At 35.1% G+C, this 72089-nt stretch overlaps 2 protein-coding genes across 2 annotated transcripts; both read right to left on the bottom strand.

Moving 5' to 3' along the window:
* Positions 1 to 19810: 19810 nt before the first annotated feature.
* LOC140744073 (probable cytochrome P450 9f2) lies at positions 19811 to 38756 on the bottom strand. The gene is made up of 10 exons (XM_073075538.1): positions 38438 to 38756; positions 32103 to 32266; positions 30397 to 30513; positions 25358 to 25563; positions 24909 to 25044; positions 24715 to 24804; positions 24378 to 24596; positions 24049 to 24146; positions 22957 to 23125; positions 19811 to 20468 (listed from the first exon to the last, which is right to left on the bottom strand). Exons 1-10 carry the CDS (start codon positions 38644 to 38646, stop codon positions 20302 to 20304), a joined length of 1575 nt encoding a protein of 524 aa, XP_072931639.1. The 5' UTR covers positions 38647 to 38756; the 3' UTR covers positions 19811 to 20301.
* Positions 38757 to 38871: 115 nt separating this feature from the next.
* LOC140744072 (probable cytochrome P450 9f2) lies at positions 38872 to 63208 on the bottom strand. Its single transcript, XM_073075537.1, has 10 exons — positions 62898 to 63208; positions 60161 to 60324; positions 55227 to 55343; positions 48990 to 49195; positions 46574 to 46709; positions 46379 to 46468; positions 46039 to 46257; positions 45253 to 45350; positions 44623 to 44791; positions 38872 to 42326 (listed from the first exon to the last, which is right to left on the bottom strand). The coding sequence occupies exons 1-10, from the start codon at positions 63104 to 63106 to the stop codon at positions 42160 to 42162; spliced, it is 1575 nt and encodes a 524-aa protein (XP_072931638.1). The 5' UTR covers positions 63107 to 63208; the 3' UTR covers positions 38872 to 42159.
* Positions 63209 to 72089: the final 8881 nt, after the last annotated feature.

The following is a 72089-nucleotide window of genomic DNA, read 5'->3' as shown; positions in this document are numbered from 1 at the left end:
TTAGGCAGAAGTATGTGTGGCGGTAGTAGCGCCGGAGTTGAACCACAGATGGTTCGACCACCTTCAAATAAGTATATTCCTTTTAAATATTTTATAACCATATCACAATATGAGCAACGAGATTGTTACTCGTTTGTCTCTTGCAGGGTCCGATTAAGAAACAATGCAAACAATATCTGTTTGCATAACATATTCGATTGAGAAATGGAGATGGAAAATATAAATAAAACTTATGAAACCCTCTGATCAAGTAGTTTATGGAGTAGGCTTTATTTCCGCTTGTCATGGGCAGGTTTCATAAATGCGTATTAAAATAAGCAGATAATGTGCGAAAATAGCTGCAATAAAGAAAATATTGAAGATTTACATCCATTCGCCTATTGGAGAATACGCCTAAGTCTACTTTTTTATTTTTTTTATAATATAGGAGTAGCAGACGAGCATGCAGTCCACCTGGTGGTAAGTGGCTACTGCCGCCCATGGACATCTGTAATCAACCCCAGATAGGATTAGATATTCCTACCTGAAGTCGGCCACAGATGCGCCGCTACCCCTGAGGACTACGCTGGAACGCCTCGGAAAAGTCTGTCTCCCTTACCACACCCTTCAAACCGGAACACAGCAGCGCCTAACATTGCTGTTATTAAGTAGAAATAGGTGTGGCGGTGTTGCCGTCGGAGTCGAACCACAAAGGGTTCTACGACCTTCGAAATACTCTACTCTACAAAGATACTAACTTTAAAAAGATGTAAGCTTAATATGTCAGGTTATTTGTTTTTTATGACTGGAAAAGATTAATAGCATCGTAATGACCTACTTTGTGTTTAATTTTCGTCGCTTATCCCTTTTACAATACCCACAGGAATAAAAACTGGTGCTATTAGAGGCTGCCTTGTCATTACATTATGGTGGTGATAGATTAGTAGAACACACTTATGCTTTTTAAGCCGAAAGTCCGTGATCGAATAAAGGAATCACACTGACTTTTTGAAGTTACGTATTATTTGTGGAGTTCGTTATGTTAATATGGATTAGAAATGGATTTGTAATCTATTTCATTAAAAAAAACGGTAAGATTTAATGAAAATATAAAAATGTTTAGTATTAGTGCAATCGCAGTATAGTCTAATAAGTTCCATTACCTCAAGACACGACGGCAAGGTTGCAAGAATTTACACGTAAAATTAAAATACTCGTACATATTCATAGCAAGAAAGAATTTTCGGTACATTAATTCAATACGTGACCTACGATAAAACTGAGGAGTCAGATTTAAAAAATTAGAACATCCGTGGAGCAAACCACCTTCAAACTAAACACTAGAAAAGAGCTGAAAAGCATAATGAAACTGTGCACATAACTATCAGCACTATACACAAGACATACTGTTTACAATTGCATGCACGCTTCAACAGATGTAACCGTTGGCCTGTACAATAAAGCAAAGATGTAACGACTTACGGCAGAAATACTACACGCTTTAATAACCCTTGCTAAGTGAAGTTAAAGGTGAATATCGCTTGAAGTAGTGTCAAGGTTTGTACAGAGCTGTGTTCGCGGACGTACACCGCAGTAGTTCAGCACGTAACGCTCACCTATCCCGAAGCATCGCACTGCAGTTATAAAAGCAACATGCCAAACGTACACTGGATTGAATTCGAAGTTTTCAACGACAATTCGCAGGACGAAACGACATTTCGAGTGAAATTCTTCTGATTCGCCAAATTGGATTGGGCGTTCGCGAATGAACATTCAAATGTAACGGACGTCGAATCAGGGTTGCCAGTGTTTGCAGTTTCGCTCGTCAGGAAATAGCTGCACCGATCTGCAATTCCATTTTTGAAAGGGAACGCGAACGATTTGCAGGATTTTCCATCTACTCGTAACATTTACAAGATTGAATTTGAATTGGGTACACTGATGGACATTTAACGAAGTAAAATAAAAAATAAACATTTTTAACTGTGTGTTGCAAGTGCCCAAATGTTATTTTCTTGTATTTATTCGTAGTAAACGTCGCCAGTAAAAATAATGACCATGTCCGTAACATTTAAAAAAATCGAACAAAACGTCAAATTTTAAATACTATGCATTGTTTACCTACTTTCAGACATCTCATTATGCTTTCTTTAATGTTTAAAAATATAATGTGTATCGATAAAAACAACCTTTGTTCGAGTATATTGAAACAATTTTATATTTTTTATTTTAACTCGATAGATAACCAATAACAATATTTTTTTAAAACTAAAAATCGACGAATATAATCCCTTATTGGTAGAATTGGTACAGCAATTCAGAGAGGAAATGCTGCCAGTGTCTTGGGAACCTTGCCCAAAGACTGATGGTGACATTTTTTATGGTAGTGTCTTTGTTTTTGTTTTTTACATTTTTGTTTTTTCATTTTTGTATGTATGTAAATGTTGTAAATAGTTATTTTTTAGTTTAATTTAATATTTTTTATTTTTGGTAATTGTGATTATAATTGTTAATATCGTATAGAGTCCTCGAATATTACTCGTACATTATAAAATATATTACATCCTACATTGAATAAAACCCCTAATTCCCGTTGCAGTGGCCGCCTCGGATTAGCTCAGCCGTATTTTTCAGTTATGTTTATTCCACCAACTCGACATTTGAGATACGCGACCGGAATAGATTGGCTGAAATAAATCTTCGAGTGCAGTAATACATCCAGGCTTTAAAGCTCTTAATAGACTTCACCTGAAAACCTGTACGCCCTATTTTTTATTATAAATTATTGATATTCTCATAAGTTTTCTACATAGGGATTTCCTGTGTTCTTGCTATGAATACTCACGTATGAGTGGATATGAATACCTAGAAACCTGTAAAGGCGTATATATCCTCGACGCTCGAAGTTTTGTTTCTCTGTGACATCATCATCAGGTTGATTAGTATGTCATAGCACTGCAAATAAGTCTGTGTAATTTCGCTTTTCATATTGCATACACGGGACATGCTAGAATAATAGCCAAATTTTGATATTCCTGCTCGATTCTCCTATAAAAACAACACTACTGTTTACAATTATAAGTAATGTAACGCCACAATTAAGACGAATCCAACGACATCTCGTATGTTGAAATTCGTCAAGATCTTTGGGCATTAGGGCGTGCCAAAGAATGAAACATTACCGTCCGTACTCCGCAAACATTACCGTCCGTAGACGAGAAAAAAGATCAAAGCAGCGCTTAACATTGTTGTCATACGGCAAAAACAGTACTGGTGGTGGTGACGTATGAGTGAAATCGTACACGGTCTACGAGTATCACATTAAAGAAGTTTTAATTATAAAAGTTGCGTTACAAAAGTAATCCTTTAAAATTATATTGAACGTAGTGCAGTAGTACATTATATAGGGACTCTCGACATTATACGAGTACTATGATGCATAACCAAAATAAATCCCGAAGTGATAGTAATATGTTTGTATAAACTATGTTCAAGACCTGTGAATGAAAATTTATGGCCGCTACATTTTTAATAAAATGGCGGGCGCCAAATTTGTGGCTCATGCTGAAGAATTATGGGCGAAGTGTGGCCATGTTTATTAATGGCGAAGTTGAGATTTTAAAATGAAATTTTAAGTGTCCGTCTGTAATTAGAAATTAACTGAAATGATCCATAATATAATGTTGTGTGTTTATCTGACGACTCCACAGTTTCTAACATACCGCTATAACACGGGGTTTTGGGTTCAATCCTCAACCCAGCCAAATTAACTTAAAGAATAAATTCGATTGTTTTCTTACACTTCAATATTTTATTGTCTTAAATACAATATGGCTGTCCATATAATATTCTATTATTCCTCTATGAAAAACCAGGTGGATAACTAAAGTTAGCAGCTGGTTTAATCTTTTAAGGAAATAGTGATGCTGGCGGAGGAGATAATAGAGAGAGCCAAGAGGATAATGCGTCCCATAAACCCGTGGAGCCATGGCTTCCAATAAAAGCATTTAGTGGGTGTAAGACTCTTTGTGGTTCGACTAATAACAATGTTAAGCACTACTGTGTTCTGGTCTGTAGGGTGTGGTACGACATACTTACCCAAGCCGTCCTGCTTAGTCCTCGGGCTCAGTAACGCACCTGTTGCCGTCCTTTGATAGAACTCTAATGTCTCTAATCTTATTTGGGATTAATTACACATGATAGTAGTGGCCATTCACCCTTAGACAGACAGCATGCTCGCTTGCTACTTCTATATAAAAAGTATTAGTTTTCGTTATTTTTCTTATTATAAGGAGTTGGCAAAGCATAAACTCATTCTTATATGTACTTTATGTGTAACTTTTATGTATGTGTGCGTGTAGGTGTCGAAAAGATGGGAGTAATCGCCCGTCGCCGAGAAGTAGCGGTGGCTATAGTGCCCTGTACTTATAATCGTGTGGTTACAACTTGCAAATAATTCAAATATAGTGTCTAAAATTTCTAGAGAAGTTTGAAGTTTAGTATGCATATTTTATGTATGGAAATTGTGTAGCAACCGTGACAAACTAATGAATATTCGAGCTTGAGTTTCACAGGCTTAGGTCAGATTTAATTCTATCTGGTATTCTCACTTGTAACTAGTTTTCCGTAACTACAAGCCTCTTTATATCCCACTGGTGTATTAATTGAATTATTTTATAAGATTGGAATAGCTTACAGTACACCTGGAGTAGATAAGGTGTCATTGCCGCTCTTTGATATCTGACCAAATTCATATAGATCAAGTTCTACCTTACCTTGGTCTTTGCGTTTTCATTGAAAATTAAGATGATTGTGTCATATGAAATAACTAGCATCCAGTGTCCTAACTTTGTAAGAAAACTTTGTAGAAAGATTGTTACCGTCAAAAATATCCGTAATGACCCACATATTTCAAAAACATACCTACATTCGTGTGCAATTTTCGTACCCTCAGAATTAATACTACTGAGCTATCATTAATTACTACTTAATACTCTCCATCAAAATACTCGTACATGCAAATAAAACTACCTCATGCACTAATTTCCTACCAAAGCTACTAAATCCGGCGTTCTCAACAGTCGGATAAGTCTGAATAAATACTAAACAAAAAGGGAACTCCGACTGGATTCATGGCGCTCCGTGGAATCAACCGGCTCATTACATAATTGATACGTTGATTCAACTGAACCGGAAGTTGAGAGGGAAGTTGTAAAAGCGCTGTACTAAGGACCTGTTCGAACGAGTTGAAACTTGAACGGATACCTCCGAAGCATTTGTTCATTTAAGCCTTCCTTTCGTTGAAAGTTCACTTTGCGGGCAAGCTGGTTTCGGTTTGCTTTAAATTTACTCAGCGTTCATTTGTTTTTAGGGTTCCGTACTCAAAGAGTTAATCTGTTTCTCCATCTGTCAGGGCCCTATCTCTTGAATCGTAACACATAGGCACTTTTTTACAGAATATGTGCTGTGGCCACTATAACAAACCCCACTAAAAATAATAAAAGGTCCAAAAGAAACATGGCTCGTCATATAAGAAACCGTTATTATCCGCTTTATTTATTAAACCACAATAGGAAGAGAGTTAATACTGTCACAGTGATTTACTGCTACAACAGCTGTGATAAAAATACTAAAAATAAAAGTTTGGTGATACGGAACATTCCGTGTGAATGTTCGATTCGCACTTGGCCAATTATTTTTGATGATATTTACTATAATTTTAGCCCCCTCATTCCTATGGTTTAGACTGTATAGAAACATTTTATAAAAATATCTGACACCGCTGACTACACCTTTCATCAAAAATCCGCATTAGCAATTGCCAGTTCTGGGTGCCCAACTGTGGGATAAATGGTGGGTAAAAATAAGTAAATAATATGACCTACGCTCCAAAATTTTGTTATATTTCTCTATAATATAGTGAGTTTTTAGAAAAGCCCAGGATATATTACTCGTATTAATTAAACATCAAATGATGCACACGGCTCTGAGGCAAAATTTTATTACAGTTACTTCTCCATTAGTCAATTTCCAAAATAAATTACTTTTAATAGAAATTCGAGTATAGTTCAGAGCCACCTTAAGCTTCATAGCATTATATCTAAAATAACAGGTATTAACTATTCTTTTGATATTAACAGAAGCTTTGATATTTTGATACGCTTACAAATAATAAGCCTTTGCCTCAGACTAAAAGAAAATAGATTTACCTTTACAAAACAAACTACGTATTGCACGCGAATTACGCTCTCAATACAAATGCTGATCATTTTCAGTGCAAAAATTTAATCGTAATACCTAGACACTTAAATATTTTACAGAATATGTGCGGTGGCTGCTATAACAACAAATCTGAAAATTATAAAAGTTTCAAAAGAAATGGGTTCGCCATACAAGAAACTCTTATTTTCCTTTTTATCTATTGAACAGTAATAGGTTTATTATATTTTTGTTCGATATAAAATAACTAAAATACCATCGAGCCTTGAAGAGCACCAATATTCTTTGACATCAAATTTTAATGCGATTAAGTTGAGATTCAAATCATTCACCAAATTTTCTAAACTACTATCACTTACATAAACACAAATTGACTTGAATATAACATAGTAGATAGCGTTTTCTGCCTTTTTAGTCTAAGGGCTTCGCCTTATGAACTTTGAACTTTAACTTGACATTTTGTACCCTAACTTTGCAGTAATATTAATGAAGGTACGGCTGAGACCTGATGTAAACATTTATAAGCAATTTTATTGTTTAACAAGCGTTTTAAAATAGGCGTTATTTATTCATGGAAGATCGAATGGTGGTTAATTTTTAAAGGCTGTTATACGAGTACGTCGTAACTTTAAAATTTCAACTTTAAAATGAACTATATAATTTAATGGACCGTGTCCCTTAGATGTAGGTACACACGTACTTGAAGAACCTTACAGCCCAAATACACAAATCATCAGTACAATTGGTGATGGTTAATAAGGACTATAGTTTTATTTTTCTATAATATAAGAGTAGCAGACGAGCATGCAGTCCACCTGATGGTAAGTGGCTACTGCCGCCCATGGACATCTGTAATCAACCCCAGATAGGATTAGATATTCCTATCTGAGGTCGGCCACAGATGCGAAGCTACCCCTGAGGACTAAGCTGGAACGCCTCGGAAAAGTCTGTCTTCCTTACCACACCCTTCAAACCGGAACACAGCAGCGCCTAACACTGCTGTTATTAGGTAGAAATAGGTGTGGCGGTGATGCCGCCGTAGTCGAACCACAAAGGGTTCTACTACTTTCAAACCTTTAGTTATAACTTAATAACATTAGTCACAACGCATACTAATTTTGCTAAGGTTAAGATCATAAGTCGTTAACCACGGTTTTTAAGGATTGGTTGTATTCATATATTATTATTTCAATATTGTACACTGACGGTGTAGATATGGTGCATAATGTCTTTTCGTTACCTGTAAAGCAAGTGGTAATATTTTCAACATGGACTTTCAACGAAATACATACAAAGGCTGCCACTTTATAAGTATTATACAGTGGGCCCGCGGTAATCCAGCCCCTGTCTAATCCGTCACCCCTTGTAGTGCGACATGGTCTATTATTTATCACATATGTATTAAATATTTTTTGACAATATTTTTGGAAATTCTATAGCATTAATGACGTTAATTTTATAAGTAAGTTTTCTATTGTTTTGTTTAATTTATTAAATTTGACATGAATAATGAAGTATTATTTTTACTTCAGAGAACATAACATATGTATATAAAATATAGAATCTTATTATTGGATCTGTAATTAGTCGGATTACAAGGTATTCTTTCGTAAAAACAAATCGGACTATAGGGGGTCTTAGGCAGTTCATATAACCCGACAAATTCGATAGTCCGACACTGCCCTGCAAAATGATTGTCGGGTTACCGCGGGTCTACTGTATCCCCTTAAAATAATATTTAAAGTACCAAGATAGCATAAAGATCAGAAGCTATCATAACAATCTCAAATACCCTGGATATCTGATCAAATTCATACAATATAATAGGAATAGAATAGGTTTCTTCCTTTATAAGAATATTTAAAGTACCAGGATCGCATAAGTTCCAGGATCGCAATGCTATCAAGTACAATATTAATGTTTCAATGCTAACTGTATGTTGTGAGTTCACGTTTCGTCGGCATCGCGTTATCGCCGCCCAAGGGAACAATTCAACAGTAGCTTTTAAGTTTCGCTCTACGTTTTGACTTCCACTTTAAGTGCCCGAAAATGCAGTCTTCCGTTTGGTTCTGCTTGGTTCCATATCGCACCTCGATTTTATTGTTATTTTGTTTTATTGAAAACTAGCTAAAACTGGTTTTTAGCTAGTTAGTAGCTTAAAAAACTCAAGTTGTTTGATTTCTTCTTACAAATTAAATTCAGGTTAGCTGTGCCTATATACGATATTAAATAAGGTTATGTACTATTGATTGTAGGTTAATATAAAATAAATCTAAGTAAATAAAATAAATAAAAAAGGGAAATTCACAAAGAGAGCTATTTTTAACCCATTTCTTTCTTTTTGAGTTGTTATATGAACTATCACATGTCGGTTTTAGCGAATAAGAATTTAAGAAAAAATAAAAAAATAACGATATAAAAATTATAAAATGTTACTTCAGGTTATTTTTAACTGCGAGTCTAAATCCATTAGTTAAATAGGTAAAGTTCGAAGAATTAAAAAAATACCTCGAGTTACTAACAGGTACATTAAGGAATAGACTCCGAATGACTTCGCGACGCTTTACACTTTACAACCGCTCGAGCGCAATTACAAAATGGCTCTTCTTTACTTTATTTAAAAGATTTTCTCGATAAAAGGCTGTAATGGCTTGTTGGTTTAGTACCTAAATTCAGTTTGTTTCGAATATCTCGACCTTTGGGGATTTTTGTCGGAGGCAATAACAATTTGTAACCTTTATTTACTTACGTACACAATTTTTCAGAATAAAAAAGAACTTCGGACACTATAAAGTCCGTTTTATTTTAGTAAATTTCTCATCAACATCGGTTCAACTGTTTTCAAGATTGTTCGTATTTCTAGTCTTATGTAAAAAGCTAACATACATTCCATCTTATAGTAATCTACTAACCTTAAAATTCTTCACGAATAATCAAGGTGATAATCAGTAAAACATTGATATAATTTCTAATAGAAGGGTATAACGCATAGGGTATATGACTACAAAATACAAAGACATGCCTGGGTTTGAAGCCTGGACACTTAAACTAAGACACCAATCCACCAGTAGACGAGCACTGCTTTTTAATTAATAAATATTTTAAAACAGATATGTTACCAAACTCATGTCTAGTATCCATTACTATTGTAGTATGCACTTGAAAGTAATTCATTTTACCAATCATTTACTTGTCCCTTTGTTTCATAAAAGTAAATTTTAAAACGTATTTTTACAATATTTTATTTAAATAGTACCCGCTGAAGCAAAAACTCACTGAAATGAACGTAAAAATAACAGCTTGAATATTTTATATCGCTCAAGTTTACGTAACTACGTATCTGAAAATTTTGACATTGCGAAATAAAACGCAGTGTAAATTCGGTTGATTTTGAAACGGCTGGTCTCGTGTGCTATTTCAATCATGCCGATTTATTTGCGTGTAGTGTATTTATTTTTATTGCAATGTTCAAAGTTAAAGTCAATACACGGAACAAACATTTTTTTTGTGATATTATTTTACATTCGACGGCCCATACATTCCATTACATTATAAAACACAATATTGAGAAATTTATACGTGCATCACGTTCAATACAAATATAAAATCGGTATTAAAAAACAACTCATTCTAAAAAGACAGTTTTTAAAATTGGCTATTTTATAAGAACTCGAACACCTTTCGTACTCAAACACGAAAAGCAAACATTTTAAGGGGAATTGTTTAAAAACGTATTTCTCACGGTAAAAGCAAAGCCAATAAACGATACAACCTCGAGAAAAAATACTAGAAGCTCAGCACTGTATAATGGTTTTTCCCGTGGTCCATTGGAAAAATCGTTGTAGCTATAGAATCCAGTGATACTTGATCTCCTACGCTCAGAGGAGTTGCCCCGTTACGAAATGGTTATCCGACGCAGCGCATCGGGAGGTAGGTCAAATTAGATTGGCAGCTGGCAAGTTGGAATGGGCTACGCGTTCGAATAGTAGCCGTGCTTTCCGGTGTTAGAGAACGTCCCGTTTTCATGTTAGCCTGGTACTTCGCGGCCTGTTGGCAACCACGGAAACAGGATTTCACTTGATTTTTTTAAAGGATTTGCTGGCTGAATTTTAAAATCGGAAACGACTCGTGAATTTTGCCTCCTTTTAGAACTTTAAAAGGCAATTTTATTTATCTTAAGTATTGTTTGGTCTTCGTGAATTGGGGCGCTTTGTCGATTGAGAAAGACTTTAGGCAGTAAAGAAATCCTTTAGAGGAAAGAAAATTTACCTTTCCCTCTTTGAAGTTAGAGATTGCCCGAACTTTAACAATTATATTACGAAAGTTTGTTTAAGTGCCTAAATAAAATGAAATCTAAACGTGAATACTTTTGGGTTCTTAAGTCAATATCATTCTCATAGAAAACGTTCATCAGAATTATTCAGTAGCCAGATTTTATATTACAGATATTTAGAAATAGGCATTATTAAATTTGTTGAAATGTTTTGTTATTTTCTATGATAAATAAGAATCGGGCTAAAAATAGTAAAAAAAAATGCCAATAGATGGTACTTAACCGTCAATTTTTAGTAGGCAGCGAATATCAAATTTCAATCTTTTGTAGGCAAAACACTGCTATCCATTGAGTATTATTAATAGGCGTTCGTGAATATTTCATGCCTTTTTTTGTTTACGAGGGGGAAACCTTCAAAAGGTACCCGACGACGTGGGAGCTACGCCGGGTTATGTGGGATTTTTACCGCACTAAAACTCCCCCGGTGACCGCCCTCATGGCATGGTGCAGAACTCCGGGATCTCCGATGGAATACAACCGGAGTCCTCCAAGCGTGATACCCCGATCGGACTCTGCCCTGCAGGAGCGGTTTACGCTCATGCATGCAGGGGATACCGTAGCCCTATTCTAGTCCCCGGTCTACAGGGACACAATATTTTATACCTAGACACCGCTCAAAGTTTATATATTTCGATGACTTTATAAAGGTTAACAAGACCTCAAATGACAAAGTTCATTTGAGTATCATTTGACATTCTAGCTGTAATTTTCGGAGGGCGTCGCACGTCAAACAAATTACACCACATTATATAATATTCGTTTAATGAAAATATAACCTCCAAATTTATAATTAAAATGTTTCAAGATTGACATAGTTCTCCTACATTGTTCTACGTTCTACATTGATCTGCATTGTTCTCCTTTAACTTATTGTAGTTTTATTGTTAGTAGTAACATACATTAGTTAAGTACTATAATATGATTTTGTCTATTAATATTTACTGAAAATATATTATAACTTAAAAATTAAAATTAACAGAAATTAAAGGCAGAAGAAGTTAACTTTATAAACATTAAGTTGTTCTTAAGTTCTCAAGATAATGCTATAACTTGAAACTTAGAACGGCTGCGGGCAAATTTACATATGAGGCGATCATTATAGACTTCGAGTTAATCAGCTTTAGGTAAAACCCTTGTTATGTATGTAGTTGGTTACAGATGTCCTTGGGCAGCAATGACCACTTACCATCTGGCGGTATTCATGATCAATTGCTACTTTTGTAATAATATTCTCAGTATTTAACGCTTTTAATTTTTTTAAATGGCATGTTACGTCATATTAATTGACTTATAAATATATGTTTTAATTCTTTTAAAAGGTATCAATATACCGGGATAAAATATTAATATAAAGTATAAGGCATTGGTAAAGAATTTGTAAAGAATGAAAAATAATATAGAATGAAAATAAAGTAATAGAAACTTCTAAGAAAACTGGAGAATTCCAAAAAAGATACAAACATGCTCCAAATTTTATTTGTTTAAACAAATTTCATTCTGTGAATAGGTATGCGATGTAAATATTGTATACATAGGAGTACATACCTAGTTGGTAACGAGCAAACTTGATGTCTCCTTCGAAAAAGTTCACAGTACAGTCGTGAGACGCGAATATTGTATTGTTTTTCTTGCCAGCATTCCAAATTGTCGTGTTTTACATTTTTTTCATAACATATAAGAAATAAATGATGCAGTTTACTTAATGATAAGTGACCACTGCGTGACTCATTATTATATTATAATCAACCCCTTGAAAACTTTGACTTCTATCTGTGGACGGCTACAAATTCTTCACCGCGCCCTTTTTAAATAATAAAGTTGGGATACTTTGTGTAAGTATTTCTTTCTTGTCACACCTCCCAAACTAGAACACGGCAGCGACTTTATCCTACTCGTAATGTGATTAGCAAAAATACGTGTGGCCGTAAAGTGGTCTAACATCTTTAACTATTCATCGTACAAAACTTTATGTTAGTAATTTTATAATAATCAATAACATCTAATAAGGGGTAACTGGCTTCATAAATTGCAAATGTTTCAATAAATATGCAAATAGGTAGTATTAAGGATTTATATTTACCTACAATAAACAGTAAAGCCCCTTTTATACCCCAGAGAGTACAAAATCTAAAGAAGCTCAGTATCTTCAGCATTGAATACACTTTCCGAAAGTCATCCATCGCTCATATTCTTGCCAAATGTTGCCAATGTACGATGTACTTCACTTCTCGTTAAAGGGTTCTGCTTACGTAACTACTACTATCTAGCGCTGATAACTGGTGTCTATGAGAGGTATCTCATAGACACCAGTTATAATTGCTAGATATAAATAAATTCTAAATCTGAGGTTGGCCAAGAAGGTTGCTACCCCAGGGGGGTTACTACCATCTCTTATAACATTATTATTTTAATCATACATTGATATTTCGTACCACGACCTCGTCAAAGTAAGATTGTTTTTATAATATTACAATGAGCAGTTTTGTATTATGTCGGTCGAAATTATTCATTCTTTTTTTTTTGCAGGAAATTTAACTTTTTAAGCAAAATATGACAGATATTTCAGTTGGTTTTATACAATGGTTAAGCGAAAAATGCATAAGGGTTTAAGTTTGTTCAAATGTGTATGACGCAACACAATCAAGACCGTGGCACGAAAGAAATAACACGAATTTCTGTCTCGTTACCTCTTGGATAAGAAATTACTCATTCTTTTACATAATTTGGCAGGAATAAAACAAAATTGTTTTAAGGAAGTGGTGGTACGAAAAAAAATAATGTTGATGCAGTATTGAAATAAAACTTTCCTGAACTATAATGGTTTTTAAAAGATGTGGACTTCTGATGACCTTCTGAGGACCTGGACGCCTAGGATGTGTAATAAGTACCAATGTTTCCCTCACTAACACTAATTATGCTTACTGTTACGCTTAATACTTACTGTTATGTATATGTACGATAATTAATATATTTCATAAATTGACAAATTTCGTTCTTTGGTGGGCAAAACATATCATGGATTGGTTATTAATAACGCTCGTCAAACAAGTTGCCAACGCGTAACGAAACAAAATCTATAAGTCTATGTTGCCAATAGTCTAAATTTCCAAAAAAATATGAATGAATTATGAATAAGTTGTAACTTTATAAATATATAAACGCACCTTCAGCCCAACTTCCCCAAGTATCATCTAAACAAAGACACGAAAAAGGAAACAATATTTATAATCTCCGGAGACCATAGATCTTTATGCTAATTTGTTATCTAAAGTGTCGGGGCCTTCAGCTGCATAAAATAACTCTGTGTAAGGCAAGATTTACGTATTTAGGTCTATCCGTGGTCACATTTTTCAATAACAATAAATTGCCACCCTGAGCGCACGCCATTTCACTTTGTCGAAACGACCGTTATGGCGTATGAATAGGATTTTTAAGACGTCACGTGGAAATATGATTTTTGTGTTCTTTTAACACGTTTTTGGATGGTAGATTGTAGAAGCATTCGTGGGTCCTACGTATGAATTGTTGACACACCTATTTCTGCCTTAGAACAGCAGTGTTAAACGCTGCTGTGATGTTTTAAGGGTTATGGATGTGAACTAATAAAAATATTAAAAAATAATTATAAATAAATTGTTAATACATCTGATTCTACCTTATAACAGCACTGTTAAGCGCTGCTCTATTGTTTTAAGGGGGTGTACTAAAGAAATCATTGCATACCTATTTGCAATGCACCTATGCGCTGTTATTTTAAGTTTTGGAAAACGCCGTGAGAACACGTAAACTACCCTTACATGTAAACTACCCACAATGAGTGGATTTTATAGGAAATGGGTCATTTCCAATAAAAAAATCTGTTTTTTCTGTGTTCAGGATTGAAGATGGCGTTCTATCTTAGTCAATAGTAGCAACACATCTGGGGCCAACTTCAGGTAGAACTCCAATCCTGTATGAAGTCGATAACATTCATGGACACCAAATGTAGCATTTTGTATTTTGTTTATAATCGAAACAATCTTCATAAACAACTCGAAAAACATTCCACAAATAAAATAGCTAATAAGGATATAATAGGGGAATAATTTCCATAAAAAGAGTGAATGATAGCTCGGGTGGCATAAATAAGGAGGTTAGTTAGAACAAACGGAACGCATGAATAACAATGGAGGGATGAACTGATTTATTTAATTGTCACCCCCTCCCTCCCTGGGGGTAATTGATCTCTGGCAAACGCTCCTATTATGTTGGATATCAGTAAATAGGATACATGTAAGCTGTAACAGCCTTGTAGTATATATTTCGACTCAGATCCGAGTTCAAATTCTCACATTTATCATGTTTCCAATGAAAGAAATTGTACTAATTCTAGTTAGCTACCTATATATTTGGAACTAATTATTTTTGTTGAACATGTTGTTTGTTGCCATGGAGAGTTCGGTCAATTGATAAATTAATGAAGAGAACTTCAATTAAGAATATTAATTAGAATGTAAAATTCATTCGCAGTACCATAAAAGTCTAAATCTAAATTGTCATACCGTCATCTGATAATACTAGTGTTGGGTGCTACTCTCTAGTTTGAACGATAAGGTAAGATACCTTATCATTCAAACTGGATAATTAAGATAGAGATCTCACCATATAACTAACGTAGGAATTACAATTTAGTCCCCAGGGCTAACGAGTAGGAACGCATTGTTAAAGTAATTTAGTCGAATTAAATGCTATGCTATGCCATGATTAACTATTTCTACCTAATAACAGCAGTGTTAGGCGCTGCTGTGTTCCGTTTTGAAGGGTGTGGTAAGGGAGACAGACTTTTCCGAGGCGTTCCAGCTTTGTCCTCAGGAGTAGCGGCGATCCGTGGCCGACCTCAGGTAGGAATATCTAATCCTATCTGGGGCAGCAGTAGCCACTTACCATCAGGTGGACTGTATGTTCATCTGGTACTCCTATATTATAAATAAAAAAAACTAATGTGGACTGGACATATTCATTTGATAACAAAATTAATAATGTTTTTCTATAATAAGCCTGTATACTTTAGCTTAGTTCCCCGTAAAGTAGTCCAGCAAGATAACTATAGTTAAATAACTTCAATATTTCTCTTTACCTACGTTATTCTTTTAGATGTCATATTTATACCCAACAAATAAGATACAAAAACATGGTCTTGACAACTTGTAATAAGATTCAACGGGACCGGATTTTTAGGATTCCGTACGGAAAGAAACCTATTAATAGTAGTAGTTTTAAAATCTGTATGTTTTGGACAATAAAACGGTCCAAATATGGGTTCCGCTCAAACGAAATTATCGATTTAAAGTTCCCGAATTGAATAGTAGAAAAATCTTTTTTTGGTTAATATTTTATTCAAATGTAATTATTTTTATTGTAACAAAACACTAAGCCTGCAAGATTCAACTCTCACGTGGCCCATATTTCTTAACTTATGGTAATTACGAGTATTACTATGATCAGAATAGCCAATCATACATAGGGTTATTTTTATTATGAACTTAGCACACACGTAGCGTTTTTCCTTTCTCGATGCTCGAACTCGGTATATAGTTTTTTATATTAATTTCGAAACATCGCGCCGATAAGTAATGACATTTTTCAAATAAAAGGCAGAAGTAAAACGCTGAGTGAGATTTAACTATTAGAACTTTAATTGTACGCAATTTTACACGTGTAGATTAAATTACTTCCAGTATTTTTACATCGATAAAAAATTAAAGGATACGCTTATTAAAATTGAGATACACTTTGTTAAATACATACACTCTCCTCTTTTATCTTTAAAATGAAAATAGCTCTCATCTCACATAACCATATCCATATCACTCGTTCATTAAGTCCCATGTAACTGCCAGCGTTATGGCTGTTATGGCTGTTATGCTCGTTATGGAAACCTGAAAAGGTACTTTAAAAGTATAATTATGTAACCGACGCTGTGTGATTTTATTTATTCTTATTGTATACAACTAACATATGGCTTACGAGGATGCCTAATGCCTAATGGCATTTACTATTAAATCTTAGACGATAAAGATAAATTTTGGAGCTTTTTATATAATATAGGAGTCGCAGACGAGCATGCAGTCCACCTGATGGTAAGTGGCTACTGCCGCCCATGGATATCTGTAACCATCGTTCGTCTGAGGTCGACCACTAGCGTAGCGAAAGAATTCTAAGTCTATGTCGACCACAGATGCGCCGCTACCCCTGAGGACTAAACTGGAACGCCTCGGAAAATTATGTCTCCATAACCTCACCCTTCGAAACAGAACACAGCAGCGCTTAACACTGCTGTTATTAAACAGAAATAGGTGTGGCGGTGGTGCCGCCAGAGTCGAACCATAAATGGTTCTACAACCTTCAAAAATCTTGGACGATAATGATAAATTTCAGACTGCATTTAACGCCTGAATACATGACGAAACTAAATTGCAGATACGATGCGTCAAACTTACTCTAAATACACACAGGGTGTCTATTAAATATTTACACACATAGTATATTCCACTAAGTAATTTATAAACATATTTCACATCTATTTAACATTTATTTCTTTTTGCTGTCTAATAAATTTTGACTATATAAATTATCATAAGATACCAAGCCGCAATAGAACAATTTAAAGGAGTGATCTAGGCGTTTCTTGATTTTAAGCAAAAACCATTGTCTTTTTACCCAACTACGAAAGGTAATGTTTTTGGAGCGTACGATTTTATGTTTAAATGTATGTATCATTCTTTAGCACGCCATGTTGCCGGCTTGTATTTTAACATAATATGAGGTGTCGTTGGATTCAACTAAACTGTGCGAGACTCATAGAATATATTTTAAATAGTCGAGTTTTTGTCTTTATAACAATTCTCTTAACTGTAACAAGTATTAAATTAACCTACAAATTACCTGATATTAAATGTCTGCAGCATTGACCTACCACTATCGGTAAGACAGCACAAATCATTACTATCAACTATCAACTCAATTTCGTATTCCGATTCCAGTTTATACGATTCCAAACATTTCCAGTGACCGCAAAAGCTGTTCCCTAAACGGCTTACCCGCGGCGAGTTAAAATGTGCTTGTTCTAAAAACAGCCCGAGAGCTGCCAAATGTAAGCAATTTAACGTCGGAACACATGACGTGACGTTAAGTGCGGACACGCTGCGTCAAACTTAACGCTAAACATATGAACTGCATTGCATGTGTACACAAATTACATTAAGCCTTATAACTATGTACTTAACTATTTACTGAGTGTACACATTCTATATTTATTTGTAATGGATACCCTAAAGCGCATTTGTAACATATGGGTGTAATTAAATTATTTAATTTTCGAATCAATTTTCTTTCCAATGACGTTCAAACTTGGAACAAGGAAGTAATGCATCTGTGGCAGACCTCAGGTAGAATACTCATCGTATCTGGCATTGATTATGTTGGGGGGTTTGTTGTGGATTGTATGAATTAAAGACTGAACTTTGGAGGCAGAATACTTATTTTATTTTAATAATACACGTACAAGCGGTTTAATGGTGGCGAGCGGAAGAGAGCTCAGTGTTGCCACATAACCATTACGTTAACACTATTGTTGGGTTGCCAACAGATTACAGACACGACATAAACTGAATCTGAGGTGGGCTGAATGTTCGTTTTCTACTTTAGTATTATAAAAATCCAATAAAAAAACGTTATCTTGACAAGTTGAAAACTGTTACTTGCACGGTCGCTATATGACAACGTATTTTTCCAATCCCGCCGTTGATAACGCGTAAGTTTATTTTACGACTACATTTGAACAGTTAAAATACATAACTCAATACAGTGAGTAAAATAGTTGCTGTGTAACTGGTTTAAATTTTATGGTAATATTTTAACTTTGAATTAATAACCATACATATAATGATGTACTATTGTACCATTAGTATTGTACATACAAATATGTATTATTGTCGATTTGCAATCTTCACTTTTCTAAAAGTTGGAAAACACTAATTATTGCCTACTACCAATTTTACTGCAGTAAGTATCGTAAAATAGGTTTTCAGTTAGTAGAAAATTCTAAGGAAAGTCTAGTATATCCGGTCGTTTGGTATAAGTGTTATAAGGTAAAGATGTTATTTCGCATAAGTGTAGGAAATAGGTACTCTCTCAAAAACTCTTGTGTTAGAAATATATTCGAGTTATTGTATCGTAGTATTATTTAATTAATTATTATGTATTCTTTTTTTATGGTGCTTTATTTTTTTTTAATAATAAGTTCCCATTTATACAGGGTGAATTTTTCAAACGGGCCTTCAGAGCCAAATCCTAAACTATAAGGATTAGCGAAAAAGCTGAAAGGAGTTACGAGGCCGATTTTGATATAAACTAAAACTGCATCATTACTTTTTTAAAATAACTTTTTCCCTAGCCGGGATACGAACGAATTCATTTTGAAAAAAAAACACCTATATTATTTCACTAACTGATAGTGTGGCTAATAAGGATTAAAAATCTGGGAAGTAATGATAAATGATAAACGAAAGGAAAAGCCTCAATTTTAAGAAAATACATATTTTTTCATATTAATTTGGCAGTTAAGTTCCCGCCATTTATCAATTTAAAAATTTCGCGTATTAACATTTTTTTGGCTAAATGCTTCCAATCATTCAAAACGTTTTGTTCTCCAAGAATTTATATTTTTATGTCCGACTTAGTTAAGGTTATTTTAAGGACCAATATAATAGATTTAACTTGCTATGAGCAGAGTTTCGTTTAATACAGTTGTAAAGTTGACAATTTGCGAGAATGTCACATAACATTACTTTCCAGAATTTGATCCTCATAAGCGACACTATCAGATAGTAGAATAATATAGAGGGTGTAATTTTTTTCAAAATGAACTCGTTCGATTCCCGACTAAGGAAAAAGATATTTTAAAAAACGAATGATGCAGTTTTAGTTTTTATCAAAATCGGCCTCTTAACTCCTTTCAGTATTTTTCGCTAATCCTTATAGTTTCGGACTTGGCCCTGAAGGCCCGTTTGAAAAATTCATAGTCACTGGCCAGTACGAATGTATGTGTTAGCATAAAAAAGAAAAATTACGCTGTTGACGTTTGAGTTGTATTTTGAGCGGGAATAATACTAATCTATGGGGAATAATAAAAAGTGATAAATTGGTAGAAGAAATAGTTTTATTCTTTCTCATAAATAAAATTAAACTGTTAAAGTTCTGTTCATGAATTCCTTTAAATATTTATAACCAAACAGAAACTTTAATGGCATATTATATTAATTAAATAAACATAAATTTATCACGATGTATGTAAACAATAGCGTAATCACAATTAAGCGATATTTATATAATTATATGTATTTACGTCTGTTAATTAGTGTCTGTCGGTTATCTCTGCAAATAGTCATAATAATTTTATTAGAAGTAATAACTAAAGAAGTAAACATATTAAATGAAAATTGCGTTATAAACTGACTTAAAACTAAACTTAAGTAAATTACTATAATATGAAATGAGAGTGATACATTTTGACATGAATTTATGAATGTGACGCGCTTATTTATATGTTTTAAGGCTATATTTGACCAGCTATATTAAATGAATCATCAATGTATAGGCTTATCGAAGTTTTACCTATCGAAGATCGAATTTGACAATAATTGGTAAAATTATTTCTTAATAATGGGCGTATAAGACAAAAATATTGTAGGACCTTAATAATAAGTTTACGACCATTTTTCTGATGACCATTATTTTCTTTCTTCCAACTTGATCCACGAGCCCCCAACTGACTTAATGTTGAAGTCTTGGGCCAGCAGGCGGATAGGGTCAGTAGTCTTCGGGCTTTTCACAATCTTGAACTTGGACAGAAGATTGAAGAGAAGCACCTTTACTTCCATCAGAGCGAACCTGGAACCTACAAGAAATGTAAGAAAAAACGGTGTCAATACTCTTTGTTTAGTTTATTTAATTTTAGTAAACATTCTTATTTAGTCCCCTTATAGATGTTCTATTTTTTTCTATAATATAGGAGTAGCAGACGAGCATGCAGTGATGGTAAGTGGCTACTGACGCCCATAGACATCTGTAATCAACCCCAGATAGGATTAGATATTCCTACCTGAGGTCGGCCACAGATGCGTCGCTACACCTGAGGACTAAGCTGGAACGCATCGGAATAGTCTGTCTCCCTTACCACACCCTTCAAACCGGAACACAGCAGCGCCTAACACTGCTGTTATTAGGTAAAAATAGGTGTGGCGGTGGTGCCGCCGGAGTCTAACCACAGAGGGTTCTACCACCTTCATGTTAGGAAGGACATCATCTACACCTACTTAGCGTCAAGAACATATATTCATGACCACTTAACTGATCAACTACTGTACTGTATCAAAAAATATAATGAAATTCATTTTAAAGAAACACGCACAAAGATCTTTTTTTTTTTGTTTAGGAGGGGGAAACCTTCAAAAGGTACCCGGTGTCGTGGGAGTGACTTGGGGTTATGTGGGATTCTTACCGCACTAAAACCCCCCCGGTGGCCGTCCTCGACGCTGCGTAGAGAGCTCCGGGATCTCCAAAGGAACACAACCGGAGCCCTTTTAGCGCGTTGCCCCGTCGGGCTCCGCCCAGGTGAGCTTGGCGCTCGCCTCACCGTCTGGTGCGTACGACGGTATGCGACCACACATACCGCCGTCCTTCCCGGGGTCGCTGGCTGGGCGGTTCGAGCTCCCACTCTTGCCGCCCGCAACCCCGGAGCCCCCTTTTAGTCGCCTCTTACGACAGGCATGGGATACCGTAGCCCTATTCTGGTCCCAGAACTACAGGGACGACGCACTTAAATCTACGTACGTGTTAACCAGACGAGCGAAGCCGGGTGCATAATCTAGCACCCATTACTCTAACCCTTGGCCGCGGTCCAAGTGAGAGCATATTACGCAATATAAAACTCCGTACCGATCAGAAACAACCAAGTGTTTAAATATACAGCCAAGAGAATGAAAAATTGTTAGCGGATGTCGGCCAGCGCAACTTGTAGGTAGTTACTTCAGGGTTGATATTTATTCTACTAACATATTACTTTTAGACGACTTCTATCTACATTTTGATTATATAAGCTAAATGATTTTTTTTTAGAATCTATGATATTTATATGTAAGCAGCAGCCGAGCATGAAATCCGTCTGACACTAAGTAGCTACTGCCACCCCGTAAAATAATGACTTTTAATTATCTTATTTAGATAGTAATTATTTAAGCCTGGTAATTTTGCTCCAGTGCAATTGTACCAAAATTATCATTACAAATTGAAAAACGCTTTAAAAATATTTCCTATCAGTAGCTCCTATTCGTCCATTAAACTCATATTATCAACTTACACATAGGATTTTCATAGAAGGCGGTGTTTCGTATATTCATTACGCTTGTTAGAGTGCTTGGGATCACAATAAGAAAATTACTTCATAAGAAAACATCTCCTGAATTTCATTAGTACATACCCAACATCTAGAGGAAAGCGTAGAAAGTGTTCCTATTTTTTTATATTTTATAGAAAGAAGTAGCAAACAAGAATAATGTGTATTTGATATCATTTTAAGTATCTATTTCCACCGATGGACATCTATACCTAATCAACTCCAGATAGGATTACAACTACCACTAACCACACCCTTCAAAGTAGAATGGAACAGTGCTTAATTATAAGGCATAAATAAGTAGTATACGGTTTGTTATTCAAACTCAAACTTTAATATTTACTTGAGTAATAAATTTTCCCTTGAAAACAGAAAGATTCTAGAAACTTCAATAAATATTTCTAAGTTTTACAGTTACTCCGATTTTAATTCCAACTTAATTACTGCGATATTCGTTTCAATTAAAGTTATTCTTTGTTAGCAACAGCGTGGAGGGTTCTTAGAAATCCTAATTACGGGTTTTATCGGTACGGTATGAATGTAGGTATGAAATACCAAAAAAATGGGAAAATCACTAAATAACATTTGAGGAGCTTCGAATATACCTCTGTTCAGGTATCTCTCTCAACTGTGATTATTTTGGGCTATATTAGACTCTAAATGGATTAACACAGAGAAAAGAATACCTAAAGCACGAGCAAAAAGCCGATTTGAAAGATTAATATACCTGACTGACTGGACATCAAACCCGTTGTCTTTTGGGAGGCCGACCAATGTTATGTCCGCTGCGCCACGCAGGTCATCATTAGGGCCAATGGCAGTTACAATGAAGTAATGCACATTTCAACATTATTTACTTGTACGAATTGGTTACATGTTTGTTAGTATCATTTCATACACAGGAAATAGAAAATCCCTGTCTCTGAAATACGAACAGTCGAACACCCCTGCTCAATAGGACAGATATGGACTGATCATGATGAATACCTACCAATACAGTTTCTGGGTCCTACGCCAAAGGGCATAAATGTACACGGTTGGATTTTGTGCTTGTTCTCGTCCGAAAACCTTTCAGGATCGAAGACCTCTGGATTTGGGTAGTACTTGGGGTCCATGTGAATACTATTGACCATGTTGTATACATAGTCACCAGGTTGTATCTGTAAAAAATATTGAGTTTCAGGTTCCATTTTTACGCTATAATAGTATTTTTTCAAAATTAACATAACATAAAAAGTAAATTTCTCCTAATACTTCCAAAACTCAATTTCGTTTCTTTAAAGTATGATATTGGACATACGATACGATATGTGCGATATGATATTAAGTTTCAGGTAGGGGTTTAAAATACAAATAAACGTTCTAGGCAGATTTACTTTTGCTAAAAAATCAAAAATAAATTGACTTTTGCTCTATTAGAAACCTTACTTTTATTATGTAAAAATATTTTTGTATAAACTTTGTGACTTTACTACTTGAATATTGACTTTATTGAATATTTCATCAAACCAGATTACTTATTTTATTTTTATTTTATTATATTTATTTATTGTAATAAGTTCACCAACGGTTGTAACATTATACATATTTTTAAATTAAATCTAGTTACAATGCAAGCAATAAATGTACGACCACTTAGAGGTAAACATCACATGCAATACAGATCTAAACGTGGTAATGAAAATAGAATAACAAACTTTATAAACCAAAAACTTAAACAACACAAAAAAGAGAAAAAAAAATAGTACAAGTAAATTAAACACTAATTATAATTTAGATACAGCCTTCTTAAAAGCAGCTAGACACATATTATTAATGTCGATGTCTGTGGATTCACTACGCTTATTATAGAGTATGGACAGTCTTGCAATAGGAGAGTTTGATCCCAATTTAGTTTTACAATGGGGAGGTACGAAGAGTTGAATCGGTTTGCGAGGCATGTTGACGGGTATTCTAAAGGAGAGCTTAGAGAGAAGACGCGGACAATGTATCTGAGAATTTACTAATTTATATAAAAAGATAAGATCTGATGCATCTCTCCGAGTATCCAAGCTAGACATATTGAAGTGATCTAGATACTTACAATGTAAGGCTTCCCTCCTTCCCTGGGCGGGGGTAGCTCATAAGCCTTCGTGCACGTTCTGTCCATTATCAGCGCCGCAGCCCACTTTCTGAAGGATTCTGATAAAGCAATATGAAATAGATTAGATATACTCAACCTAGCTTCGAATTTAAAATGAATATTACCTTCTTCATTATTTGATCTTAAAGAGATACCCGTATGTCGATGGATTTAAAGATTAAAGATTTAAATATTTTATATGAAAAAGAATTTATCGTAACTTTTTTGTGTCATACAAGTCACAAACAAGCATGGTCAATGGTCATATATATCCGAAACTAAATATTTACCGTTTATAACGCAGTCTAAATATTTCAGCTTGTTTAAATTGTCGTAAGTCAGCTCTTTGTTTTTCTCCTTGTAACTCTTGATCTCCTGGTACAATTTATCCTCGACGTGTGGGTTGAGAGCCAGTTCATGGACTATCATGGTCAAGGTGGATGCAGTGGTCTCGAAGCCGGCGGCGAAGAATATAAACACTTGACCAACAAGTTCTTTCTGTGTCCATTCTGTAATAAATTTTGTCATCTCAATTACTGATTTCAACGAATGTTATACATAATTAATGTTACTAAAGATTTTGTTTCCCAAATAATGCAACGGTGTTGGATAATAAGCGGAACTTACTTCGGCTTATAGTTTGTGGCTTAAAGGTATCTCCAACTATAGCTAAATGATCGCTTTCTTCTGCATTTGTATCAATATTCTTCAAAGATCCTGGAAATATAAGAAACCAATTAATTATTTCCAGTTTTATGTATATTCCATGACTGTCACTGTCGTTTTATGATATTTATTGCTGCATACTTTTATCAATTTACCTTTAGAAGCTTCCATGAGGAGTTGGATCATATCAGGTCTTTCAATGTTGTTCTGTTCTCTATGGCTCATAGTAGAAAATACGATGTTGTTAAAGAATTTTGTTATTTTGTCCGAAAATATTTGAATTTTCAGCAACTACAAAACAAAACAAAAATATATTAAGTAGACTTAGATTTCTTGATTATAAAATATATCGAACTCAATTACATTTTTATGATTGTCTAACCGTGAGTTAATTAGAAAAAAATCAAGATATATTGATATTTATACCCAAAGAAGAAAATATAATGAGGAGAATTAATATGTTTTCAAAGGCGCGTACTTGCTGGTGAACTACAGCCAAAACTTCTCATTTCGAGAGGAGATCGTAGAACATCAGTACAACAGTAATGAGTTGATAATGATCATAATGATAGTGTAAAATATTGAAGCAAATAATAAAAGTTACCTTAGCTAAAGACGGGAAGGTAGCAATGAAAAAAAGGAAGAACCGCTGAAGTGGCGTGAAGAGGGACATAGCTTGACCCATCTTGTAGAAGTCGTTCTCCTTCTCCTTGAATGAGTCCACCTGGAGCCCGAAGGCGGCGGAGGCGATCACGTCGTTGGTGTACCGGCGCATCAGGTCACCTATGTCCACGTCTTCATTCAGATGAGCTGAGGGGATAGAGACGTAAGTAATTATAAACCCAGTACTGTTTTTATGTGTATGATATAAAGGAGATGTTTCATTTTCGGCCATCTCATGTACACTTTATCTAAAAAACACGAATAATTTGTATAATTGAAGAAAAATACACATATATTTTGATAACCTGAAGTATTCCTGTTTAAAAATATTTAAAATAAGCATTCCTCATTGAAATATTAAATATGGCGGAATACTGTCAATGTCAAGTTTTCAAAACTGTCGATGTCGGTGATCGGTCCTATGTGTACCCCACACATAAGTTACTATACTCTTTGGATGTCGGTAATTCTGTATTTCGCTGTTTTTGTCGTAAAGTTATTGTTACCTTAGTACTTTACAACCTGGCTTTTGTTTTGGGTATACCGTCATTATTTCTGAATTTAATTAATTATTTATAATAATTATAACAAAACCACCTTTTAAATAGTATCTGGTTTTATAGATGTAAGTGACATGTCAAATTAAAAAAGAAGAAGTTGTCAATTTGATATGTGTAAAAGTGGATATATATAGTGGATATAGTGAACTCCAATGTAAACGTTGAATAAATATGTAATGATGAGAAGATTCCATTTCAATCCTGAATATGTTTCTGCTCTGTGCTGCTTACGATTTTGGACTGATTATACCTTACTTGTTTACCCAGCTTATGTTTTATGGACTCTTGTGATTTTCGTGCGATTGCTGTGGATTGTGTTGACAAGGATTCATTATCATCAGGTAAAATATACATCAGTTAGTTGTATTAATCGTGAAATAATCGTTAATAATTTTAAACTAGAGAAGCTAATCTTTTTACATTTCTCTTTTTTAGATAATTACATTAGCAAGACAAGGACATTCTTGGGATGACAAAATAATCAGTTATTATTGCAACTGTATCGCTGGGCAACGAACCGTACTCGTAGGTAGTTGCGCTCGCATTATGACCATTGTTTGATGTTTGGGCTGAGCTCGTCACAGGATATTACAGAGTCTGCTACATGATTGGATGAAAATATTGATAAGGGAAGATATTGAAAATGAATAAATAATGAATCTAAGTGAAGAATAAGTAAAATATTATCAAATGTGTACTTAAAGTTGTTTTATTTACACACTTAAATGTTTTAACTAAAATAAATTGATATAGAAGGACATATTTTGGTATATTTGTTTTAAGTCAAGATTTATGAAAGTAAATATAATTAATATAGGTATTGTTTCTCAATACATACAATACAATATTTATATATGGGCGTAGGCCCATTCGCGTAAAAAATATATAAAAAAGTACATAATGTATATAGTAAGTTAAAATAGAATGACAGATGACATTATTGGTAATCACTACCGCCATGATGTTTTTGCACTGTTGTGTTGCAAGTTTAAGTGTAAATTATTGTTTTTTAACAATTAAACGAATATGATTTGAAGAAAATGAACCCCTTCGAATTGTTCTTTGCAAGTTTTCTTAGTTTTTAGTATAATGTACAAAAGGTGGCCGGGAGCCCATACATTTTGAAACATCTCCTTTGAAAGGAGCACACAAGAACACTACCACAGAACTTTAGATAATCTGTATGCACTGGTATTCCTGAGAATTTAGATGCAGATATTAACTCACAAGGATAGGTTTAGTAACAACAATATTTTTTCTTATTTTTAGTATTTGCATTTACTTGCAGCAGCTAAAGAAGTACTACACACATTGTGAAAATATTATGAAAATTAAAATTGAAATTAAATTAAAATTTTGAAGGTGGTAGAACCCTTTATGGTTCGACTCCGGCGGCATCACCGCCACACCTATTTCTGCCTAATAACAGCAGTGTTAGGCGCTGCTGTGTTCCGGTTTGAAGGGTGTGGTAAGGGAGACAAACTTCTCCGAGGCGTTCCAGCTAAGTCGTCAGGGGTAGCAGCGCATCTGTGGCCGACCTCAGGTAGGTATATATAATCCTATCTGAGATTGATTACAGATGTCCATGGGCAGCAGTAGCCACTTACTATCAGATGGACTGCATGCTCGTCTGCTGCTCTTATATTATAAAAATAAATATAGTTCAAAAAACTAAAAAACACGCTTTTATGATAACATCAACTAAAAAGTAGAAAATAATTTTCAATCTAACAATCAATTAAGGAACAGTAAATATAATTGTGAAAAAAGCGTGGGGTGCTCCATTTATCAGGTTCGAAAAACGCCCCACACTTTTGCCTATGTATTATTCCTATGTATATTTGAGTTTTAGGGAAATAACATTATTATTTTTCAAAAACAAAAATCAATCTAGTAACTTTGCGATGAACTTTCTGTAAGGTGCTTGAACAATCTCGCCTCGAAAATCGTTAATCCTGAGGATGTTGATAAGTATCCTTTGAGTACGGAATCCTAAAAATCATTCTACAAGAGGGCATTATAGATATGTTTCTGAACATTTTAGTTTTAGGGAAATAACATTATTATTTTCTAAACTAAAAATCACGCTATAAGAGTTACGCCTTATTGAAACTAAAAAGCAATAATTATTAGCAATCTAGTAAAGTTAATTTTTTCTAAGGCGCATGAACAATCTCGCCTCGAAAATCGTTAATCCTGAGGATGTTGATAAGTACAATGGTACAAAGTTATTAAAATCGTGTATTGTCATCGGTTTTTGATAATTCTTCAAAATTTTTAATTAAACTGAACGTTCAAAGTGGACAGAAATCGGGTTCAAAGATTCCGTTACTTGTTACTTACATAAATACCTACATACATACATACATACATACATACATACATACATACATACATACATACATACATACAACCCAAGCTAATAAAAGCGTGTTAAAAAAAAACAACGGCATAATGTGATCTCCGAAGCACCGAAGCGGCAGAAGCCAGTAGGAAATTCAACCAATCCAATTTCTGAGAGTATCCAACATTACATAATTCTGTAGATCTGTCACAATCACGCCAGGCAATGTACACTACTGCTAACAAGTTACGCGTCCCCAATTATGCCTCAAGGGTACGAAATCATAAACAATTTGTGAGGCACTCCTCTCCCATACGAATTTTATACTTGTGGACTTTATTGATGCCATGCATCAATATAGTGTTAACTTATTTGTTATGATTTCGTTTTACTCGTATTAGCAAGTAATCATATCATATCATATAATCATATAAATATTATACATATAATATTTAATATAAATAATAATATAATTATAATATTATAATATAATATATAATTATTATAATAAATATTATAAATGCAAAAGTTTGTAAGGATGTGTGTATGTTTGTTACTCTTTCACGCAAAAACTACTGAACGGATTTACATGAAACTTTGCAGTAATATAGCTTTGATATCAGAATAACATAATAAGTTTAAATTTATAGGGATTTTTTATAATTTGCTGATAATATAACGATAATTGTCATGTAAGTCGGAAAAAAATCAGCCCCCTGAGAGCTATATTGGCGTGCGCTGCCCTAATCGTTGGAGTTACACAAAGATAATTACTGTAGGATTATTTATCTTAAATAGTTCTAAATAAAAGTCTGCGACAGCATATATCTATCTTTTATGTGTAAGTCACTATGACCAAAATAGTGAACCAAACATACAATTTAATTGGATATATTTTAACAATGCACATTTTAGAATATTATGGAACTCTTATGAAAATTGATACATCTGACACTTTACGTATTGAATGCAGATAAACTTTGTCTTTTACACTAAGTAAATTGGAGGAATAGTTTAAAAGTTATCACGATAAGATTGACTTAAACGAAATATCTAAAGCGCCTAAAAGGCGCGGCGCGCAGAGCGAGCGAGGGAGGAGTAGTTATCACCGAGTGCGCGACCGCGCGACCCGACCGGGCCACAATTTTAACCGGAGAAAGCAAGGGCAATAGTGTGCTTATTCCACGTATCCCTGTAATACCAAATAACTTGCCGTTTAATTTTTAGCGTTTACAGTTCCCTTTGAAGGTTGCCTTTGCGATGACAAACAATAAATCGCAAGGGCAAACTTTAAAAGTAGCAGGAATACATTTAGAACAACAACTTTACTCTACGTAGCTTGCTCACGCGTGTCTATTTCGCAAAATTTACATGTTTTTGCAGAAAGAAACAAATCGCGTAACATAATATACCGGAGTATATTGCATTAAGTAGAACGGACGAAACTTAAAACATGGTTTTAACTAAATTTATTGTATCTTTTAACTTTAATATTAAACTATAATAATATATTAAAATAATATTAAACTGTTGCTGTACAACTGTGCGACCCTTATTTGTTTCTTTGTGTTAAAATGTTTGTCTAACCATTTTCACTTTGGTAAAGCTGCTGATCTGAACTCAATGAAGATGTTTCTTGGTTCACGCGGACGAAGTCTCGGGTAACGCACGCATCTCTGATATTTCAAAGTAATGTGCGTATTAGAAAATAATTATCATTTGCTAAACGGTGATGGAAAACATCGTGAGGAAACCTGCATACCTGAGAGATTTATAAAAAAAATAATTTCAAAGGTATGTGAAGTCTACCAATACGCACTTGGCCAGCACGGTGGACTATGGCCTAATCCTTCTCATTCTGAGAGGAGACCCGTGCCCAGCAGTGGGACAGTAATGGGTTGTTGATGATGATGATGATGGGGATGAAGTAGATGTGGGATACACATAATATATGATTATGTGTATCCCACACACTACTCGTATAACGTATATTTCACATTGCACTTTCATAATTATGGTAATTATTTAGTTATCGAAACACATCATTTCCTCATAATACTTAAGGTATATAGTTACCGTTCAAATATTGAATGAGGTTGTTGCTGATCTCCGTCATGAAGGGCATCATGAGACGCATCTTGGAGCTGGTGAACGCTGGACTCAAGGTTGTTCGCATGTCTCGCCATTTGTCACCTAATAAAAACAATTTCATTGACTACTGAATTACTGCATACATTACAAATAAAATATTACAACCGATGGGTATAATTCAGTTTGGTTTGAAGATATTTGGTGTAGGTTCTAATTAAATTGCAAAACCAGTTTATCATTGACTATTTATTTAAGGGTCTGATAATGTGGCTCGGAGTCAAAATATGTAACTCCTCAACCGATGGGAATAATTGAGTTGTGTTTGAAGATATTTGGTGTAGGTTCTAATGAAATTTGCAAAGCCAGTGCATCATTAACTATTTAAGAGTCTGATAATGTGGCTCGGAGACAAAACATGTAACTCCTCAACCGATGGGAATAATTGAGTTGTGTTTGAAAATATTTGGTGTAGGTTCCAATGAAATTGCAAAGCCAATTCATCATTGACTATTTAGTTAGGTTAGGTTGGAACATGTAAGACAATATAAATCCAAGCGAGCAGGGTGCGGCAGCGCCCTGCGAGCGGGCGGTTCCAATCAATGTAAACTCAGACCTTACCTTCATTCACGATCACGTTTTTACAATTTTATATTGTATTAATATAAATGTAAGTATGTCATCACTAAAAAGGGTGAAAAAAGATTTTTAACAAAAAAATACAACCGACTTCTATGTCACTACAAAGTAAAAAATAATTGAAATAAATGTTGGTTTAGTACATATTTCTGAAGTCGGCGCTCATATTAGATACGCTGTTTACATCGTTTACAAGTCGAAACGACTACGAAACTGTCATAAAATAATATTAAAACCGACTGTCTAAAAAATATATGTCACTAACACAATTTAAAGGAATCCATCGACACCTCTTATGTTAAAGTAACAGGCGGCAGGGTGTGCCATAGAATAAGACATACATACATATGCACGAAGAACATTACTCTCCGCAATTGGGCAAAAAACCGACGAAGCAAGAGTTGGGCTCATATATGACTAGTATTTATAACTGCTTATTATTTGCACTATAATCACACGACCTCTGCATGTACGTATTACCGTTTTAATAATACAGCAAAGACAAAAAACATTGAAAATGTCCTAAACGCTTCTTGCGATACGTATAACCTTTTTAACCGTCAAAATAAGACGTCCTTTTGTATGTAATACTTTTTTTTACAAACAAATTGGGCAAAAGCAAAAACACTGCAACAAAACACGTATTTATCTTCTTAATGTTTCCATTATGTTTTTACTATTTTTATAATATTGAAGTAGCAAGTGAAGATGCTGTCCAACCGATGGAAAATGTCTACTGTCATGGACATTCGTAATCAACCCCAGATAAGACCTTTGATTGGCCACGCATACTTTAATTTGAAGGTGGTAAAAGTACGTGGTTCGATTTCGGCGGCACCACCGCCACACCTATTTCTGCTTCATAACAGCAGCGTTAAGTACTAGTATGTTCTGGTTTGAAAGGTGTAGTAAAGGAAACATGCTTTTTCGTATCTACTGTTTTAGGCAGAAATAAGTGCGGCGGTGAGGTCTCCGGCGTTGAATCACAAGGGGCTCCACCTTCAACAATGGCACAAGGTACGATGTAAAAAGGTTATCTCATTTATCTTATTTACCTTTCATCATGATCAAACTGTTGCCAAACAGCGGCTCAATATCCTCAGGAAAGAAAGACCTGTGATCTGCAAAATGGTCGAAGTCCTTCACGGTGATGTTCTTTATCAACTCGGGGTCTCTGATGATAAGGATCGGAGTAGTTGCTTCGATGTAACCCACATACCTGGGTAGACAATAAACAATACTTTACATAAAAACATTCAACAATGGTACGAAGAACCTTCCTTGACAGACGGGTAAAAAAGACAATAATAAAAAAATTAACCAATCAAAAATTTCCGTATGAGACATGGTTCCCACAACGCTGTCGGAGTTTCCTTGCTGCACGGCGAGATTTGATCTTTGTGCAAAGTAGCCACGACCTTTTTGGTCACCGCAAAGACAAGTTGGGTCGAATATCTAACATGTTTTTTTTTTCATTTCAGGTGACAATTGCTTATGTGCGATGGGGCCAAGCACAGACCTTGGGTACAAAACAAATACAGGTCTGTGGGGCCAAGGTTAATTTTTCGTTTGTTTTCTAAAATCTATTGTTGTCTCCACACACTATGCACTTGCCGCAAACTTCAAACCTCTACAAACGCACAAACGTGTGGACACGTGGCAAGTGCTCGTGGCAAATTTCCTTTGATATGCTTAAAAACCATAGAATCGGCTTCAAATGCTTGCAAATCTAGACAAACAGTCAAACGGTAACGGTTTGTTGATGTATGGCAAGCATAGGGATTTGACATTCAGTTTCAGTGTTCGTCTATTTTATTTATTGTACATTACCGTGTTGAGTTTGTGTGTATGTTGTTGATAGCTGTCGTAAATAAAAGTCGTCTGAAGAAGGAAGGAAGGGCCGCAGACTCTCCTTCTACGTACCGACCCATATGTTTGCTGGACGAGGCTGGTGAGTTAAATAGAGCGGAATATTGCTACTCGTCTCAATGATCATCTTTCTCGCGTGGGCCCCGACTCGTCTAATGACCAATTCGGTTTCCGACAGAGTCGGTCGACAATTGACGTCATTCTTCTTGTCCGATCCCTGTCGGATCAAGCAGTTCAGCGAGGTAGAGTGGCGTTGGCGGTGAGTTTAGACATTGTCAACGCCTTCAACTCCCTGCCATGGGTGACTATTAGAGCTGTTGGATTATTATTGTATTATTATTATATGTATGTGGCTATTAGATTATTTATTGTGTGTTATCGTGTTGAGTTTGTGTGCTAGATAGCTGTCGTAAATAAAAGTCGTCTAGCGCTCTGGCTTAGGCGCTGCGCAAACGGGGACACTTTCTGTTACTGACACAGCACACCATCACAAGCAACCGTGCTCACTGTGTCCCGTGTCGGCAATCGGACACAGTTGCCGATGTCCTGTCACCGACACGGGACACCACTAGAAACCGTAGCTGTAAGAAACCGTAATTGTAAGGAAATTTGTTAATGTTGCTTGTGTCTTCAACTGACGACTTTTAGTTTCCAGTTACCGACACCGAACACTTCTTGATCGTTATGAATATACTGTTAAGTGGAAGCAACTGGACACACGTATGCGCAGGGAGTTGAATGATTTCATACTGATTCTATAGAAATCAAATATTCTTCGGTAGCTTGTGTCTGACACAAGACACAAAAGTGTCCCCGTTTGCGCAGCGCCTCAGTTCGCCAAATATTTTGTGTGTAGATAACATTTGTGCGTGTGTTTGTGTATATGAGTGTACTTTTAGGAAATAAAAGTATTCAGCCCCTTTAACTCCTGCTTTATAAGGCACAAGTGGTGTATTTGCCATGGACACACACGACACAGGAAATCCTAGTGTGGGGCTGTGAGTGTAGAAAGTTTATTAGGGTTCCGTACCCAAAGGGTAAAAACGGAACCCTATTACTAAGACTCCGCTGTCTGTCCGTCTGTCCGTCTGTCCGTCTGTCCGTCTGTCCGTCTGTTTGTCTGTCCGTCTGTCCGTCTGTCCATCTGTCCGTCTGTCCGTCTGTCACAGGGCTCTACCGCTTAAACCGTAATAGATAGACACTTGAAATTTTTACAATGTATATAAATCGTGGGCACCTATAACAACAAATACTAAAAATAAAAAAGATGAATATAAAAGGGGGTCCAAATACAAGAAATCAACACCCCTACGTTACCTGTAACGCCATCTTGTTCACTTTGGGTTAACTATATCAGGTTATCAACGCACACACTGCACACGTATTGTCTGATTCATTATAAAAATTAACAACAAACTAAAACTTTATGAACTACACACATTTTAACAAACGCCCTATGAAAATAAAAAAACATTCGAGTTCAAACACGACCATCAACAATAACATACATGTCGGAAATCGCGGTACTGAGGCGTTTCCGGAGCGCTAGCGCCATCTAGTGGCACTCGATAATGTTAGTGTTGGAATGCGCCGGTGTGGGAACCGACCGGGCTTGCGAGCGAGACGAGACTAGACTTTACTGTTGGCGGTCGGCCGGTGCGGACACTAAAATTATCACGCGTTCCTCGAGCTACTTATACCTGCCTACCTATAGTCTGATTCATAATTAGGTGTCCAAAATGTAAACAAAGGTGTTGACCTATCAAGAAAAAACGTTAGAAATGGTAGTTTCTTATTTTTGTCGATATTAACCCTTTACACCCGAGATGATATGAGCGTGAGTTTCACTTTAAAAAAATTCCCACGTAATAGGTTCTTATTTTTCGAAACGCAACCGATGCCGATCGATCGTGAGGAGAGTATCGCACGTGCTACCGGCTAAGTGAGCGGGGTGCAGGCGGTCAGTTGTGCTAGGGACTCGTCCAAAGATGGCAGATTTTTTCGACCCGCGCACTGTCACAGGTATATAATTATTTTTGGTATTAAATGTTTAGTATCTATTATTAATTATAGCTAATTTGAAAGCTAAAAGAACACTAAATACGTGGAATTTAGTAGTTTATTCGATTAACTTGCAATTTAGATACAATTAGGTTGCAAATTTCAACTGTTACGATCGTGTGCCTACGGTTGTTGGTGCAGAATAACGTTTGATGAAAATGCTTTTATTGCTATTACCAGTTATGTGTAAGTTTCGTCAATATCAATTTTGTTTGTTTCAATTTTAGGGGTACATTTAAATGACGATGAGATTTTGCCAGTGCGGGGTGAGGGGAAATGTATCGGACATTGAAGATCTTCATGAAAGTGAAGAGCTTCAACCAAATAGATAAGAAGAGTTTCAATTTGAAGAATTGTGCCCTGAAACAGATCCAGAAGCACATGCAGGCCCTCAAATAGAAACTGACCTAGAATTTGGATCTGGAACTTGAGCCTGAACCTCAACCATCTACCTTAAAATCATCCCTAGAAATTTCTCGCCGCCGAGCATCTTCACGTCCAACACATCGAAAAATAGCTTGGAAAAGAATACGTTTTCTGTCTTGAAAAGGTCTACACATCCCTACCAACATCTCCAGTAAAGTTTCCAAAGAAATATTTTTCTTAATATTTTAATTATGAGGCTCTTGATATGTCACCAGATGCACAAATTTATATTATCTAAGAAGAACCGGTCGAAAACTTAATTTAATTGGAATAGATATGGCTAAAGTTTTCTCCATCTGCATTATTATTGGATGTATTCCCTAGCCAAGAATACCTACGCCTTGGAGACCTGGATTTAAGACGGAGGCAATAACGGAAGAAAGAAGAATGTTGATTTTCATAGAATTACGTAGTTTAGGTTTCATTGCAAAGACAGATTTTTTATAAAGACTAATGAAAATAAAGACAGTGATGTTAAATATCTCCAAATTGTTTTAATTTTCTAATTTTTTTTGATAAAAAACTATTTTTTTTTGCAATTTTCACGATCGTGAGTGTGACAGTTCCCACCGGAGACTCACGATCGTGCGGGTCGATTTCTGGATTACGTATAAACTCTGGATTTTTTTTCGTATTTTTTGTGGATCCCTTAAGCTATATAAAAAGCCGTAATAAACGTTTTGAATCGAAAATTGCGAAAAAAAATCTTCGGGTGTAAAGGGTTAAAGCAATACAACAATAATAAAATAATAATCTAAATAAATTAAGATTAATTCCCATTTTCTAATATTTATATCACCTCAATTTCGTCCCATACAGTAATAATAATAAAAAACAAAGTTTATGGTAGAAAATTAAAATGTGGTAATGGTAACACAATCGGAATCCAAGACATTTCTTGTGCTGTCATTTAAGTTTCGTAACTGATATTATTCATTTTCGTGATTGTGATTGAACTGGTATATTTTCTCGTTTACATAACGAGTTTGTTAAATTGTGTATATTTCTTAAATTTTCGTTTTTGTTGAGTTTGTTACAGTTTCTGTTTCTTGTTAATTTTGACAGTGACATTTCTTTGTTTACATTTTGGACACCTAATTATGAATCAGACTATAAGTTAATTCTAATCGAAGCAATTCCTGTGTTGTAATAATGACCCCCGAAGCCCACAGAAGATTACGATGAGCGATAAAGAACCACCCATTCCGAAATACATTAGTTAAATATGTTTTTTATTATTTGTTAATAAAGTCAGTTAGAAAGTTATTGATATATAATATTGACGATTATAAATCGGATTTATTTATTTTGCTAAGTAAATAAAATGATCAGTCGATATTTACCAGTAAGAATACATTTAATAAAAACGCCATCTTATGATGAAAGCTAGAACTAAAACGAATTCTCATTAAGTTACTAAAGTACTCTCTAATCGTATTCGACTCGTTCGTGCATTATAGATGGCGTTATGCACATAACTATTTTCCACTGAATTACCTATATTATTTAATTTAATTTGTTTTGTTCGATACGATTAAAATTGCAACTTTGAATTAAATATTATTATTACAAACTTTAATTTAAATTTCAAATTTCATAAATTTGGGATTGTTCTGTGTTTAATAATAACATTGCAATGACTGTTATAAGTTATTATTTTATTATAGTTAATAGTTTACTATGTAATTGATAACAAAAGTAGTGATAGCCTAGTAGTTAGAAGCTCGGCCTCTCGACCGAGAAGTCCGAGGTTCAAATCCCAGGTATGCACCTCTGATTTTCTTAATTTATGTGCATATTAGAAATTAATTGCTTGCTTGCACTTGCTTTAACGGCGAAGGAAAGCCTGCACACCTGAGAAATATATAAAAAAATATCAAAGGTATGTGAATTATGAAGTCTACCAATACGCACTTGGCCAGCGCGGTGTAGACTACTGCCTAATCCTTCTCACTCTGAGAGGAGACCTGTGCCCAGCTGTGGACTAATTATGGGTTGATGATGTAATTGTTGTATATTTGGAGAAAGCAGGAAAATGGATCTAATATTGGCGAAATTTAGTTAATATTCACCACTTTATATTTTAAAAATGCATATACCTACTAATGAAGTTACTTCCTACTATGATAAAAAATACTAAAAATAAAAATAAATACCTGGTACGGAACCCTCCGTGTGCGAGTTCGACTCGCACTTGGCCCATTTATTTGTTTAGTCTATCCACACCAACTGGACTAGTGTCGGTCGTCCACAGTTCGGTTTGCGCGGCCATTCTTTCCGCGTATGGCGCATATGAAATGAAGGCACGGCTCCTCCTGAGGCATTCCTCGAGAGCTATGACATGAGGCTCTTCGTAATAGGTGCAAAAATAACTATTCTCCATAGCATTGGTGCCTCTGGTATTGCAAGTGTCGGCGACGGTGACTACTTTCCATCAGGTCGGCCCTATTGTAAGGTTCTAGTATATAGAAAAAATTAGCGAGTTTTTCCAGATCTAAAGTATCGTCGACGTCATATCAATAGTGTCTCACTGCAGCTGCAGCTGCACTCACTGGGCACAGATTTTTTTTTCTATTCAGATGTTTTTTAAAGAACTTTTATGTGTGTCTGCTTACTCGTCATGCTTTCCTTCACCGTTATTTCAAATAGGAACATAACTTTTTTTTTTTCACTTTACCTGGGATTCAAAACTCAGAATCCCGATTGAGAGATCGAGTCAACTGAACTATTTTATCACTCCCTAAATAATAATGTGTAGTGTATGTTAAATACTAACTCTTCTGAAAATGCTTAGAAACGCTAAAATGTTTATATGCTACCATTACCCAATAATAAATTGTGGTGTATGTTACGAGTACATACTTACTTTTCTTCCGAAAATGCGTTAAAATGCTTAAAACGTGTATAAAAAAGTATGTACATATATGATTTTGTATACCTGTGTATATGTGTGTACATACATTCTCATATATAAAACACGCAAAATAAGTCACATACTAATATTTCAAGTATATATCTAATGTATTATACTTACTTTTCATCCGGAAACGCTCTGTACACTTCATCGACATCTTCTAAAAAGTGCCGCTTCACGAGCGAACTTTTATATGTGTTCCCGAATACGGGTATACCCGGCTTGTACTTAATACCCGCATCATCGAATTTCTTGTGTATACTCTTGTGAATATAGAAGAAATAAGCTATTAAAGTAGTGAGAAGAAATACTAATATTTCAACGATCATATTGCAGTGTTCGTCAATTGAGCCACTGGTTGGCGAATGAATATCGTGTCAAGAGCAAAAGTTGTAAACCTATTAGTGTGGAGTGAGGTATAGACGTGCGCGGGTATGGCGCGCATTCTTTTTTTTATTGTCGTGCTAAGTGGATTTTACCTTATAAATGGCCAGGTATGAGTGGAAATCAAACGAGGAGGATTCCGTATACCAATTTTACAATTATTTTTTGTTTTATATATTTACAATTATTTTTTATATTTTTAGTGTATAGATAAATCGGAAAATGTCGCAAAATACCCATTTCTTGCGTGGGGATTTTTATTTTCAAACTTTTTAGTATAGCTACATATTTTTTATTATAGTGGTCACAGTACTCATACTAATACTCCGTAAAAACCTTAAGTGTCTACCTATTACAGTTCAAGAGATACAACCCTATCGAACATATTGTCTGACGGACAGAGAACGGACACTTAGTAATAGGGTTCCGTTTTTACCCTTTCTTATAGTACCCTAAAGATGAGTGCCACATCCGCATTCTACTTTTGTCGCAAACTCGAAAGTTCTATAAACGTTTGGCTTAACCGATCAATTCGAAAAGCTATACAAGCGTTTTCAAACCTACACAAACCAAAACGTAACGAATTTGTACCGGGTAAGCAAGCGTGCGGCATATAACTTAATTTTGAAGAAAATGCTTAATTTGCAACATATTTATATTATGTTGAAACTGGGTTGATTCGACTAACTAATAAGGTACTTATATGCATTTAATATCATAGCTTTATTAAATGAATGAAATGGATGGAACCTGCTTCATGTTTTGAAGCGTATGCGAGTATCAGTCGTTGGTAGTGCAATCCCATTGAAATTTCATTTTTTTTTCCATGAGCATTTCAATTGTAACTAATGTTTAGTTTTAAAGATTCGGCACATGAAAAATAATACGAGTATACTGTGAATTTTACAATAAATTATCATTCATAATACAATAACTGAATAATTAGTAATAATAGTATTCTCCCATGGAATAGGTACACGTTTATTGTGATAAAATCGCTCAACTCTTGAAACATGGTCCATATTAAATTATATCTGTTGTTATTCTATCAGCGTGAAGTGGTCATTTAAACGACTCACACTCAAACATTATCTGTGTTTGTCGACGTGGTAAGCATTTTGACAGATAAACGCATGTTTTAAATCACTGTAGAGTGTAGGTATCATTTTAATAGGTATTAAGTGTTTACTAATGTTAATAAACTGAAGTAAAATGATCACCATGTAACAATTTAGCTACTAAATTTGACTGTATCGTGTTATACGGTGGTAGAACTCCTTGTGGTTCGACTCCGGCGGCATGACCGCCACACCTATTTCAGCCTCATGACAGCAGCGTTAAGCGCCGCTGTGTTCTGGATTGAAGGATGTGGTAAAGGACACATACTTTTCCGAGGCGTTCCAACTTAGTCCTCAGAGGAGCGGCGCATCTGTGTCCGACCTCAAGTGGTATTATCTAATCCTATCTCGGATTGATTACCAGGTCCATGGGCGCCAGTAGCAACTTACGATTATTTCATGCTCGTCTGCTACTCATATATTATAAAAAATATATGGAATATCTATGATACATACTTGTAGAAATCTTTTACTAAGCTTATGTCGGCTCTCTTTTTAAGACTTAGGGGCCCTTATTTTAAAGGCGATACCTTTTCCTGGTATTTATAATTAGGGGTGAGCTCTTATTATATCAGCAAAAATATAGCCCTACTTCAATCCCACTTGTGCATTGACAGGATTAATGCAATTTGTATTTTAATCATCATCATCAACCTATTATTGTGCCACGGGTCTCCTCTCAGAATGAGAAGGATTAGGCCATAGTCCACCGTGCTGGCCAAGTGCGTATAGGTAGACTTCACATATTTTTTTTGAAAGAAATCTCTCAGGTATGCAGTTTTACTCACGATGTTTTGCTTCACCGTTTTGGCAAGTGATAATTAATTTTTAATACGCACATAATTTCGAAAAATCAGAGGTGCGTGCCTGGGATTTGAACTTTGGACCCCTCGATCGAGAGGCCGAGTTTCTTAACCACTAGGCTATCACTGCTTTTATTTTAATACGTTGATATTTATTCAAGAAGAAGTAATATCAAGCGAACTATGATTAATATAAAAAATACTCCATACAAAATTCATAGGAAAGTAATTGGATGCTAGAAGGTGACGTCATACCTTCAAGTGGCGACGCTGAACGTAATTTGCGAGTAAGATTGTGCAATCTTGCAAGGCATCTGTGTCTTGTCTGCAATTTACTCGCAAAATTCCCATTTCAACAAATAAATTAAAAACTTTTTATATAACTAGCTAAACATTGGTCAGGCTTCGTCTTGCCTCAAAATAAGTAGTTTGAAATAAAAAACGAATTTGCTTCCAAATTAACGAATTTTGAAATAAAATTCCAACCCCCATTTAAGGACCTTAAGGGATGATTTTCTAAAAACAATGAAATAGGTATTTAATTATTTTCTACCGAAAAGCCAAAAACCGATTTTCAGAGACATTACATTAAAACTGGGGGACTTTCATACAATCTTACAACCGTTATTTAAGCCACATAAGGGTTGATTTCCCCTAAATAGAATTAAAGTTCCACTATATCTAACCAATAAGGTAATGGCTAACTTTCATAGTACTGGCTTTCAAATTGGCAAATTTTAAAATAAGCACTATTTTATCAACTTAAGGGTTGATTTTTGAAAAACAATGAAATAGGTGTTTAATTTTTTTTCTATCGTAAATCCAAATACCGATTTTCATACAGTTTACATTAATACTGGGGGACTTTCATACAAACTTACAACCCTTATTTAACCCACGTAAGGGTTGATTTTCCAAAAACGGTAGAATTAAATTTGCACTATATCTAACCAGTAAAGCAATGGCTAACTTTCATAGTGCTGACTTCCAAAATGGCAAATATTGGAAGTCAGCACTATGAAAGTTAGCCATTAACCAAACAGAAACTTTAATGGCATATTATATTAATTAAATAAACATAAATTTATCACGATGTATGTAAACAAGAGCGTAATCACAATTAAGCGATATTTATATAATTATATGTATTTACGTCTGTTAATTAGTGACTGTCGGTTATCTCTGCAAGTAGTCATAATAATTTTATTAGAAGTAATAACTAAAGAAGTAAACAATTAAATGAAAATTGCGTTATAAACTGACTTAAAACTAAACTTAAGTAAATTACTATAATATGAAATGAGAGTGATACATTTTGACATGAATTTATGAATGTGACGTGCTTATTTATATGTTTTAAGGATATATTTGACCAGCTATCTTAAATCAATCATCAATGTATAGGCTTACCGAAGTTTTACCTATCGAAGATCGAATTTGACAATAATTGGTAAAATTGTTTCTTAATAATGGGCGTATAAGACAAAAATATTGTAGGACCTTAAAATTAAGTTTACGACCATTTTTCTGATGACCATTATTTTCTTTCTTCCAACTTGATCCACGAGCCCCCAACTGACTTAATGTTGAAGTCTTGGGCCAGCAGGCGGATAGGGTCAGTAGTCTTCGGGCTTTTCACAATCTTGAACTTGGACAGAAGATTGAAGAGAAGCACCTTTACTTCCATCAGAGCGAACCTGGAACCTACAAGAAATGTAAGAAACAACGGTGTCAAAACTCTTTGTTTAGTTTAGTTAATTTTAGTCTTATCCACAGTATGAAGTTACTAACTTCTAGTTTGGAGGATGTTATAAAGGACACTTACACGAATCATTCTAATTTAGTCCTCTTATAGATGTTCTATTTTTTTCTATAATATAGGAGTAGCAGACGAGCATGCAGTCCACCGGATGGTAAGTGGCTACTGTCGCCCATGGACATCTGTAATCCACCTCAGATAGGATTAGATATTCCTACCTCAGGTCGGCCACAGATGCGCCGCTACACCTGAGGACTAAGCTGGAACGCATCGGAAAAGTCTGTCTCCCTCACCACACCCTTCAAACCGAAACACAGCAGCGCCTAACACTGCTGTTATTAGGTAGAAATAGGTGTGGCGGTGGTGCCGCCGTAGTCTAACCACAGAGGGTTCTACCACCTTCATGTTAGGAAGGACATCATCTACACCTACTTAGCGTCAAGAACTGATATTCATGTCCACTTAACTGATAGCAAGTGTTATACTATAAAGACTATGTGGCGGTGTATCAAAAAATATAATGAAATTCATTTTAAAGAAACACGCACAAAGATCTTTTTTTTTTTTGTTTACGAGGGGGAAACCTTCAAAAGGTACCCGGTGTCGTGGGAGTGACTTGGGGTTATGTGGGATTCTTACCGCACTAAAACCCCCCCGGTGGCCGTCCTTGACGCTGCGTAGAGAGCTCCGGGATCTCCAAAGGAACACAACCGGAGCCCTTTTAGCGCGTTGCCCCGTCGGGCTCCGCCCAGGTGAGCTTGGCGCTCGCCTCACCGTCTGGTGCGTACGACGGTATGCGACCACACATACCGCCGTCCTTCCCGGGGTCGCTGGCTGGGCAGTTCGAGCTCCCACTCTTGCCGCCCGCAACCCCGGAGCCCCCTTTTAGTCGCCTCTTACGACAGGCATGGGATACCGTAGCCCTATTCTGGTCCCAGAACTACAGGGACGACGCACTTAGATCTACGTACGTGTTAACCAGACGAGCGAAGCCGGGTGCATAATCTAGCACCCTTTACTCTAACCCTTGGCCGCGGTCCAAGTGAGAGCATATTACGCAATATAAAACTCCGTACCGATCAGAAACAACCAAGTGTTTAAATATACAGCCAAGAGAATGAAAAATTGTTAGCGGATGTCGGCCAGCGCAACTTGAAAAATGCTAATATATATCAAAATATTTTCTATCAGTAGCTCCTATTCGTCCATTAAACTCACATTATCAACTCACACATAGGATTTTTATAGAAGGGGGTGTTTCGTATATTCATTACGCTTGTTAGAGTGCTTGGGATCAGAATAAGAAAATTACTTCATGAGAAAACATCTGAGAATTTCATTAGTACATTCCCAACATCTAAAGAAAGGAATAGGAAACAAGAATACAGTGTATTTGATATCATTTTAAGCTTCTATTTCCACCGATGGACATCTATACCAAATCAACTCTAGATAGGATTACAACTACCACTAACCACACCCTTCAAAATAGTATACAACAGTGCTTAATTATAAGGCATAAATAAGTAGGATACGGTTTGTTATTCAAACTCAAACTTTAATATTTGCTTGAGTAATAAATTTTCCGTTGAAAACAGAAAGATTCTAGAAACTTCAATAAATATTTCTAAGTTTTACAGTTACTCCGATTTTAATTCCAACTTAATTACTGCGATATTTGTTTCAATTAAAGTTATTCTTTGTTAGCAACAGCGTGGAGGGTTCTTAGAAATCCTAATTACGTGTTTTATCGGTGCGGTATGAATGTAGGACTAAAATACCAAAAAAAATGGGAAAATCACTAAATAACATTTGAGTAGCTTCGAATATACCGAATATATTTGAATAAGTTCAGGTATCTCTCTCAACTGTTATTATTTTGGACTAATTTGGACTCTCTTCTCATGGATTAACATAGAGGACAGGATATCTAAACCACGAGCAAAAAGCCAATTTGAATGATTCATATATCTGTCTCACCAGAGATCAAACCCGTTGTCTTTTGGGAGTCAGACCAATGTGATGTCCGCTGCGCCACGCAAGTCATCACTAGGACCAATGGCATTACTTCAATGGACATTTCAACAGCACATTATTTACTAGTACGAGTTGGTTACAGATATGATATATTGGTTGCATAATTATATTAGTTCGTATGGATGGATTGCATCTTCCTGAAATTTAAAGATAACTAAAAATTCAACAGAAATGGCCTGATCATGATGAATAAGGAATACATACCAATACAGTTTCTGGGTCCTACGCCAAAGGGCATAAATGTACACGGTTGGATTTTATGCTTGTTCTCGTCCGAAAACCTTTCAGGATCGAAGACCTCTGGATTTGGGTAGTACTTGGGGTCCAAGTGGACACTATTCACCATGTTGTATACATATTCACCAGGTTGTATCTGTAACAATAAATACTGAATATTAGGCTCCATGCCGTAATACGTAATACTTGTAATGTATGCTAATTTTACGATATAATACTTTTCAAAATTAATAAAATAAATCAGAGTACATTAACTTTTTGTTATAAAAAGTCATTTTTTTTCAAATGTTTCCAGAAGTCAATTTCGTTTCTTTAAAGTATAATATTAGAAATGAGAATGTGTGATATTTTACATATTAAGTTTCAATCACATGATTCTTCAAAAAATACGGTCCCATTTTTCCTTAGGGTCTTAAAATATAAATTAAACGTACTAGGCAGATTACTTTTGCCAAAACATAAAAAAATGACTTTTGTTCAATCAGAAACTTAGATTTATGTAAAAAAAATTCTCGTATAAACCTTGTCACGTTAATATACACATTCCATATTCCATAATTTTTACTCTTGAATATTTCATCAAACCAAATTACTTACAACGTAAGGCTTCCCTCCTTCCCTGGGCGGGGGTAGCTCATAAGCCTTCGTGCACGTTCTGTCCATTATCAGCGCCGCAGCCCACTTTCTGAAGGATTCTGATAAAGGAATATGAAATAGATTTAATAGACTCAGCCTGGCTTAGAATTTAAAACGAATAAGACTTTTATCATTCTTTGACATTAAAGAGATACCTATATGTTGACGGATCGAAATCTTCGGTTATTGCGAGAGACATATTTATATATTATTACAAAAAATATTTCGCAACTTAAAAGATTCTTTCGTGACATAGAAATCACGTACATGATTATGTATATTCTAATATGAAGAATTTGCATGTATAGGAGTTGAGTTGAAACATTATATTATGTCTACTAATTAAATGGCCTTTTTTTATAATAGAAGAGTAGCAGACGAGCATGCAGTCCACCTGATGGTAAGTGACTAGGTATTGCCGCCCATAGACATCTGTAATCAACCCCAGATAGGATTAGATATTCCTACCTGAGGTCGGCCACAGATGCGCCGCTACCCCTGAGGACTAAGCTGGAACGCCTCGGAAATGTCTGTCTCCCTCACCACACCCTTCAAACCGGAACACAGCAGCGCCTAACACTGCTGTTATTAGGTAGAAATAGGTGTGGCGGTGGTGCCGCCGGAGTCGAACCACAAAGGGTTCTACCACCTTCAAATTACTGAATAATTACATAATGGCTTGTTAATTTGTATTAAGTCGGAGTATTTTTTGCAAAGGAATATAAGTACATTGAAAACTAAATTTACCGTTTATAACGCAGTCTAAATATTTTAGCTTGTTGAGATTGTCGTAAGTAAGCTCTTTGTTTTGCTCCTTGTAAATCTTGATCTCCTGGTACAATTTTTCCTCGATGTGTGGGTTGAGAGCCAGTTCATGGATTATCATGGTTAAGGTGGATGCAGTGGTCTCGAAGCCGGCGATGAAGAATATGAACACTTGACCGGCAAGTTCATTCTGTGTCCATTCTAAAATATTTTTTGTCATCTTAAGTAATTACTCATTTCAACTAATTTTACAGGATGAATGTTACTGAAGATCTTGTTTGTCAAAATATTACAAATATTTTGGAAAACAAGCGAAACTTACTTCTGCTCGTAGTTTGTGGCTTAAAGGTATCTCCAACTATAGATAAATGATCGGTTTCTTCTGCATGTGTACTAGTATTCTTTAAAGATCCTGGAAATATAAGAAACCAAAATCATTATTTTCAATTGTATGTAAATTCCATGACTGTAGTTGTCGTCATAAGCTATTTATTGCTTCATGTTGTTATCGATTTACCTTTGGAAGCTTCCATGAGGAGTTGAATCATATCAGGCCTTTCAATGTTGTTCTGTTCTCTATGGCTCATCGTAGAAAATACAATGTTGTTGAAGAATTTTGTTACTTTGTCCGAAAAAACTTGGATTTTGAGGAACTGTAAAACAAAACAGAAGTATATCGAGCTCAATCACATTTTTATAATGGACCAACCGTGAGTTCATTAGGAAACAATCAAGATAATTTTATTATTATTATTATCAATGAAGAAAATGTAATGAGGAGAAATCTATATATATAAAAGAAAGTCGTGTTAGTTACTCCACTTATAACTCAAGAACGGCTGAACCGATTTGGCTGAAAATTGGTAAAGAGGTAGATTAGAACCAGGAAACGGACATAGGATACTTTTTATCCCGTTCGACCGCGTTTCCGTGAAGTCATTTTATAACTCAAGAACGGCTGAACCAATGTGACTGAAAAGTAATCGAGAGGTAGCTTAGAAGCAGGAAAAGGACATAGGATACTTTTTATCCCGTTCGACCGCGTTTTCGTGAAGCATTTTATAACTCAACAACGGCTGAACCAATTTGACTGAAAATTGGTGGAGAGGTAGCTTAGAACCAGAAGACGGACATAGGATACTTTTTATCCTGTTCGACCGCGTTTCCGTGAATAAATAAGAGTTGAAAGTTTGTATTAAAGTCCCCCAGTTTTGATGCAAATCTATATGAAAATTGGTATTTGATAGGATTTCGATAGAAAGTAATTAAATATCTATTTTACGATATTTCCAAAATCAACCCTTAAGTTGGTTAAGTAGGGGTTGGAATTTTATATTAAAATCCGTTAATTTGGAAGCAAAAACTGTAAAAATTTGCATTTGGCTTTAGAAGACACTTTCTTTTAGAAATCGGCAGATTTTGAAGCAAAGTCTATGAAAATTGGAATTTAGCTTTTTGATTCAAAATAATAGAACACATTTTTCACCGTTTTTGGAAAATCAACCTTTAGGGTCGTTTAATCGGGTATGGAACTTTAATTTAATATCCGTTAATTTGGAGCACTAAGAAAATTATCATAAGACATAATGAAGCATCTGAGTCACTGTTTGTTTTTTTAGATCAACCCTTAAGACTGTTATAAATCGCCTTTCTATTTACACACCTGTTTCAGCATTTTTAGCTATTCAACAACCCGATTAGAGTACTATAAGTAAATAAACTTTCTTTTAAAAAAACCGTTATTGAAGTTATAGGTACTTCTTTTCGCGTGTTTGTAAAAAAAATAACAAAAAATACAACCGACTTCTATGTCACTACAAAGTAAAAAATAATTCGAACGAAATATATTGAGCGCCGACTTCAGAAATATGTACTAAACCAACATTTATTTGAATTATTTTTTACTATGTAGTGACATAGAAGTCGGTTGTATTTTTTGTTAAAATTTTTTTTACCCTTTTTAGTGATGTCATAATAACATTTATATTAATACAATATAAAATTGTATAAACGTGATCATGAATTAAGGTACGGTCTGAATTTACATTGATTGGAACCGCCCGCTCGCAGGGCGCTGCCGCGCCCTGCCCGCTTAGTTTTATATTGTCTTATGTGTTCCAACCTAACCTAACTAAATAGTCAATGATTTGCAATTTCATTAGAACCTCCTACACCAAATATCTTCAAACACGACTCAATTATTCCCATCGGTTGAGGAGTTACATATTTTGTCTCCGAGCCACATTATCAGACCCTTAAATAGTCAATGATGAACTGACTTTGCAATTTCGTTAGAACTTACACCAAATATCTTCAAACACAACTCAAATATCCCCATCGGTTGAGGAGTTACATATTTTGTCTCCGAGCCACATTATCAGACCCTTAAATAGTCAATGATGAACTGACTTTGTAATTTCATTAGAACCTACAATAAAAAATAACACAATAAAAAAATAATTATTAAAATCGGTTCACTAACGGCGGAGTAATTCGTGTACATACATAAAATAAAGATACCGGCCGAATTGATAACCACCTCCTTTTTGAAGTCGGTAAAAAAATAACAGAGTGCAGAGAGGTAGAGTGAATTTTATTTAATTGTATTTTTTATTTTCCTGTTCTCCTGTGGCCATTTCCTAATATTTACCAGTAGTTTATGGACATAATACATAAATTACACGAGTGAAACCACGAGGTACAGATAGTCACTCATAATTAGGTGGTACGAAGTTCACCGGGTCATCTAGTATGTTTATAAAGGCGCGTACTTGCTGGTGAACTACAACCAAAAATTCTCATTCTGAGAGAAGATCATAGAACATCAGTACAATAGTAATGAGTTGTTAATGATCATAATGATAGTGCAATTTGAAATTTTGCTTATCTATTAAGAAGTTAGCCATAATATTGAAGCAAATAATAAAAGTTACCTTAGCTAAAGACGGGAAGGTAGCAATGAAAAACATGTAGAACCGCTGAAGAGGCGTGAAGATGAACATAGCTTGGCCCAACTTGTAGAAGTCGTTCTCCTTCTCCTTGAGTGAGTCCACCTGGAGCCCGAAGGCGGCGGAGGCGATCACGTCGTTGGTGTACCGGCGCATCAGGTCACCTATGTCCACGTCTTCATTCAGATGAGCTGAGGGGATAGAAACGTATGTAATTATAAACCCAGTACTGTTTTTATGTGTATGATATAAATTTGAAAGGAGCACACAAGAACAGTACCACAGAACTTTAGATAATCTGTATGCACTGGTATTCCTGAGAATTTAGATGCAGATATTAACTCACAAGGATAGGTTTAGTAACAACAATATTTTTTCTTATTTTAAGAATTTGCATTTACTTGCAGCAGCTAAAGAAGTAGGTACTACATACATTGTGAAAATATTATGAAAATTAAAATTGAAATTAAATTAAAATTTTGAAGGTGGTAGAACCCTTTATGGTTCGACTCCGGCGGCACCACCGCCACACCTATTTCTACCTAATAACAGCAGTGTTAGGCGCTGCTGTGTTGCGTTTTGAAGGGTGTGGTAAGGGAGACAAACTTCTCCGAGGCGTTCCAGCTAAATCCTCAGGGGTAACAGCGCATCTGTGGCCGACCTCAGGTAGGTATATATAATCCTATCTGGGGTTGATTACAGATGTCCATGGGCGGCAGTACCCACTTACTATCAGATGGACTGCATGCTCGTCTGCTATTCCTACATTATTAAAAAAAATGTGCTGTCTACTTATTACGGCTCAAAAGATGTACCAGATGAGATGTGTATTAGAGTCCCTCTAAGGGTATAGTAATTTTACCAATTTTACCTTTGTTATAGGGACCTTCTATCAGTATATCAGTCCGTTTATGAAGTAATTTTTCCATACAAAATTTAAATGCATATACCTAAATCAAAAATTTAAATCCATTGAACCAACAGGTTTCCAATAAGGAATATTAATGAGTGTTATTATAGTTTAATTACTCGTTAATTGGTGTCATAAACTATGTAAAGCAAACAAATGAGTTCCATTATTTGTTATAATAAATTATTTAATAATAATAGCGCGCTTATTACATTTTTCGATTAAATTTATGTAATCGTAGACACTTCCTATGATTGGATATTGAATTTGGTACTGACGAAAACAGTTCATAAATATGATTTATAATGTAATAAATGAGTTCTTATACTCGTATTGGTACATTTACGTAATTATAAAAGTTAAAGTCTGTATTTTTAAAATAAACTCAAATCCAGTAACAAATTCCAACAACCTTCAGTAAGTTAAGGCGTCTTATATTAGATGGACTGAATATCTGTATAAGTAAAATAATCCAATACATATTGACGTAGCATACAGAAAATTTAATAGCCTCATTGCCTCATCCAGAGACTAAATCAGGCGGGTCTCATGCCATAGCCCACTAATCAGAAAATGTATCTCCCAACTGGAAGAACCTTTTTTTGGTAATGTGGGAAAAAAGCTTCTAAAGGTACACGGTACCGTGGAAGCGATGCTGAGTTGCGTAGAATTATCTCGCTTAGTGAACTGTCTATAAATTGAAGGTGGTAAAACCCTTTGTGGTTCGACTCCGGCGCACCACCGCCACTCCTATTTCTACCTAATAACAACAGTGTTGGGCGCTGCTGTGTTCCAGTTTGAAGTGTGTGGTAACGGAGACAGACTTTTCTGAGGTGTTCCAGCTTAGTCCTCAGGGGTAGCGGCGAATCTGTGGCCGACCTCAGGTAGGAATATCTAATCCTATCTGGGGTTGATTACAGATGTCCATGGGCGGCAGTAGCCACTTACCATCAGGTGGACTGCATGCTCGTCTGCTGCTCTTATATTATAAAAATAAATATAGTTCAAAAAACTAAAAAACACGCTTTTATGATAAAATCAATTAAAAAGTAGAAAATAATTTTCAATCTAACAATCAATTAAGGAACAGTAAATATAATTGTGAAAAAAGCGTGGGGTGCTCCATTTATCAGGTTCGAAAAGCGCCCCACACTTTTTCCTATGTATTATTCCAATGTACATTTGAGTTATAGGGAAATAACATTATTATTTTTCAAAACCAAAAATCAATCTAGTAACTTTGCGATGAACTTTCTGTAAGGTGCTTGAACAATCTCGCCTCGAAAATCGTTAATCCTGAGGATGTTGATAAGTATCCTTTGAGTACGGAATCCTAAAAATCATTCTACAAGAGGGCATTATAGATATGTTTCTGAACATTTTAGTTTTAGGGAAATAACATTATTATTTTCTAAACTAAAAATCACGCTATAAGAGTTACGCCTTATTGAAACTAAAAAGCAATTATTATTAGCAATCTAGTAACTTGGGATTAACTTTTTCTAAGGCGCATGAACAATCTCGCCTCGAAAATGTTCGCCTCGCCTCGAAGTTGATAAGGACAATGGTACAAAGTTATTAAAATCGTGTATTGTCATCGGTTTTTGATAATTCTTCAAAATTTTTAATTAAACTGAACGTTCAAAGTGGACAGAAATCGGGTTCAAAGATTCCATTACTTGTTACTTACATAAATACCTACATACATACATACATACAACCCAAGCTAATAAAAGCGTGTTAAAAAAAAACAACAACGGCATAATGTGATCTCCGAAGCACCGAAGCGGCAGAAGCCAGTAGGAAATTCAACCAATCCAATTTCTGAGAGCATCCAACATTACATAATTCTGTAGATCGGTCACAATCACGCCAGGCAATGTACACTACTGCTAACAAGTTACGCGTCCCCAATTATGCCTCAAGGATACGAAATCATAAACAATTTGTGAGGCACTCCTCTCCCATACGAATTTTATACTTGTGGACTATATTGATGCCATGCATCAATATAATGTTAACTTATTTGTTATGATTTCGTTTTACTCGTATTAGCAAGTAATCATATCATATCATATAATCATATCATATAAATATTATAAATGCAAAAATTTGTAAGGATGTGTGTATGTTTGTTACTCTTTCACGCAAAAACTACTGCACGGATTTTCATGAAACTTTGCAGTAATATAGCTTTGATATCAGAATAACATAATAAGTTTAAATTTATAGGGATTTTTTATAATTTGCTGATAATATTCATTCATAACGATAATTTTCATGTAAGTCGGAAAAAAATCAGCCCCCTGAGAGCTATATTGGCGTGCGCTGCCCTAATCGTTGGAGTTACACAAAGATGAAGAAGATACAATTACTGTAGGATTATTTATCTTAAATAGTTCTAAATAAAAGTCTGCGACAGCATATATCTATCTTTTATGTGTAAGTCACTATGACCAAAATAGTGAACCAAACATACAATTTAATTGGATATATTTTAACAATTCACATTTTAGAATATTATCGAACTCTTATGAAAATCGATACATCTGTCACTTTACGTATTGAATGTAGATAAACTTTGTCTTTTACACTAAGTAATTTGGAGGAATAGTTTAAAAGTTATCACGATAATATTGACTTAAACGAAATATCTAAAGCGCCTAAAAGGCGCGGCGCGCAGAGCGAGCGAGGGAGGAGCAGTTATCACCGAGTGCGCGACCGCGCGACCCGACCGGGCCATAATTTTAACCGGAGAAAGCAAGGGCAATAGTGTGCTTATTCCACGTATCCCTATAATACCAAATAACTTGCCGTTTAATTTTTAGCGTTTACAGTTCCCTTTGAAGGTTGCCTTTGCGATGACAAACAATAAATCGCAAGGGTAAACTTTAAAGGTAGCAGGAATACATTTAGAAACACCATGTTTTTCCCACGGTCAACTCTACGTAGCTTGCTCTACGCTTGCGCGTGTCTATTTCGCAAAATTTACATGTTTTCGCAGAAAGAAACAAATCGCGTAACATAGTATACCGGAGTATATTGCATTAAGTAGAACGGACGAAACTTAAAACATCGTTTTAACTAAATTTATTGTATCTTTTAACTTTAATATTAAACTATAATAATATATTAAAATAATATTAAACTGTTGCTGTACAACTGTGCGACCCTTATTTGTTTCTTTGCGTTAAAATGTTTGTCTAACCATTTTCACTTTGGTAGAGCTGCTGATCTGGGGGGCTAGCCAAGTTGACATTCTACAGTCGCTTGCGCTGTAGAAACGCTATAGAAACGCTAAAATGTATGAAATTATCAATGATCACGTGATCAAAATAGCGAAGTAGAAAAGTCGTAGCCAAGTTACACGATAGAATAGAACGCTAGCGATTCTACAATGCTCATGTCATTGCTTTTTTCCATACAAATGACAACCTTTGACAACCTTTTGACAACCTTTTGACTTTTTTGTCAAATTTGTTAGCGAAGCGTATTCTAAGATAAATGTCATAGTGAGCGATCGCGCCGACCCTGTAGAAAACGTAAACGCTAATAAAATGGCGGATTCTATATCAGCTTTTTGTCACTGCATTATAGATTTTAATTACTTTTGTTCATTTGAAAATGTATACTTTAAATGTGTTGAAATTTGAATATGGCTCTCTATAACTAGGGTACCCTAAAATATTATACAAATGAATTACACAGTCGTTTTTCTATTTTAAATTAATAGGAGCATATAATATAATAGATAGATAGGATAGAAATTAGAGTTATTCCAGTGTTTAAATAAAAATATTGTCTCAGTTTAACTGTTTTATTGCATCATTATTAATGCTTCTCATATTAGCTTTACTTGTAACTAAACCATTTATTTACACCTTAAAAGAAAATATAATATTAATATCTGTATCCTTTTTTTCATTATTATCTCCTGTTCCCCAGCAATCTCCCTGTCTAGGCATAAAGCTAGTGGTTATGAGGTTTCATTTGTTGGCATGGCATGTGTGGTATACACCCAGTGGCAATTTCATTTATAATAATTGCCTCCTTGGAATCCGCTCCTACGATGGAAGAAGATCCTGAGTAGCTCTCCTTTTGATGAGCTTTAAAGTGCGAGTGGAATTCATAAGTTCATTAGCAAGTTCATTGGAGTGTCTTTATATGTACGAGTATATGATTTTAGTTTATTTGTCACTTTCTCTCACACTGTTGTCCCTGTGGCATCATCTATCATGCGAAGCATTTTCGATTGGAAGCGCTGTATGATGTCCAAGTTTGAGTTGGATGCGGTTCCCCAAAGTTCGGATCCATATGACCATATCGGTTTTGGTATGGATTTGTAGTGGACAAGTTTGTTCGTTGTCATGAGCCAGTAAATCGTAACAAGTTGGACGTCCAGATATTTTCTTTTGGTCATACGTATCCTAAGTTGAAGTAGGTAATTTTATACAAAATACATGCAATCGCTGTTACTGTCATTAGTAATATCGTTATGAACAATTTGTATACTCTTTGTAAACAATCAGTAATCACCATAGTTACCGTCCATAAACACATTATTAAGTTTAGTTTTTGCAAATAATTTTAAACAATAAAATACATGTGCTATAAAATATAGTATATTTTTTTATTTATATTATGATGATATATTGTAATATTACTATTAAATAATTAATCATTACTATGTAGCTATTTTGGCTGGTGTAGAAACCAGACGATATTGTATTTGACGCCTAATTGATATAAATGTGATAGCTAACCATAGACTTATCATATATGTAGAATGACATTAGCTAACGAATAGAATAGAAAACGAATAGAATGCAAAGTTTGTAACATGGCTAGCCCCCCTGAACTCAATGAAGATGTTTCTTGGTTCACGCGGACGAAGTCTCGGGTAACGCACGCATCTCTGATTTTTCAAAGTTATGTGTGTATTAGAAATTAATTATCATTTGCTAAACGGTGATGGAAAACATCGTGAGGAAACCTGCATACCTGAGAGATTTATAAAAAAAATAATTTCAAAGGTATGTGAAGTCTACCAATACGCACTTGGCCAGCACGATGGACTATGGCCTAATCCTTCTCATTCTGAGAGGAGACCCGTGCCCCGCAGTGGGACAGTAATGGGTTGTTGATGATGATGACGATGGGGATGAAGATGTGGGATACACATAATATATGATTATGTGTATCCCACACACTACTCGTATAACGTATATTTCACATTGCACTTTCATAATTATGGTAATTATTTAGTTATCGAAACACATAATTTCCTCATAATACTTAAGGTATATAGTTACCGTTCAAATATTGAATGAGGTTGTTGCTGATCTCCGTCATGAAGGGCATCATGAGACGCATCTTGGAGCTGGTGAACGCTGGACTCAAGGTTGTTCGCATGTCTCGCCATTTGTCACCTAATAAAAACAATTTCATTGACTACTGAATTACTGCATACATTACAAATAAAATATTATCCATTAATTAATTAATTACTACATAACAAAAAATAAACTGCTGCGGAATATAGGCTATATTAATACCACAATTCAACGTAAACTGATTATTAAAATCCGTCAAATCCAAACGGTCTAAAAGGCGTGCCAAGGAATAAGACATACATATGTACAACCAGCTCCAAAAGTAGGTGAACATATTAAGGTTTCAAAAATACCTATACGCCCAAACGTTCATAAGTAGCTGAACACACCTAGCACCATAGTCAGATGAGCGTCGTGACGTCAAAAGTAGCTGAACAGTGACATATCATATTAATGCCGTTAGCTATTTTGCACATACGGTGTTCAGCTACTTTTGACGCACTAATGTTCATCTTTTTAACCGACTTCAAAAAGGAGGTGGTTATCAATTCGGTATCTTTTTTTTATGTATATACACGAATTACTCCGCCGTTAGTGGACCGATTTTAATAATTCTTTTTATAGCACTCTGTGACCTAAACCCGCATTTTACCCACGCTTTTCTGTGTTCAAAGTAGCCGATTTTTACACCGTACGAATATGAATAGACTACCCTCACAGTTATAAAAAATAAACATCACTATGAAGGTTTCATACTTTTAAATGTCATTTGATATTTAAAAGTTAATAAGGATTACTTTGTTTGAAGGTATTATTATGTTAATATTTTATTTTGGGTGTATTTACGTTCTTGACAATGTGTACCTATATCCTAAGCAATCGCATCACTGCAAGTGTAACTGTATGGAGTTTTATTGTTTCTTTTAATTGTATATTTTCGCTGCACGTCAAAGCAAGACTTAAAGGACAGGCAGATACTTAAATTACGAATTGTTATCATAATTAGCCATAATACTACTGTAGTAGAAACTCGATTAAACGAACTGTTTGTGGTCGTACGGTATTTGGATTATCGAAAAGCTGGATAATTGAGTTTATGAAGAGAAGCTATTTGACCCGACTGACTAAGGATTTTCGACCATATGTTTGTATGTATGTCTTATTCCTTGGCAAGCCCAAACGATTTCACGAATTTTGATATAGGTATTATTATGTGTCGTTGGATATAGGTATTATTATGTTGCTTTATTTTTAAGCAATCGAGTCTTTGGTTTTTTTTTTGTCGATTGTCGTCGCCAAATCGCGATGTAGCATCGATGCAATCGCCAAAACGCAAATCGCCGATGTTAAGTGTAGGTGATCTGCAAGTCATTACATAGTTATAGTCCGCGTAAAACTGCTAGTAGCTCTGAATATAGAAATGAATCCCGTCGCCATAGCAAATTGTATGACTACTGGCTCGCAACAACTTCAGAGCGGGCTTTATCATTAGAATTAGTACATTATGTGATTGCTTACAATATTTTTTTAATAATAGATTTAGGTGGAGCCATTAGTCTAGACGCCACTTATCATTTAAAGATTTGTATGTATGTAGCCTAAATGGTTTCATGGATTTTGACGAATAGGTGCTGTTAGATTTATCTTTATCACAAGAGCAGAATAATAGAATAGGCCAACCCATGAGTTTTTAAGCCAAAAATCTACTATATACCTACTAATAACTAGATTCTTCTTTACATCAAGTTTAAATGGTTGTGGTAGTGTCACGTTTTTCGTTGTTTTTTTTTAATTTTTCATAATTTTAATTTCAATCATTTATAAGTTTTCTTTTATTTCAAATTATCATTTTTTCTCATATTACTTCAAAAGTATTAGCGGGTTTATGTCACACGAGCTATAAAATAGTATACGATACTTGTGACATAACTAGCCTATTATGTTCACGGCGTTTAGCACCCTCGCTGCGCTCGGGCGCTAACTTCACGCCGTGCAATAATAGACTACTTTGGCCACGCGTATCGTAATGTACTATTTTATTGTATAGAGACGAGCTGGAAGTTGGTCCCATTTAAATATGGTTAGGATCCATCGATGGGTTCTGAAGAAAATGAGGGGAACTCTTCCACCCATGTAAATATAACAGCCATAACTTCGCCGTTTATGAACCTATTTTAATTCCTTTGATTTGGTGTGTGTACAATTGCTACAAGTTGGTCCCATTTAAATATGATGAGGATCAGAGTGGGTTCTGGAGACAAAATATGTAACTCCTCAACCGATGGGTATAATTGAGTTTGGTTTAAAGATATGTGGTGTAGGTTCTAATGAAATTGCAAAACCAGTTTATCATTAACTATTTAAGGGTCTGATAATGTGGCTCGGAGTCAAAATATGTAACTCCTCAACCGATGGGTATAATTGAGTTGAGTTTGAAGATATTTGGTGTAGGTTCTAATGAAATGACAAAGCCAGTTCATCATGGACTATTTAAGGGTCTGATAATGTGGCTCGGAGACAAAATATGTAACTCCTCAACCGATGGGTATAATTGAGTTGAGTTTGAAGATATTTGGTGTAGGTTCTAATGAAATGACAAAGCCAGTTCATCATGGACTATTTAAGGGTCTGATAATATGGCTCGGAGACAAAATATGTAACTCCTCAACCGATGGGAATAATTGAGTTGTCTTTGAAGATATTTGGTGTAGGTTTTAATGAAATTGCAAAGCCAGTGCATCATTAATTATTTAAGAGTCTGATAATGTGGCTCAGAGACAAAACATGTAACTCCTCAACTGATGGGAATAATTGAGTTGTGTTTGAAAATATTTGGTGTAGGTTCCAATGAAATTGCAAAGCCAATTCATCATTGACTATTTAGTTAGGTTAGGTTGGAACATGTAAGACAATATAAATCCAAGCGAGCAGGGCGCGGCAGCGCCCTGTGAGCGGGCGGTTCCAATCAATGTAAACTCAGACCTTACCTTCATTCATGATCACGTTTTTACAATTTTATATTGTATAAATATAAATGTAAGTATGTCATCACTAAAAAGGGTGAAAAAAGATTTTTAACAAAAAAATACAACCGACTTCTATGTCACTACAAAGTAAAAAATAATTTAAATAAATATTGGTTTAGTACATATTTCTGAAGTCGGCGCTCATATTAGACACGCTGTTTACATCGTTATCCAACGAAATATATTGAGCTGAGCGCCGACTTCAGAAATATGTACTAAACCAACATTTCTTTTAATTATTTTTTTACTTTATAATAATTTAATAATTGCTTCTCTTAAGATATACAACCTCTATTACAGTTGATACCCCCCCCCCCCCCCTAACCTAACCCATATGGTGGAGACGTCGCCAATTCGCCATACCAGTCTGACACGTATTGGGTTTCGAGTATCCCAAGCAAGATTGCAAACAACGAATGACATAAAACTGTTCTGGATGTAACTGTTTGTATTTTTATCCTAGTGTGGCGCTATGAGTCTAGAAAGCATTATTATTTGTTTTAAAACATTTTTGATAAGGATACCTATGTACCAACATTATAAGGTTATCATACAGTTTAATGTCATTCGTTGTTTGCAATCACGAGACATAAAGTCAAAGGGTCAGAGAACTGTTGAAATTATTATCAGACATATTATAATTGTCACTAAATTAAATAAATGTCATTTTAAGCTCTCAAGTATACAAAACAAATTAGAGTGATTTTTTATAATATTGTCACATAATTTTGTTATGACTGGTTTATCTGCATGTAAAGATTGTAATTTGTATAATTATTTTCATCTGGGTGTGTCGCAGAATATAAAAACTACGAAACTGTCATAAAATAAAATTAAAACCGACTGTCTAAAAAAATATATGTCACTAAGACAATTTAAAGGAATCCATCGACACCTCTTATGTTAAAGTAACAGGCGGCAGGGTGTGCCATAGAATAAGACATACATACATACATATGCACGAAGAACATTACTCTCCGCAATTGGGCAAAAAACCGACGAAGCAAGAGTTGGGCTCATATATGACTAGTTTTTATAACTGCTTATTATTTGCACTATAATCACACGACCTCTGCATGTACGTATTACCGTTTTTATAATACAGCAAAGACAAAAAACATTGAAAACGTCCTAAACGCTTCTTGCGATACGTATAACCTTTTTAACCGTCAAAATAAGACGTCCTTTTGTACGTAATACTTTTTTTTACAAACAAATTGGGCAAAAGCAAAAACACTGCAACAAAACACGTATTTATCTTCTTAATGTTTTCATTATGTTTTTACTATTTTTATAATATTGAAGTAGCAAGTGAAGATGCTGTCCAACCGATGGAAAAAGTCTACTGTCATGGACATTCGTAATCAACCCCAGATAAGACCTTTGATTGGCCACGCATACTTTAATTTGAAGGTGGTAGAAGTATGTGGTTCGATTTCGGCGGCACCACCGCCACACCTATTTCTGCTTCATAACAGCAGCGTTAAGTACTGGTATGTTCTGGTTTGAAAGGTGTAGTAAAGGAAACATGCTTTTTCGAGGCGTTCGAGCTTAGTCCTCAGGGGTAGCGGCGCATCTGTGGCCGACTTCAGATAGGAATATGTAATCCTATCTGGGGGTGATTACATATGTCCATGGGCGGCAGTAGCCACTTACTACCATGTGGGCTGCATGCTATATTATAAAAAAACATGCTTTAGTACCCCAGAGGACTAGGTTGGAACTCCTCGAATACGTATGTCTATGCGGAACATAGTAGCGCTTAGTACTGTTTTAGGCAGAAATAAGTGCGGCGGTGAGGTCTCCGGCGTTGAACCACAAGGGGCTCCACTTTCAACAATGGCACAAGGTACGATGTAAAAAGGTTATCTCATTTATCTTATTTACCTTTCATCATGATCAAACTGCTGCCAAACAGCGGCTCAATATCCTCAGGAAAGAAAGGCTTGTGATCTGCAAAATGGTCGAAGTCCTTCACGGTGATGTTCTTTATCAACTCGGGGTCTCTGATGATAAGGATCGGAGTAGTTGCTTCGATGTAACCCACATACCTGGGTAGACAATAAACAATACTTTACATAAAAACATTCAACAATGCTACAAGGAACCTTCCTTGACAGACGGGTAAAAAAGACAATCATAAAAAAATTAACCATCTAAAATTTCCGTATGAGACATGGTTCCCACAACGCTGTCGGAGTTTCCTTGCTGCACGGCGAGATTTAATCTTTGTGCAAAGTAGCCACGACCTTTTTGGTCACCGCAAAGTTCTACATGTTTTTTTTTTCATTTCAGGTGACAATTGCTTATGTGCGATGGGGCCAAGCACAGACCTTAGGTACAAAACAAATACAGGTCTGTGGGGCCAAGGTTAATTTTTCGTTTGTTTTGTACGAAGGTGCTAAAATCTATTGTTGTCTCCACACACTATGCACTTGCCGCAAACTTCAAACCTCTACAAACGCACAAACGTGTGGACACGTGGCAAGTGCTCGTGGCAAATTTCCTTTGATATGCTTAAAAACAATAGAATCGGCTTCAAATGCTTGCAAATCTATACAAACAGTCAAACGGTAACGGTTTGTTTATGTATGGCAAGCATAGGGATTTGACATTCAGTTTCAGTGTTCGTCTATATTATTTATTGTACATTACCGTGTTGAGTTTGTGTACTAGATAGCTGTCGTAAATAAAAATCGTCTGAAGAAGGAAGGAAGGGCCGCAGACTCTCCTTCTACGTACCGACCCATATGTTTGCTGGACGAGGCTGGTGAGTTAAATAGAGCGGATTATTGCTACTCGTCTCAATGATCATCTTTCTCGCGTGGGCCCCGACTTGTCTAATGACCAATTCGGTTTCCGACAGAGTCGGTCGACAATAGACGTCATTCTTCTTGTCCGATCCCTGTCGGATCAAGCAGTTCAGCGAGGTAGAGTGGCGTTGGCGGTGAGTTTAGACATTGTCAACGCCTTCAACTCCCTGCCATGGGTGACTATTAGAGCTATTGGATTATTGTTGTATTATTATTATATGTGGCTATTAGATTATTTATTGTGTGTTATCGTGTTGAGTTTGTGTGCTAGATAGCTGTCATAAATAAAAGTCGTCTAGCGCTCTGGCTTAAAGGATTGCTAGTTACACAAATTCACTTTTTTTAAACTTTTCATCTCAGTAGCCAAGAGTTGCAACAAATCTATGACAAACCCAGGAGATCAAAGTTGAAGTCATCTTATTTTAGGATTGGTTTTAAATATCCGTGAATGACTATAACCACTTATCAGGAATTCGAGATGCTTGTTTTTTTTACTACGTTAGTTCGCCAAATATTTTGTGTGTAGATAACATTTGTGCGTGTGTTTGTGTATGTGAGTGTACTTTTAGGAAATAAAAGTATTCAGCTCCTTTAACTCCTGCTTTATAAGGCACAAGTGAGACCCCACTGGAGCGCTGATCGCATCTCTGGGCAGGATCGCCATTATATCAACTGAACCCACTTGACTTTGATCAAAAACGCGGGATCCGAATCATCAACGACCCAAGGCCTTCCTCCACCGCACTACTCGCCGAAGTATGACGACCTTCGTGGCGGAGCGGTCACCATACTGGTCTGATGCACAAAGGGTCCCGGGTTCGATCCCCGACCAGACAGATATTTAAATGATGAATTTAGATATTTGTTCCTGGGTCTGGGTGTTTGTGTATTTGTCTATGTGTGTGTCCATGGCACCCATGACACAGGGAATCCTAGTGTGGGGCTGTGAGTGTAGAAAGCGTTTATTTATTTATTTATTGTATCCACACCAACTGGACTCGTGTCGGTCTTCCACAGTTCGGTTTGCGCGGCCATTCTTTCCGCGTATGGCGCATATAAAATGAAGGCACGGCTCCTCCTGAGGCCTCGAGAGCTATGACATGAGGCTCTTCGTAATAGGTGCAAAAATAACTATTCTCCATATCCAGCAAAGCATTGGTGCCTCTGGTATTGCAAGTGTCGGCGACGGTGACTACTTTCCATCAGGTCGGCCCTATTGTAAGGTTCTAGTATATAGAAAAAATTTGCGAGTTTTTCCAGGTCTAAAGTATCGTCGACGTCATATCAATAGTGTCTCACTGCAGCTGCAGCTGCACTCACTGGGCACAGATTTTTTTTCTATTCAAATGTTTTTAAAGAACTTTTATGTGTGTCTGCTTACTCGTCATGCTTTCCTTCACCGTTATTTCAAATAGGAACATAACTTTTTTTAATCACTTTACCTGGGATTCAAAACTCAGAATCCCGATTGAGAGATCGAGTTTCAACTGAACTATTTTATCACTCCCTAAATAATAATGTGTAGTGTATGTTAAATACTAACTCTTCTGAAAATGCTTAGAAACGCTAAAATGTTTATATGCTATCATTACCCAATAATAAATTGTAGTGTATGTTACGAGTACATACTTACTTTTCTTCCGAAAATGCGTTAAAATGCTTAAAACGTGTATAAAAAAGTATGTATATGATTTTGTATATCTGTGTTTTCATACCTGTGTATATGTGTGTACATACATTCTCATATATAAAACACGCAAAATAAGTCACATACTAATATTTCAAGTCTATATCTAATGTATTATACTTACTTTTCATCCGGAAACGCTCTGTACACTTCATCAATTTCTTCAAAAATGTGCCGCTTCACGAGCGAACTTTTATATGTGTTCCCGAATACGGGTATACCCGGCTTGTACTTAATACCCGCATCATCGAATTTCTTGTGTATACTCTTGTGAATATAGAAGAAATAAGCTATTAAAGTAGTGAGAAGAAATACTAATATTTCAACGATCATATTGCAGTGTTCGTCAATTGAGCCACTGGTTGGCGAATGAATATCGTGTCAAGAGCAAGAGTTGTAGACCTATTAGTGTGGAGTGAGGTACAGAAGTGCGCGGGTATGGCGCGCATTCATTTATTTATTGTCGTGCTAAGTGGATTTTGCCTAATAAATGGCCAGGTATGAGTGGAAATCAAACGTGGAGGATTCCGTATACCAATTTTACAATTATTTTTTGTTTTATATATTTACAATTATTTTTTATATTCTTAGTGTATAGATAAATCGGCAAATGTCGCAAAATACCCATTTCTTGCGTGGGGATTTTTATTTTCAAACTTTTTAGTATAGCTACATATTTTTTATTATAGTGGTCACAGTACTCATACTAATACTCCGTAAAAACCTGAAGTGTCTACCTATTACAGTTCAAGAGATACAACCCTATCGAGCATATTGTCTGACGGACAGAGAACGGACACTTAGTAATAGGGTTCCGTTTTTACCCTTTCTTATAGTGCCCTAAAGATGAGTGCCACATCCACATTCTACTTTTGCCGCAAACTCGAAAGTTCTATAAACATCTGGCTTAACCGATCAATTCGAAAAGCTATACAAGCGTTTTCAAACCTACACAAACCAAAACGTAACGAATTTGTACCGGGTAAGCAAGCGTGCGGCATGTAACTTAATTTTAAAGAAAATGCTTAATTTGCAACATATTTATATTATGTTGAAACTGGGTTGATTCGACTATCTAATAAGGCACTTATATGCATTTAATATCATAGCTTTATTAAATGAATGAAATGGATGGAACCTGCTTCATGTTTTGAAGGGTATGCGAGTATCAGTCGTTAGTAGTGCAATCCCATTGAAATTTCATTTTTTTTCCATGAGCATTTCAATTGTAACTAATGTTTAGTTTTAAAGATTCGGCACATGATAAATAATACGAGTACACTGTGAATTTTGCAATAAATTATCATTCATAATACAATAACTGAATAATTAGTAACAATAGTATTCTCCCATGGAATAGGTACACGTTTATTGTGATAAAATCGCTCAACTCTTGAAACATGGTCCATATCAAATTATATCTGTTGTTATTCTATCAGCGTGAAGTGGTCATTTAAACGACTCACACTCGAACATTATCTGTGTTTGTCGACGTGGTAAGCATTTTGACAGATAAACGCACGTTTTAAATCACTGTAGAGTGTAGGTATCATTTTAATAGGTATTAAGTGTTTACTATTGTAATAAACTGAAGTAAAATGATCCCCATGTAACAATTTAGCTACTAAATTTGACTGTATCGTGTTATACGGTGGTAGAACTCCTTGTGGTTCGACTCCGGCGGCATGACCGCCACACCTATTTCAGCCTCATGACAGCAGCGTTAAGCGCCGCTGTGTTCTGGATTGAAGGATGTGGTAAAGGACACATACTTTTCCGAGGCGTTCCAACTTAGTCCTCAGAGGAGCGGCGCATCTGTGTCCGACCTCAAGTGGTATTATCTAATCCTATCTCGGATTGATTACCAGGTCCATGGGCGCCAGTAGCAACTTACGATTATTTCATGCTCGTCTGCTACTCATATATTATAAAAAATATATGGAATATCTATATTACATACTTGTAGAAATCTTTTACTAAGCTTATGTCGGCTGTCTTTTTAAGACTTAGGGGCCCTTATTTTAAAGGCGATACCTTTTCCTGGTATTTATAATTAGGGGTGAGCTCTTATTATATCAACAAAAACATAGCCCTACTTCAATCCCACTGCATTGACAGGATTAATTCAATTTGTATTTTAATCATCATCATCAACCTATTATTGTCCCACTGCTGGGCTCGGGTCTCCTCTCAGAATGAGAAGGATTAGGCCATAGTCCATCGTGCTGGCCAAGTGCGTATTGGTAGACTTCACACATCTTTTTTGCTTCACCGTTTTGGCAAGTGATAATTAATTTTTAATACGCTCATAATTTCGAAAAATCGTGCGAATAAGGTGCGTGCCTGGGATTTGAACTTTGGACCCCTCGATCGAGAGGCCGAGTTTCTTAACCACTAGGCTATCACTGCTTTTATTTTAATACGTTGATATTTATTCAAGAAGAAGTAATATCAAGCGAACTATGATTAATATAAAAAATACTCCATACAAAATTCATAGAAAAGTAATTGGATGCTAGAAGGTGACGTCATACCTTCAAGTGGCGACGCTGAACGCAATTTGCGAGTAAGATTGTGCAATCTTGCAAGGCATCTGTGTCTTGTCTGCAATTTACTCGCAAAATTCCCATTTCAACAAATAAATTAAAAACTTTTTATATAACTAGCTAAACATTGGTCAAGCTTCGTCTTGGCTCAAAATAAGTAGTTTGAAATAAAAAAAAACATGTAATTAGAGAATTATTATGAAACAAATATTCGACTGCTTTTATATGGTAGAAGATCCCGATATAAGACACCGAGCTGCTTAATGGATGAAACGTTTTTTTATATCAAATTAAATTGCTTATACTCGTATATATACGAGGTGTGCATTTTTGTTAAGGAGAACTTGCAGCTTTTCGATATAAAATATACAAGATGTCTAAGGAGAACTAAAAATATTTTTAAAGTTGTACCAAAACAAATTTCTAAAACCACTCTATATAGTAGAAGCATATATAATATGGCCACTAAAATATTTAATCATCTACCAGATACGATTAAAGATCTCAATATACAAAGGTTTAAAACAAATATAAGAGAATGGCTTATAAATAAATGTTATTACAGTACTGACAAATATCTCAATGATAAAATATGTTGACATTATTGCATGAATTTAAATTTAAGATTACTATTCCGTTACCGCTGACATCAATTTGCTTATTGTGATAATTACTTTTATTATTTAGTATTAATTGTATTGTATTAATTAATGAAATGAAAACCCTGTGACAATTGTAAATTATATCTTATGAATAATATGTATATAATATAATAATAATAAATAATTAAAATAAGTAGAATAATAATAATGTTGTATAAAAATTGCACGCCCTTAGGGTATACACAGAGAAACTACCATTTTAAACACCATCATTTTATGTACCTGTTGTTTTAGCAATAAATTACTGATTACTGATTAAATATGTCAAAAAGTATATTTCAAAAGGGTTGACTAAAAATTTTCAGTCTAGAATAGTTTCATTTTTTTCTTAAAAAAAACACCTTTTTCGTTAATAGAAAAGTTACATAGTAATCGAAAGTATGAAGCCTTATAATATGCAAACGTTAGGTTGACTATTTTTTCCTGTCACAGTCCTTGGGTAGGCCAACTTGTTTACCTGTTTATACCCGCCTACCCAAGGGTTGTGACAGAAAAAGAATAGTCAACCTAACATTTGCATATTCTATAGGCTACATTCTTTCGATTGGTATGTAATTTGTCCAAAAATCAGACCAGTGAAATTAAAAAAAAAAAATGTAAAAAAATCATATTCTGGAATGAATTTTTTTAAACAACCCATTTCCAATATACTTTTTGACATACTTAATTTCATATAAAGAAGGTTTCATCCATTACGCAGCTCGGTGAAGGTCGTCTTATATCGGGATCTTATACCAATATTGCTATTGCCACTCCCACACTTTAGACGAATACAACGAGCCTCATATGTTAAAATCTGTCTAGCCTTTTGGACCTCAGATCGTATCAAAGAACATACATACAGAAAATATAACAATCCGCAATCAGGCAAACCCAGTTACATAGAAATGCAATATTGTGTAATAATTTCAAGTTAACATCTACTATTTATCGAACATACGAAATAGGTTTATCAAAGATTTTTTTGAAATAAATATAATCGTATCCCGGCCAGCCAGCATAGTATTTATTATGACTTATCCCTATTTTGAGTGACGAGAGTCTAATGATTCAATAATCTAATAATAGATAATGACTAATATAATATTATCTGATGATTCAATCGCGATTGTTATTACTAGTACATAATTAGTGTATACTCTTATAATAATGTCCTTTATGTACTCCATATGTACTCCAAAATATATATATGTAAAAATAGAAAAAGTCGAAAATATATAAAACGTATATTATGTACAACGATAGACCGTTTACAATGAACTTTTTAAATATAGTCCAATAGAAGTTCGAACAACGTCAGTATTTTGGAAATTTAACCTTGTCATTACATATTTGTAAGTTAAGGCAATTTTAAATTTTGTGTATTTAGTTTAAATTTTTTAGAAGAGCAATATCTTGGATATATATTCAAAAAATTTAAGGATGTAGAGCTAAACCATGAAAAACACATAGTAGTATCATGAATCAATTTATATCTAATATCTATTAATAAATATCACTTCACATATCCATCATATTATGTCTAGACTAGGATGACCCACTCATAGTATCACTTTAACTTAGTAAGATAGGTCATCCAGTTGGTACTAATGACGAGTAATAGACACTTGTAATAGCTTTGAGGAAATATTGTTATTATTTGTATTCAAATCGGCAAGTGGCTCTTTTCTATTGCGTAGTACAAATATTACAGAATATTGTGCAATATATAGTATTGAAATTTTCATAACCTAAGGTGAAATATTCTGTTTTTAAATCTATCGATTACATTAAGACAAATGCCCTTTCTTTAAATTCCGCTCAAAATCATTTTATTTCAATATGCATTCGCTGGATACAAATCTCGAAAGATTTCCCAAATTCTCAATTCTCAAAAGAAAGAAAGAAAAAGATCAAATATTCAGAGAGGAGCAGAATCTTAATTAATGAAAATATTTTTTTATACAGGGTAAATTTTTAAAACGGGCTTTCAGGGCCAAATCTGAAACTATAAGGATTAGCGAAAAATGCTGAAAGGAGTTACGAGGCTGATTTTGATAAAAACTAAAACTGCATCATTACTTTTTTAAAATAACTTTTTCCCTAGCCGGGAATCGAACGAGTTCATTTTGAAAAAAAATGCACCCTCTATATTATTCCACTATCTGATAGTGTTGCTTATAAGGATCAAAATCTGGAAAGCAATGATAAATGACAAACTAAAGAAAAAGCCTCAATTTTAAGAAAATACATATTTTTTCATATTAATTTGGCAGTTAAGTTCCCGCCATTTATCAATTTAAACATTTCGTGTATTAACATTTTTTTTTAGCTCAATGTTTCTAATCATTCGAAATAGACGTTTTGTTTCCCAATAATTTATATTTTTAAGTCCGACTTAGCTAAGGTTATTTTTAGGACCATTAAAATAGATTTACTTGCTATGGGCGGAGTTTCGTTTAATACAGATGAAAAGTTGACAATTTGCGAGAATTACTTTTTAGAGTCAAATCCGAGTGATTACTAAAAAAAGAGATATAGAAAATCATATTTAACGTTGAAACGAAGTTGTAAACAACAAACAATAAGAATTTACAAACAACAAACAACAATAATATTTAATCAGTTATCTATTTTCATTAAGAAATAAATCCCAAAAACGGCGGTAACTTATTTGCCAAATTATTACTTTCTCATACTAAGCCGTATGTCATAGTCATAGTCATAACATCGAATAATTAGTTGATTAACCAACAAATTCTTCAATGGTATGACTTATGTCTGTTTCTAAAGAATTATACATAAATCATTTGTTATGTATAATCCTTAAGGATTAGTATGCCAATGTATGGAAAAATACGTATTTTCTTCAAAATTTTCCTTTTCCTTTAATTTGTCACATAACATTACTTCCCAGAATTTGATCCTTATATGCGACACTATCAGATAGTGGAATAATATAGAAGTGTTATTTTTTTCAAAATTAACTCGTTCGATTCCCGGCTGAGGAAAAAAATATTTTAAAAAACGAATGATGTAGTTTTAGTTTTTATCAAAATTGGCCTCGTAAATCCTTTCAGCATTTTTCGCTAATCCTTATAGTTTCGGAAATGGCCCTGAAGGCCCGTTTTAAAAATTCACCCTGTATATATAGGAGAATGATTAATTTTATATATAAATTCAGTTTTTAAAATCTCATGATATTAATTTCGAACTACCGCTCCGTATTTAATAATTGGCTTACCTAAACCATGATATTATAAAGGGGCGCGCAACTGTCGACAGATCACAAGTTTGTCCAATATTGGGCACGGCACGGTGGTGCTCTGAACTGTTTGGTATTTTGCTTGGGTGTTATTGTTACTATGGTAGCATTAACGCTTATTCATTTAATTATTTTAACCATATTTTTATAAATATTGGTTAAATTAGTTAGATATCGAAGTAGCATTGTAGATCTATCTATAGCGCGCCCACATATATTTTTTGTTAATTCCGAGATAAGTTTAAAAAATCTTAATTTAGAATATAGCAGAGATGCCCTGCTGCGGAATTGAATCTGTTTGTGAGTTTTAAAATTTTCGTGTTGAACCCACTAAACATATAAATGATCACATATGATTAATCGAGAAAAGAACAATGTTATTTTTATATATACATCTCATTTTACTTATAAATATTTAAAAATACAATTACAAAATTATTCGCAAACGTTAAAGATAAAGAGACGGGTTAAAACTAATTACAACTAAAACGAACCGAAACTTATCGCTAAAACTAAATGAAATGCCAAAACAAGTAATTAGACAAACTTTGAGAACAATAGTTAGCGCAGTTATAACAAGGTGCTCAAACTTTTAAAGTAACGTAAACGAACGATATTCGAAAATATAATTACTTTTGTTAATTCGAACAATAAATCATAATTACTGTTGAGTTCATTAGAACATTTTCATAATTCGTCACGCGGAATGCTAACGAACTTGAAGGATTGGTAATTGGATTACAAGACTATAATATTTACACCAAAAGCTAGGTTTTAATGGATTTCATCCTAAGTTTGGCTTCAGCTATGTGTGTATTTGAAAGATGGATTATTATATAAATTATACTTTATATATAATTACATCTGAAAATTAATTGAAATATACAAATATTTTCGGTGGACCTATGTTGATAAAGGAGGTCTACTGACTAATTTATGCAGTGACCATATTAGACCTCCATGAGGTTTTACGTTTTGCCAAATATGACTGTTTTGGTATTTGTTTACGTATTTGCCCATAAAAATTCCAATCAGTGCCCCTAGCGGATTGTATTAGAACTATAGTGTCAGTAACGTAACATTAAATGTCTAAATTGACAAAATGGCGCTTTATGTTCGTCTCTCTTTTTTTGAACGTGTAAGGCGAACAAAAAGATTTTTTACATGTTTCAATTTTACAAAATCTTTATAAGTTCAACAAATTGTAGAGTTCAGTTTGAGAAAAACGGAAATATACGTTTTTTTTCTATTAAGTAGATAGATATTTATTTATATTAGATCTAGGATCATAAGACACACTAACATACGAAGACCTCGTTTAGCGTCGGATGTATCAATTTATTTCTGTAGCCCAAACATATATGGAAATATGAGCAATCATTCAATTGAGTGGGGCCGAGACTGGGACCTAGGGAGTAGGGTCACTTGGTATTCCAATTTCGCTTGACTGACTTCAATAATGTTCGTAAGGAATTCGGTCATTCGATATGCAGTAGTGATGCTCATTATTACAGCCATTATCGATAAGATAAGGCTTTTTGACAAACGCGGAATAGTTGTTTTATATCAACTTTATCAAATTTCAAGTCTTAGCAAAAAGTATATTTCTTTTATTCAGTATATTGGATTTATTAAAATAAAATACTGATCTAAGTCAATATACTCGTATAATGCAGATTTGGATGACCTTTATTCAAAAAAAATATCAATATGTCCGAATTTTGCCTAGCAAAGGTCAAAATTTGGCAATTTCCGAGAATTCAATTTTTCATGTTGCGTCGGAAAAACATTACGGGTGTTCATCGAACTCAGGCCGCACTCGACACACTCGAGACAACAATCCTATTGGAATAAATTACGTATAAAAAAATATATCACGCGCCATACCAGTTAAAGAAAACATCATGAAGAAACCTCATAGGGTTTTCACACTGGACCGGTGCGGTGGACTATGGCCTAATCATTCTCACTCTGAGAGAAGACCCATACCCAGCAGTAGGACAGTAATGATGTAGATGACTCCGACATCATAACATACTTATCCTCTAGCGCTTACAAAACCCATTACCCGCTTCAATTTCCCAAAAACGCCTTAACTCAAATTTAATTCAATTAAATTACAAGTTTCGATAAAAGGATTAACAGAAAGTAATGACTTAAGTATCGCTACGCCCGGGAAGACGCCGCCTTTATTTATTCAACAGTATCTTGGTCTAAATTGAATAAATTCATTTCCTCGAGTATAAATCCGGTTCCTTTGCAGTATAATTCAGTTCCTTATAAATGAAGTCGATCTGAAGCCAGCGTGGAGCACAATGGCGGATTGTGGGACAATGGTTGATGAAGTGCTCCAAGCTTTAACTTCTTTATCTAAATGAGCACTATATCCTTCACTTCGAATGCCAAAGAAGCGTAGTTCGAATGTAAGACTACACTAGTGTTTACGTAATCAACTCTATGAAATAAGACTTCTACGTGAAATTGATCAGACAACGCACCTCTGATTTTTCAAAGTTATGTGCGTATTAGAAATCAATTGTCCTGGTGAAGGAAAACATCGTGCGGAAACCTGCATACCTAAGAGATTTATAAAAAAACACCTCAAAGGAATGTGAAGTATACCAATACGCACTTGGCCAGCGCGGTGGCTCTGATTCGACACACAGTTTCTAGTCTGATCTCTGGTTTGAGTTTGAACACTTAAACTTAGATGTCTATTCTAAGTCCTCTCCAAAAATGATCTAACTCAGACTACCATGTTATTAACACATTTATTCACAATTCACGAAAAATCGCCCAGCTCACATTTCATACACTGCGTAAATCAAGTTAATTTCGTATGTCTTTTCTCACTAATAAGATAT

This window comes from Epargyreus clarus, unplaced genomic scaffold (genome assembly GCF_041222505.1).
Source record: "Epargyreus clarus isolate Ecla_fem2 unplaced genomic scaffold, WU_Ecla_fem_2.2 ptg000008l, whole genome shotgun sequence".
Lineage (NCBI taxonomy): Eukaryota > Metazoa > Arthropoda > Insecta > Lepidoptera > Hesperiidae > Epargyreus > Epargyreus clarus.
This window is presented reverse-complemented; position numbering and strand designations above follow the sequence as displayed.

Bases quoted from the DNA above. Each gene is read 5' to 3' on its own strand.
- LOC140744072 (XM_073075537.1), bottom strand. From the start codon at position 63,106: ATGATCGTTGAAATATTAGTATTTCTTCTCACTACTTTAATAGCTTAT. The intron at 45,351-46,038 runs GTAAATTTAGTT...TTCCTTTATCAG, and splicing joins TTTAGACTGCGTTATAAACG to AATCCTTCAGAAAGTGGGCT. The intron at 42,327-44,622 runs GTATGTATTCCT...CATTTCTTGTAG, and splicing joins AGGACCCAGAAACTGTATTG to GTTCCAGGTTCGCTCTGATG.
- LOC140744073 (XM_073075538.1), bottom strand. From the start codon at position 38,646: ATGATCGTTGAAATATTAGTATTTCTTCTCACTACTTTAATAGCTTAT. The intron at 25,564-30,396 runs GTAACTATATAC...CTATCCCCTCAG, and splicing joins CCTCATTCAATATTTGAACG to CTCATCTGAATGAAGACGTG. The intron at 24,597-24,714 runs GTAAGTTCCGCT...AATTTATTACAG, and splicing joins GCCACAAACTATAAGCCGAA to AATGGACACAGAAAGAACTT.